Genomic DNA, 72,089 nt, shown 5'->3' with positions numbered 1-72,089 from the left:
TATCTTCCACAAAATTCCCAAACCACTCGACCAATTGAACTTTCACTAGCACCTTATTTTCCACTTTGCCTCATGCTATTTCTGGTATGTTTTGGCCGCACTTTGCTTTGTGCAGTTTGGAAGTTGGTAGTAAGATTTGAAATCCTTTCTCGCTTACTTAAACAGGGATGACATTGGAAAAACCTTAGAGAATAAACCCAAAAAAATGAAATGCAATAACTTCGAGAGTTAGGAATAAAGAAGAAAATCCAAAACTAGATGACTGTTTGAGGGAGAAAAGGAAAAAAGACTTATCTGAGTGAAGCAGTTGGCACCAATGATCATGACATGCATTTCAGATTAATCAGCTCAGCATATTCAACCAATCACCTTTCAATTGTCATACTTTATGCCCGGGATCTCCATAGCCCAATCTTTCCGCCAAGTCACTGACCTTGTTCGGCTTGCGGTGCCCTAAAGGGTTTTCACCAACAAACCTTTCTCATTTGTTCATCTCTCAACTCACTGTCGCCTTACAGTGCCTTTGAAAGTTTTCACCAATAAGACTCTCTCATTTTGATTTCTCTCATCTTTCCGTCGCCCTAGGGTGCCCTTGAGGGTTTTCACCAATAGGACTCTCTCATTTATTCATTTTCCCTTATGCAGTACGGAGTGTTGCCCCTGATGCGAATCATACATCTACCTCACTCAACTTGGCACTCTCAAATATTGGTCGGAAGGTCTTTCTTTGGATGGCAGTGTGGGCTTTTGGACGGGGTTAAAAAGAAATGATAAAGGCTCAAAACAACTTGAATGGGTTCACAACTAGAACTTTTGGAATCAGATCTTTTGCAGAACCACAACTTCTACCTCAGTTTCTTTACCTGGAGGCTTTTGAATTTTTATTTTGATGGGACCGAACCATGAGACTGCCTACGTATCCTTACAAGGAATCAGGTCGAATGTAGTTCATGTTATAGAAATTGCTTTATTGTTGTTACTTTTCTCTTTTTCTTTTCCTTTCTCTCCTTTTTTCTTTTTTTTTCTCTTTATCTTTTCTCTTCTTTTACCTCTTTTCTTGTTTATTTACCTTTTGTGTCCGCATTTCTAAACTTTATTACTGATTCTAAAAGAGGGGTATGTAAGAAAATAAATAAGGCTCAAAGGAGTAGCAAAGGGTAAAGTGTTTAGATAGCATAATAAAATGCCTTCATCATTCCAATCTTCAAAACATGCCAAGTACAAACAACACAATTTAAACCAAAGAAATCACACATAATATCTTTTGACTACATCAGAATTGATAGTCATATCTACACATTTGCCTTCTATATCTATTAAATACAAAGCACCATTGGACAACACTCTCGTTACGATGAACGGCCCCTGCCAATTTGGGGCGAACTTGCCTTTTGCTTCAACCTGATGTGGAAGGATGCGTTTCAATACTTGCTGACCCACTTCAAATTTCCGGGGACGTACTTTCTTTTTGTATGCTCTTGCCATTCTCTTTTGATACAACTGGCCATGACACACTACTGCCAGTCTTTTCTCGTCAATCAGACTTAATTGCTCCAAACGGATTTTGACCCACTCATCATCATCAATTTCGGCTTTAGTAACAATCCGAAGAGACGGAATTTCAACTTCCGTGGGTATCACTGCTTCAATACCATATACCAATAAATAAGGAGTTGCACCTACTGAAGTGCAAACAGTAGTGCAATAACCTAGCAGAGTAAAATGCAGCTTCTCATGCCATTGCCTGGAACCTTGTACCATTTTTTGAAGTATCTTCTTTATGTTCTTGTTGGCCGTTTCGACAGCTCCATTTGCCTTGGGGCGATACGGAGTGGAATTTCGATGTGTAATCTTGATCCATAATGAGGTTGCAGATGAATAGAATGTAATCTTGATCCATAATTTCGATGTGGAATTTAAATCCCGAGTCTCCCACTCTCCTTGAATCTGGTGCACCAAAAGATCCGAGTCTCCTAAGACCAAGACTTCCTGAACTCCCATATCTACAGCTAACCTCAATCCCAAAATGCATGCCTCATACTCAACCATGTTGTTGGTATAATAGAAACAAAGTTGGGCCGTAACAGGGTAGTGATGCCCTATTTCAGAAATAAGCATGACCCTTATTCCGACACCTTTCATGTTAGCGGCTCCATCAAAGAAAAGTTTCCAACCTAGTTTTTCAACCTAATCCACCTCGTCAATAAGAATCACCTCTTCATCAGGAAAATAAGTCCTCAATGGCTCATACTCTTCATCCACCCAGTTCTCAGCCAAATGATTGGCCAATGCTTGGGCTTTCATCGCGGTCTGAGTCACATAGATAATGTCGAATTCTGTGAGCAAAATCTGCCACTTTGCAAGTCTTCCTGTGGGCATAGGCTTCTGAAAAATATACTTTAGAGGGTCTAGACAAGAAATGAGGTAGGTAGTGTAGGACGACAGATAATGCTTCAACTTTTGTGCCACCCAAGTCAGAGCGCAACATGTCCTTTCAAGGGGAGTATACTTAACCTCATATGATGTGAATTTCTTGCTGAGATAATAGTTGGCTTGCTCCTTTCTACCGGTGATGTCATGTTGACCCAGTACGCAACCGAACGATTGTCCAAGACTATCAAATAAAGAATTAAAGGCCTCCCGGGTTCTAGTGGGACAAACACGGGTGGGTTTGACAAGTACCCATTGATCTTATCAAACGCCTCCTAGCACTCATCAGTCCATTTGACCGTAACATCCTTCTTTAGTAACTTAAAGATGGGCTCACAAGTTGTTGTGAGTTGAGCAATAAACCTAGTGATGTAGTTTAAATGCCTGAGCAGACTCATCACCTTAGTCTTATTCCTTGGAGGTGGCAATTCTTGGATAGCTTTGATTTTTGACGGGTCCAATTCAATGCCTCGACGACTAACTATGAATCCAAACAATTTTCCAGATGGAATACCAAATGCACACTTGGTAGGGTTAAGTTTAAGATTGTACCTGAGGAGCCTTTGGAAAAACTTCCTCAAATCTCCGACATGGTCAGCCTATTGCTTTGACTTTATGATCACATCATCCATATAAACCTCAATCTCCTTGTGTATCATGTCATGGAACATAATAGTTATTGCTTTCATGTAAGTTGCATCGGCATTTTTCAAACCAAATGGCATTACCCGGTAGCAATAAGTTCCCTATTGTATGATGAATGCTGTCTTTTCTGCATCCTCCTCATCCATCAAAATCTAGTGATATCCCGTATAACAATCTACAAAAGAACCGATCTCATGTTTGGCACAGTTGTGAATCAAAATGTGGATATTTGACAATGGAAAATTATCCTTTGGACTTGCTTTGTTGAGATCGCGGTAATCAACGCACACACTGGTCTTGCCGTCCTTCTTTGGCACTGGCACAATATTAGCTAATCAAGTGGGGTATCGCGTGACTCGAATGACCTTTGCGTTTAACTGCTTTGTGATTTCCTTCTTGATCTTCACACTCATGTCAGTTTTGAACTTTCTTAACTTCTACTTGACGGGAGAGAATGCTGGGTCAGTGGGCAATTTGTGAACCACCAAGTCAGTACTTAAACCCGGCATGTCGTCATATGACCATGCAAAAATGTCTTTATATTCAAATAGTGCTTTGATTATTTCCTCCTTGATTTGTGGTTCCAAGTGTACACTTATTTTGGTTTCCCTGATATTATCTGAATCCCCTAAATTGATTGCTTCAGTTTCATTGAAATTAGGCTTGGGCTTCCCTTCGAAGTTGATTGCTTCTCTTTACTAATTTCCTCAAATGCTTCCTCTTCATCATATTCTATTTCATCATCACACTCTATTTCTTGGATTATTATTTCAGAGTTAGATTGGCTTTTAAGACTGGGCTAAAGATTTCTCATGCATGTCATATCACTAAAACTAGCATAATAAGAACTGTACAAAGAAAGAAAAGAAAATGACACTATCAGGAGTAATGGAAAAGGGAAATTACATTTCATTAAAATTAAAGGATAGAAGGGTTTGTACATCAACAGACAGAAAATAAAATCTGAATTACAACCTTGGAATAATCCAGATAAACTGAAAGGAAAACAAAGCAAACTACCAAAACTCCTTCCGGGTAGGGAGAAGAGTAGTATCCCAATTGTTAATCTTCACTTTTGGCCCAACAAACTGCACATCCGCTTTGCTGGAACCTTCCCCAGTTTCTACCATGTTCATTTCATCAAATGGACTCTGGAACCTTTTAACCAGTTCCTCATCAAAATCAACCACAGGCTTTGGCATTGTTGTCACTAGACGCTTCACGACCCCTGCCTTGATGAAAGACCTGAAGAGACGTGGGACTGGCTTAGGGAGCGACCATGCCTTCTTTTTCAGCTTTCGAGCCTTCTTCACATCATCCCCTATAGGTTTGAACCCTAGACCAAATGTGCCCAGATTTTCACGCAAGGACACTGGTTGCACGATACATTGCAGAGATGCACCCAGACCCTTGCCCGGCATAAAACCATTTTTCAACATCTCGGTTGTTACCATGACGATTGCAGATGCTAACTTTGGACCCGGGATGTATTCCCTTTCCGGAACCTTTTTAACTGACACCATCTCAGACACTTGATAGACCCACGACCCCTTATCCTCTTCAGCTTCAATAAACGGGACAGGGGTATCATTGAAAGCACATAAATTCTCATCGCCATGCACGACGATTTCTTGTCTATCCCATTCTAACTTCACCATCTTATGTAAAAAGGACAGAACCTCCTTGTCAACATGTATTCAAGGCCTACCCAACAGTAAATTGTAAGAAACAGCCACATCTAGTACCTAGAACTCTATGGTGAATTCAACTGGTCCTATTGTCAACTCGAGTATGATGTCGCCAACAGAGTCTTTTCCTCCTCCATCAAAACCTCGAACGCATATGTTGTTCTTGTGAATCCTCTCATCATTAACTTTTAACTTGTTCAGAGTAGAGAGAGGGAAGATGTTTGCACTGTAACCATTGTCAACTAACACCCTGGTGACCACAGACTCTTCGCATCTCACTGTGAGATAGAGGGCTCGATTGTGTTCCATACCCTCTAGAGGCAAATCATCATCAAAGAATGTGATCCGGTTAGACTCAAATATCTTATTGGCAATCTTCTCCAGATAGTTCACAGTGATTTTGTGGGGGACATGAGCTTCGTTCAGAATCTTCATCAAGGCCCAGCGATACTCATCTGAATGAATCAACAATGATAACAGGGAAATCTGAGCAGGAGTCTTTCTCAACTGTTCTATGATGGAGTAATCTTGTACCTTCATTTTTCTCAAAAACTCATCCGCTTCTTCTTCAGTGACTGGCTTCTTCACTAGAACTGGATTGTCTTTGAGTGTTTTAGCTTTTCTTAAATCCTCCGGGGCAAAGCATCTCCCCGAATGAGTTAATCCCTGGGCCTCGTTAACTTCCTCTTTCACTTCCTTCCCCTTATAGGTCACTATCACTCGCTCATAGTTCCATATGACAGTCTTGGTGTTAGCTACCGGTAGCTGGGTCACAGGTTTGATAATGATAGGGTCCGTGCGAGCACCCTCCACAATTATGACTGGTTTACTTGTGATCCCCGACACGATCACCTTTGGCTTTTCTTGCTTTGCTGTAACATCACTTGGGGACCTCTTTTCAACTACCACAACTGGCTTATCATTTGGCATGCTCAACTTGTCCACCGATCCTTCATCTATCAAAGAGGTTGCTTTTGTGACAACTGGGTCCTTGACCGACTTACTTTCACTAGACCTGATCATCATGACAAATTGTGAAGGCTTCTTGGGCTTCCTATCTTTGTGCACTATCTCAATCATGTGCGTTTCAATATGGGCCGGCAATGGGTTCTGATTGATGTTGGGTGTTTCTAGGCTCTAGACCACAATCTGGTTCGTATCAATGAGCTCTTGGATGACGTTCTTCAAGTGCCAACACTTTTCTGTGTCCTGCCCCGAAGTATCAAAACAATACACACATTTGAGAGAATAATCTAGGTTCTTTGGAGGGGGGTTTGGTAGTTTGGACTCAATTGGCCTCAGAACATCCAACTACCTCATTCTTTGACATAAGCTGGTATAAGATTCCCCAAGCGGGGTGAAGGTTTTCTTTAGTTGCAACCTTTCATTCCTGAATTCTAGATTGGCTCGAAAATTTGGACTAGTGGGGTTTCGGTATGTTTGTGGTGGTGGGTAAGGGTTTTGTGGGGCTGGTACACGCCATTGTGGGTGAGGAGAGGGTTGAGCATATGACTGTGCATGATGGACATGATATAGGGGTAGCCTGATTGAGTATTGAGGCTCTGGTGGTGGGAAGTAATGCTGGGGTGGACTATATGGAGTTGAGGTATAGCCTTAAAGCTGGGGTCGAGGTTGGTTGTAGTGGGTAGGAGAATCCCCTGGTCTGTGCCATGATCCTGAAATGACCATAGCGACATCCTCTTTCTTTTTTTTCCCAAGCACGCCTCCGGTGCCATTCTGGATTGCCTGCTTAGTTGCTTTGATGGCGGAGTAGCTCATGATCTTGCTTGATTTGAGCCCTTACTCTACCATTCCTCCCATTTTTACTACTTCGTTGAAAGACTTACCTATGGCCGAAATTAGATGACCAAAGTAAGTAGTCTCCAAGGCCTGAAGAAAGTATCCCACCATTTCGTTCTCCTTCATTGGAGGGTTAACCCTTGCTGCCTGTTCTCTCCAGTGGAAACCGTATTCCTTGAAACTTTCACTAGGCTTCTTCTCGATCTTAGTCAAAGACAAACGATCTGGAACAATCTCGATGTTGTATTGGAAATGATGAAAAAATGCTTGGGCCAAATCATCCCAGGTATACCATCTGCTATGATCCTGACGAGTGTACCACTCTAATGCCGCGCCACTCAGACTCTGGCTAAAGTATGCCATTAATAGCTCATCTTTCCCACCGGCTCCTCTCATTTTATTATAGAATCCCCTTAAGTGGGCCACGGGATCTCCGTGCCCGTCATACAAATCAAATTTTGGCATTTTGAACCCAACAGGTAGCTGTACGTCAGGGAACAAACACAGATCTTTGTAGGCTACACTTACTTGACCTCCCAACCCTTGCATGTTTCTGAGCGATTATTCCAGGCTTCTCACCTTCCTAAACATCTCCTCTTGCTTCGGGTTTTTAAGTGGTTTCTCAGTCTCAACAGGGAGGTTGAAACGAGGAGTGTATGAGTAATGATTTGGGGCCTTGAAAGTAGGCTCTGAGGGATAGCACTGATTATCTTGGGTCTGGAATAATGGCTCACTGGAAGATCGATGGAGTGTAGCTAGTGGAGGTGCTACGAAAATAGGGGTAGCTAGTGGATGAGGGTATGCGGTTGTTTTGGTTGGTGGAGCTTGTATGGTTTGGGAAGTGGTGCCATGATAGTGGTGGTAAGGGGTGAAGTTTGGTGCATGTTGTGGGGATGAATCTTTAGTGGGAGGTTCTTGGGACTAAGCTAGCGGTGGGATGAAAGCGGGGTTGGCGGGGTATTATCCATGCCTGGTACATCTTTGCCATTTGGTATTTCAACTTATGCAACTCCTCTTTCAAACCGATTCAGTTTCCTCCACCTCCCTCGGTGGATCAATAATGCTTGCATCCAATTCTTGGCCAGTCATGATCAACTTGTCTTTGGACCTGGTGTTGTACGGGTGAGTTACCAGAATGCCAAACAAACTAACCACCTTCCTATACTCAATGACAACAACGAACTTGTCAGCGTTAAAGATTTAACAGATGGGCACCCGCACATTTGGGATGCAATGCACCTAGACAGTTAGAGCTCCTATCGTGTATTTGAACGGCTGCATTCTTCATCCCGGCTTTTAACTAACTCTTCGCATTTTGCGCTTTCTCTTCTCTTTCTTTTCTCTTTTCATTCCAAACCCTCTTGAATCACTATTGCCCTTTTCCACTTGTTTTGTTGCCTCCCTTTTATTTTGCACTCGTTTTCTCTTTTGTTTTGCCATTATTTCCTTCTGCTCAATTTTCTTTTATTTTCTTCCCTTTCCCTTTCTCTCTCTCTTTTTCTCTTTTTTCATTTTTCCTTATTTTAGGGTTATGATCGAATCATATGGGGATTGCCTACGTATCATTACACCGCATGAATCAGATCATTACATAGTTCAGGGGACAAACGCGAAATAAAAGAAAGATACACATTTTTGGGTTTTCAAAATTTCATAAAATAAATAAAAAAACATCCTGATTACAACGACTTCCCCTACAGATTTAAACATAAAAACTGACAGACTCAACAAGTGGACTCCAAAAGAAAACTAAAAATACAGCCTCAAAAATGAAATAACAAACTCTAAGAGAAACTGACAATACAGACTCGAACAAATAAAAGCAAGAATACATAAGTGCCTCAACTACAGCTCCAGGGGCCCGCGGGACATCAGTCAGTCTCGCCGCGGGCCTATGCGCCATATCTTCTTGGAGGCGAAATAGGTCATCCATGATCTGCCGGACAAAAATCATAACGGAAGTGAAGAACATGGACCTGGTCATGTCTTCACATTTGTTGCACTTCATCACAATGTAGTCCGCAATCTTCCTAACCCTTTCCCTGATAGTACCCTTCTCTTGTAGCAACCGTCCGATCTACTGAGATCTGGCCCCAAAACTTGTTCGGCTGTATGATTTTGCTCTTGAAGCTGCTGCAGGTCTTTTTCTAGTTGCGACATCAGGGCATAGCAGTGTTCTCTTTCTGCTTTGAAGCTCTTTGTTTGTTTGGCCATCTCATTCTCGAGGGTAGTTAGTTTTCTCTTCAAGTTAGTGGCTTCTCCCTCATATTTCCTTTTCAATTGTCGGACAAACTCTGCCCGTCCCTCTGCGTTCTTCGCTAACTGTGCCCGGGCTCTTGCCAGACTACCCTCAGATTTTTCCAAATCATCCTCGTACTCAGCTATTTTCCTCCTAAGACCATTTATGAGTCTTTCATCCTTTCGGCTCCTTTCCTGATTCTCAGCAGCTATCTTTATTTTTTGGATCTGGGCTCGAAGGGATTTGTTTTCTTGGGCCAATTTCTTCTTCTCCCCTTCATCAGCAGCGGCCTGTATACTTTTGTCAAATTTAAAATCTCTAATTTGCCCCTCCAATTTGCTTATTGTAGCTTTATAGCTTATCTTTTTTGCCAGCCAATCCCATTGCTCTTATGCCCCATCAATGAATTGTTGAACATGGGGCCTTTTGGCGGGCCGTTCGGGCTCTTGATGGACTTGAGATCTTTTACCATACCAATTTATGTAACTAGGCTCCAACTCGCCTTTAGATATATCCCGTACTTGAGTCTTTGGCTCCAAGAACCTACATTGATGCCAAATTCGGCACACCTTTTCTTCCAGGAAGGGGGCTTTTGGCCCTAGTTCGATGACCTGTCGACTCAAATCCTCATTATATGGGATAGTGTGGTGCCTGCCGAGATAGCGCAGAACCCTGTGTGGGGCATAAGGCTGAATGCTCCGAAGACCCATTAATAGAAGAAAACACACTTCGATCGACATGTAAATGACTTCAGTGACCGGGAGCCACCCGAATGTCCACTCAATTTTGCTTGCAGTCAGAGAGCTCAAATGTGCGAACCATGCCTCCGTACCTTCCAAAAACTCATGACCTTTCACCTAGTTTTCATGTTCTTCAATGCATTTAAGACCGGTCATACCACAGTTCATGTACCCCGAACGATGGCAGAGATGTTCTACCATCCAAAGTTATAAGAGCATGTTGCAAACCTCAAAAAAATTTCCCCCTCCTCGGAAAATAGTTAGAGCTCGATAAATCTCTGCTAGGATCATCGGTACAATGGTCTTGGTAGCCTTTTTAGTCATGAAGTCGGCCATTCCCACGAGCACCAACTCTATATTTCCATCTTTTCTTGGACATATTAAGACGCCCATGAATGCCACTATAAAAGCCAGTCCTCGTCGGGCTTCCCATTTACCTTTGTTTCCTGAATGAGTTAGACCGGTATCTGGGGCCTCAAAACCGTGGGGAACCCTATAACGTCGGTACAAGAAGTAGAATGTGCAGAATCCTTCAGCCAAATTTCCGTCTTTAACTTCCCGACTGATACTTAGAAGATCTAGAAACTTATGAGGAGTCACCGCTCTAGGTGCCACTGGGTATTGATTTCTGAGATTCCCACTAAAACCAGCATAGCCCGCTATTTTCTCAAGCGTAGGGGTTAGCTCAAAATCAGAAAAATGGAATACATTATGCGCCGGGTCCCAAAAAGATATCAAAGCCTCAATTATATCCAACCTTAGGTTAATCTTCAACAGACCAATGAGACCGCCCAAAGCTTTTATCATAGTATCTCTGTTGACCTTCCCTAAATCATTCCACTATATATGAAGCTCTAACGGGATTTTCTCGAGGACTGTGAAAGGTTCATTTTCAATAGTGCTCATCCTGCACATTTATTTAAAGTGATCGGTTAAAAGACCATGATTTATTTTGACTCAAGAGAAAATTATCAATTTTCAAAACAAAACACTTTTGCAAAATACGGCCCTTCAGCACCTCAGGAAAGAAGATTTTAGGGTTGTGTTTTCTAATCGGCCAAAAATTTTGAAAAAGGACCATAGGTGGCTATTTTTGCAAAAGCAGCCTTCTGGTGCCCTTTTGGGGCACTTTGGCTATTTTAGACAAGAACGACATTATTTAATTTTATTTGTGAAAAAATAAGAACACTTCATATTTTTGGGTTATTTTTACAAAATGGAGTTGGACCCGATGAGGGTTGCCTACGTATCCCACATCCAGTGAAAATCAAACTTGCGTAGTTATGTCAATTTTGACGCAACAGAAAAACATAAACATTTTGAAATAGCTTTTCCCCTTTTTTCGAAAATTTCGGCAGAGCTTCGGGATATTTGGACATCAAGTTTTTTCACAGGCGGGTAATTTCCTCTCTCTTACCTCAATTTGTTTTTTCTCAATTTTTTCTTCCCTATTCTAGAAGCCGGTCAACATGCAATCCGAGTCAAATAAATGTGCAAGTAGCAAGTAAAAATGCATCAGGATGGTCTTTCGATTTCGGGTACACCTGTCCTAGACGGACCCAACCCCTGTGTTGAGTCCCCAAAGTCAAATGCACGTGATGCAAACAAACGTTCCTACTAGGGATCCGACATGAGGCTATGTTATACTATGTTTAAAAATCTGGGTTTATTTGTTCTAGACCTAGCTTACCCGAGCGGACAGCTCGAGCCGGGGGGGAGGCCAGCATACCGGGAATATAGAAGCTTCACCGTCTTTGCAACTTGTCCGAACCTCGTTCTAAAATTGGGATATGACTCTAACAGAAGAGAAGCTACACGAAATGCACCCTTCCCAGATGATTTAGAAGACTCATAGAGAGGCAGGTTTCGTAACAATTTATATACAGTCCAAACAATATCAAAGCAGTAAAAAACGGCAATTAGCACATTAGGCTCAAGCACGTAAAAATCAGATAATAAATAAAGCCAACTATAACAGATATTCTAAGCTCGAATCCTGAACCCTGAACCTGAGATTCTGAGTTCTTATCCCAACAGAGTCGCCAGAGTTGTCACACCTCCTTTTTCCTACCCCCGGAGGAGTATAAGGGAGTTTTTTCCAATTAAAGTGACAATCAAAACGGGATTATTTTATTTAGAAATCAGAGTTGGCACTTGGGATGATTTATGGTGTCCCAAGTCACCGATTTAAATCTCGAATCGAGAAAATTTGACTCTTATTTACGGTTCGTGAACACAGAAATCCGAGTAAGGAATTCTGTTAACCCGGGAGAAGGTGTTAGGCATTTCCCGGTTCCGTATTTTTAGCACGGTCGCTCAACTATTATTATTGGCCTAATTATCTGATTTTTACACATTTTAAATCTGTTGTGCATTTTTAACTTTTTAGCCACTTTTAATATTTCGGGAAAATTCAAGGTTATTTAAAATACATCGTAAGCCACGCTACATGAAATGTACTAGTGGCTCACGACACGTTCTATTTAACCTTGTTGGAAATTAGAATCGGGTCACATGAAATGTACACCCGGATTTTAGCAATTACAAATCACAACCACGGCACGGGAACCTACCGTAGTCATGATACACCTAAATCACTCTACGAGATTTTAAGGCATTTTCTATACTAATTAAGATATCGATGCGAGGGTCATAGACTAGGTGATTGTATGGCACCTCAATTTTATTAAAAGGAAAGTATACAACTACAAGAACTATGAATATCCCTATTCAACAAACTAATTTTGAGATTGAGTATAACAACCACGCCCTGGGAACCATAACCGTAGTGGTGATATTTTTAATTGCGTGCATAATGCAACCTACGAGATTTATGCATTTCAACAAAAATAACTCAAATATTAATGACATGGACGTGGATTACAATAGAAATATTTAACATTTGATACATGTCTTTAAACATTCTGAAACACTAGGCCTAGAGGAGAGGCCTGTCACTATATTTTAAAAAATACCAACACTGAAACTGTTGGGCCTGTAGTCAAGCCCAATAAAATGAAAGGGGCAAAGACTAGGCATTCCCAAGCCTGGCTTGGACCGAGCTACCACACTCAATTTGGATTGAGCCTAAATAACTTCTTACTAGCCCATAACACATGAGGCCTTCATTGATCTCCATAGCTGGTGTATATAAAATATTTACACATTCCTTAAGCCCAAGTAACATGCCACTTTTAATTATCTAATTAATAAATAACCTAATTCACAATAACAATCCAAAAATGGCAACAAATCCATAGACATTCTTAGTTATATTAAAGCAAGGAAAAATAAACGAAAGAGAACATATGGCTAGATTCACGTCATTCCCATAATTACTCAGATATTAATCACATGATAATAAAGTAAACTTGAACTATTAACCACTTTAGATATTGATTATTCGATGCCATCACAGCTGAAATGCAGCAGGCTAAACAGGATATCAAATTAGACAGGCTCTTCGAATCTAATCCCTAAGAATGAAACTCACATGCTCAAATAACTTCCTAATAACATCACGTTGCAGTTCACATTTGGAAAGAAATCTTCAAACTAAGTTTCAAAAGAACAAAACCTTTACATGGGATCATGCGTAACAAGAGACGATTAGTAAATACATTTACGCCAAAATTCTAGCTAGCTAAAGGGAGATGTATGAAAGCAGGATAAAACAACAAGCAGGATCAGAATCTAAGCAGTCAAACTCCACTTATTCAGATAACATTCGAGAATGGGGTTATCCATGATCCAAACTTCATGTATATGACTCAAAGTCAAGGAAATGTTCAGCTTACATACCTGGATACAGCCAAAACAACAAAAAACTTCAGAAATAAAAGATGGTGAGATCAACAGAGCTTAAACAACAGTAGTCAGCAGCAATACAACCAGTTTAATCCATGTTTAGAACCCAAAAACTTGCAAAGTATTGAAGCTCTTTTTAAAACTCAGAAAAATAAAAAAAAAATAGCTAACCAATGGAACAGTATTCGAGACCTTTTTTTAGTGTTTTTCCAGTTCTGAAAATTCTATTAGTGTGTGTGTTTTCTGAACTCTAGGTGCAGGGAATAGTGCTTAAAATCTGTCCTTTTGAGAGTGAAGGAAAGTCACTACTTATAGACCTCTAAGGCCATGTGCTCAAAACCAATCAATAAAATATTCCCTGCAACAGACATTTTTTTTAACCACTTGGACAACTAGCTGTCCCTTATTGGCTCAGCGTTTTTGTGCTAACCAAATAAGGACAACTGCCCTCTCCTATAGAAGCTTCTAAGTGTAGGAATTATCTGAAAGTCCCTAACTCATTTCTAGCTTAAACCCCTAAGTTTTTTTTAACTATTCAATTAACACCCTAAGAGTTTTAAACATTTACAAACCTAGGCAACAGAAAACAAACAAGCTAATATCTTCAAACGAATTGAAAGCAAACAAAATTCAAAGCTGAAAAAAGTATCTAACAACTGGTGAATGGACCTAAACCACTAAAATAAAACCAATTCATAATGAACTAAGCTATACAACGAACCCTAAATGGAACTTTCACAAGTACTGGAATGATCTATGCACTCTAAACCAAAATTATTAACTAAACATGCTCAAATAAAACACAACAATGCAATTGAACCTCGAGTTACACCTAAATTCTTCTAACATAAACTGAAATCAGAAAATACCATTGAAATAGAATTATTTCATGCATCGAACTAAATTGACTTTAGACATGCGATGAAATTCTAATCTGAATCCCTAAATACAAAAACCAAATAAATAACACACAAAACCTAACATGCAACTAAACATAATTGAAATTATGATGAGCAAACCAAGAGGTGGGAGAGGAAAAGAACAGAGGAAACAAAACAAAAAAGAATAGAAATGAACAAGTGACTAAAGGCTGGGGAGTACCGATTTAATCAACAAGATGACCAACAAAAGCAACGGAGGAAGACTGGCCAGGCTCGAGATGCTTCGACGAGGCTTGAATCTTACCCGAATGAATACTCTGGTCAAGAATAGCCTATTTGGGCGAGCTTCCAACCAAGACGAACAAAAACTTCAAAGAAATCCCAAAACTCAGAAATTAGGTCAAACCTAAATCAAGGATTCGATGAGTTCCAAAGATTATTTGGGGAAATTGTTACGGGTTTTGAGTTTGGGGAGGCCTGGTGATTATAGGGTGTGAGTTTGGGGTTATTTGGGTGAGTTAGAGTTTTTAGGCATCGATCTTAGATTTAAGATTCGAGCCGTTTGGTGATGATTCGAGGGACATGGATTAGGGATTTGGAAAGAGGAAGCGACGGGGGTTCTGGGGTGTTAATTCAGAGTGGATTGGAGATGGTCCGTCGCCGTGAGGCGATTTCCGGCCGGCGGACCATGGCAGAGACGATGGAGCAAAACAAGGCGGCTAGGGTTCTCATCTCTAAGTTTTGAGAGAAGAGAATGAAACGGGTTTGAGGGTTTGGGGTGGGGGAATTGGGTTTCGGACATATGTATATTAATTAGGCGATCAGTTCCGAGCCGTTGGATTATCAAAATCCAATGGCTGTGATGAGCCAACACAAAAACGGGGTCATTTGGGGATGGGGCAGGCCTGGACCGGGTTAATATAGTGGGCTGGGGGTTGGAACGGGTAAGGGGGAGTTTGGGCTTAACCTGAATTGGCTTAATTTGAATTAAAACAGCCTTTTTGCAATTAACCCTTTATTTCCTATTCTTTTTGTTTTTCTTTTTCGTTTCTCTTTTTTTTTCAATTAAAAACCTAAATTAAAATCCTAAATTAATATAGATTGTAAAACTAATCAATTTCATAAAAATTATAAAAAATTCCTTGATCCTAAATCAAAAGAGAAAAAACTACTATTCTAAAATTAAAGCTAAAAATGCAAGAATGGACTAGTTTTGTGATTTTCATAATAATTAACTAATTAACCTTAAGAATGTAAAAATAAAACCTAAATGCAATACATAGTATTTTTGGCATTTTTTCGTGATTTCTAACGAAAATTAAACGTGCACAAAAATGCAAATAATTAATAAAATTCTACAAAAATCTTATAAAATGGCAAATAACTGGAAAAAATCTATTTTCTTGAATTTTATAGGAGTAATTCATATAGATTAAAAATCACGTGCTCACAGCAGTCACAGTAAATCAAAAGTTTTACTGAGGCAAAAGTAGCTACAGTAAATCAGAAATTCGCTGATACAAAAGTAGCCACAGTAAACTAGAAGTTTACTAAGTGGTTTACTAAGAGATAGCATATGCCATGATGCACTTGAAGTTTTAATTTGCAATTTTTAAATGAGCTATTTGAGAATTTAGATAAGCAACTACTCAAGAACTAGAAGGTTCTTCAAGAATTCTCTTGTGTTGCTTGTTCTCATAATAAATTGATTATACCAGCTAAAGTTGGGACTAAAACCCCTGAATTCTGGAATATATAAAAGGTGAATATGGTCCATTCACCTATCATATGAACCACTTATAGATGCATATATGAGATGGTTACATGTGTGTTTATTGTCAACATGCAATTTGGCATTTGAAGTTGCTTTTCTCAATTAAGAGCATAATTTTCAGATTATGAAATCAAGATAGTTCTTCTTGATGATGTTGGTTTATATCCAAGCTAGTTTAGCATTGAATACCTCCTATTAATGGCTAAACTATTGCTTATGAGAACAAAACTTCATGTGTTGGTCTAAGATTTTCTAAATTGCATACAACAACACTTGTATGCATTAAACTAAGAATATATGATAAGTCCTCCCCTCACAATTGGTTTAGGATCAGAAACGAAATATTTTTACTATTTAATAACCTTTGATGTGTGGTATAGGATTAATTTCTCTATCACAATGCACAAAGATAGGTTTTTCATAGAAGATTGGGGATATATGTTAGTTTTTCTAACATTTGGAGGACGGAATAAATAGCTGGAAAATATGCTATATGAATCGAATTATCATTAATATGATCCTCACTTAGAAGATAATTCAAGTCAAATGGCATAAACATTTGTTGATCCAAAATTAAATATCATATTTCAGCTGCAAATGCTCATATTAACATTTCATGAAACTCCAGAAGAAGTTCAGGTACCTGAAAATAAAGAAAGTGATGAGATCTCAACAAGTTATGTAGCTTAGGAACCGATACAAAATGATCGTCGGCGATATATGTGATACAATATAGTACACAATATTGTAAAAGAATGTGAGGATTAGACCTGTAGTCCAGACACCTGAAGATGTCATGCCATTTAAATGCAAGTCATAACCTACATGACTCATTTGATTAATTCTATATGAAGATCCTTGAAGGATTTAAAATGCCTGAAGCATATATTTCAAAATCTTAGAGAAATGTATTTAATCAGATTACAAAGATCTTTGTACGGTTTAAAGCAGTTTGAGCGCATGTGGTATAATCGCCTTAGTGAATATTTGTTGAAAGAGGGTTACATAAATGATGTTATTCGTCCATGTATTTTTATAAAGAAAATGACATCAGAATTTGTTATGCTTGTTGTTTATGTTGATGACATAAATCTTGTTGGAACTCCAGAAGAGCTCCAACAGGCGATTGAATATCTTAAGAAAGAATTTGAGATGAAAGATCTTGGAAAAATTAAATTTTGTCTTGGTCTGCAAATTTTATATTTAGTAGACGAAATCTTTATCCATATATCTGCCTATACATAAAGGGTCTTTAAACGCTTTTACACCGACAAAACGCACCCATTGAGTACACCAATGATTGTTCGATCACTTAAAGTGAATAAGGACTCGTTCCGACCTCCAGAAGAGGATGAGGAACTCCTTGGTCCTGAAACACCCTATCTCAGTGCAATTGGTGCACTTATGTATCTTGCTAATACTACAAGGTCTGACATAGCATTTTCTGTTAATTTACTAACAAGATATAACTCTTCTCCTACACGGAGATATTGGAATGAGATTAAGCATATTTTGCATTATTTAAAGGAACTCTTGATATGGGTTTGTTTTATGCTAACAAAGATAATGCAGATCTTGTTGGTTATGCAAATGTAGGTTATTTATCTGATCCCCATAAAGTTCGATCTCAAATTGGATATGTGTTTACATGTGGAGGTACTGACATATCATGGCACTCCACAAAGCAATCTATTGTTGCCACTTCTTCAAATCATGCTGAGATAATAGCTATTCATGAAGCAAGTAGGGATACATATGGTTGAGATTAGTGATTCATTTTATTCGATAAATATGTGGGTTGGAATGAGATAAAAGACCCACAATATTATACGAAGACAATGCGGCATGCATAGTCCAATTCAAGGGAGGATTCATAAAAGGAGATAGAGCGAAGCACATTTCACCAAAATTATTCTACACATATAATCTTCAGAAAAATGGTGACATCGATGTGCAACAAATCCGTTCAAGTGACAATCCAACAGATTTGTTCATTAAATCTTTGCCAACTTCAATTTTCGAGAAGATTGTATACAAGATTGGAATGCGGAGACTCAAATATTTGAAACAAAGTTTTCATTAGGGGGAGTAAAATATGCGTTGTACTCTTTTTTCCTTACTAAGGTTTTTCCCATGCGTTTTTTCTTATAAGGTTTTTAATGAGGCAGCTAGAAATGTGTATTACTAAATATGTGCACTCTTTTTCCTTCACTAGAATTTTTTTCCACTGAATTTTTCTTACTAAGGTTTTAACGAGGCACAATATCTTTTAATGAATATCCAAAGGGGAGTGTTATGAAAATAATTATATTATGGATGTTATGGAGAAGATTATCCATTTAGTACTCCATTGAATTTATCAACAAGCAGTTTATGCAGGCAGGTTGCAATCAACTCAATAAAATGATTTGCAGCAACTTCTTGTTAAACAGGAAGGTTGCAAGCAACTGATGCAGACAACTTACAAGCAACTCAAGAAAAGCCTCGTAACTGCTTTCTTTTTTCTATAAATAGAAAAGTTTTCAATTCATTATGTACATTAGTTTGAATTTGAATAATAGATTAATCTCTCTTTATATTTGTCTTCGATTTATTTCCTTTTATTTTATAACAATTATGAGTTTTTCAATTTGTCAAAACAAACATCACCTCCCACCCAGCAAGAAAGTCAATGCGGACTTAAGTGGACTGGGTTGTGGCGACCCGAATACCCGTTAAACCATATCCGATAAAAAAGTCTAGATCCTTCTGGAACAGTACAACGAGCTGGCAGATTCTAGATTCGACCCTTGTTGTGATAACACTAAAAACTGCGATTCGCCTCCGATTCACATTACGTTATAGCTATATCTTTGGCCAAAGTTGACACCTTTCTCCTTTGCGAACTTTGCCCCTCCCGATCTCAATCTCCGGCAAAATTCAGTTTTAGTTTCCGGTCGTTTTCTCTCACGCTCTCTTTCTCCCGAGGCAAGAATCTTATTGTATTCCCTTGATTATTTTAATATTAGAATCAATTGTGAATTGGGTTAAAAATGCTTTGTATTGTTTGATTTTATATGTGCTTCAATGTCAATTTGTTTATTAAATTTGTTGCCTTTAGCGTTTTACGAGCTAATCTGCACTCTTGTTTGTATGACGTGTATAAAGTTCTGATGCTGTACCAATCACTAGTATATGCTGTCAGTTTCTCAACATTTTCTATTAGCAAATGGAAAAGGAGTTTTTTAGGCAATACGAATACCAGTATTTATCTTGCATCGTGGGAGTTATGAGTAAATCTTTTACTTGCAAATCTATCACTTTGACCTTAATGTGTAGTATCACTTTTTGATAACTGTACTGTCCGGGTTGGATTGCGTGCACCTCGACTAATTCCATGGGATATGTGTTACCGCACTAGCGCAGGTACCACGTAACTCCGTCCACCAAGGCTTGGATATATTGGAAGAAATCACCTAGTTCTTTGCCTCCGCTGGACTTGACCGTGAGACCTCACTGTTTTCAACTCACTTTATTTACCACTAGGCCACAACCTTGGATGCTCAATGTGTAGTATCATTAATATATTGGAACTTTTATTCCACTTTTGGCTGACTCTAGAATCTTTTGTACGCTACAAAAGTAACCTATTGGGTTTGAGTTACTGGAATCTCCTATGAACTGCGGCCTAGCCAATTGAAGCTGCATTCACATTTGTCACTAGGTTTTTGGCTAGAATCTATAAATTGGGGGTGTGCAGACCCATCGGCCATCTCCAATTAGCTAATGCAATTCTTTTCCTGATAGTGGATCACATATATAGGACCAACGTGGGTAGTGGTCCATGGACTAAATATTTAGAAGCTCAAAAAGGTCCATTTACAGTTCAGACTATTTAGGCTTTTTAACCATTGTTTTTAAGTATGTAATAAATGAAGGCCCATTTGAGGAAAAAAAGTTGAAAATTTAGGGACTATATGGAGAGTACCAACTCGTTCTATTTCTAATGATAATATGATGCGTTTACTGATCTCGGTTAAAGATTCATTCCTTACTCCTGATAAGCAACAAGGACAAGAATAAAGGAAGTAGGTGTTAAAATATTGAAAAGGAAGATAAAACTAAAGATGTGGCGTGATTTCTTATTATCATATTGTCCGCCGTGGTTATAAATGGCAAGCTTATATTGTATGGAATTGGCACGTCATCTGCTGTACCCTTTGCTTCAAATACAATTGGCAGGTATGAAAAAGTCTTACCGTCTTGTGACCTGAATAGTCTAATATCTTCCAAGTAGTTTTTTCCTTGACATGTGAGAGTGAAAGTTGTCTTATTATTTGGCACCAACGGGTTGCCACCAAGTATAGACAGGCTGGAAAGTTGAGCTATAGAAAAGTGTGTCCAAAGTTACTATAATTAGCTCGTTCTTTTAAGAAGCTATTGGTAATTTTAAAGAGAACCCACATCCCCTTGGGCTTTGGTTCAACAACAAAAGTTGTGCAATGTGGAATGCAATATGTGCTACGTGCACACCACGAGTTCGAAGCTTGGCTGTTAGGCCAAAGTCTACTATTTAAGTGGAGAAGACTAGAGGGACAAGTCCATTATCCCCAAATTTTCTCGGTAAAAAAAAAATTGACAAGAGAATACACAAGACCATGCCCTTAGGAAAATGTTCCAAGAGTTTGCCGTATCTTCCCTTGCATAGTAATTTTCGAGCTATTCTTCCCCGGATCTGTGGATCATTCAGTGTATTCTTCCAACAAAACAGAAGATGAGCGTGCTAAGGTCCATAAACAATGTGAAACGGATAATTAATGGTATCTTTAGTCTCGCCGCACAAATATATGGGCAGTATAGTTTCTCCTTTTGAAACCAGAGTGTTGTGTGTGTGTGTTTTTTTTTGGGGGGGGGGGGGTGGATTCAAGATAGCTGGTCATGAATTATAATTTACTTTTTGTATCTGACTCATTCACGGTTATTTCCCATCCTTGGCCACTTTTCTATTTTTCAGAATGGATGCACTTCTGAATTTTCTGTGTTAATATTTTAATTGATTTTGCCCTTTGGGGGGTGGGGGGGATTTTATTTTGCTGCTACTTTTTTGCTCAGTCGCATCTTGGTATTAGTTTGTCTTAACTATTTTACGTGGTGTTTTAGTAAATGCTTACCATACTTCAGAGTTTTGCTGTTCAGGTAGTTGTTGTTTCTAAAGTCTCATGGCTGAGCAACAATCAGTTGAAGGGTCAAGCACAAGCAATGTTTCTAGTGGAAGTTCTGAATCAACCGTGGAGCTCAATATCAAGACCTTAGATTCCCAGACACATCCTTTTAACGTGGATAAGAATGTAAATTTTGTTACTTATTCTGTTTCTGTTGCAACTTATGCTAAAAAAGAGTACCTACCATCATGCTTATTCGGTTGGATGTGAAGCTTTCTTAAACTTATGCTGATTTTGAAAAGTATGTTTGTTCCCTTTTCTGTTTGCCAGAAATAATGTATTGACATGTAGAAACCTTTTCTCAAAAAGGTCCTATCAATATGAAGTTGAATGTGAATTTTAGCATTTGGAATCTTTTATCACTCATGCACTATACCACTCTGATATGTCTCTTCTTGGCACTCATTGTTCACTTTACTGTTCTATCATATCTCAATGTCAGATGCAAGTTTCAGCCTTGAAAGACAGAATAGCAAGTCAGATTGGTGTACCTGTTGAGCAGCAAAGACTAATTTTTAGGGGCAAGGTCTTGAAGGATGATCACCTTCTTTCGGAATATCGTATCCTATCAACTGGGAAATTCAAGTTTCCCACTTTGTACATATAAAACATATTATGTCTTCAACTCGACAAGTCTTTGGTGGGAGTATTATTTTCTCTTTAAAATTCTATGGACAGGGTTTTCTGTTAAATGTTGTATATGTGCATTTGGGTTTTTACATCTCTCTTGAGGTAATTCCAGGATTTCATCATTTCGTGTAAGCTTATTCCACCTTTTCCGTTTCTATCATCTCATAGCTGATTGTTAAATGCTTAAAAACTGTCTAAACTGATTCAGAAAGAAGCTCTCAGTTGTGGTGATTGAGGGTGGAGTATGCTGTAGTTCATTGATAACATACGACGCTCGAACATAATCTGAAATAATTTTTTTTAAAAACCGTAAAAGAACTGTTAGCGTGATTAGGCAACTGCCACAACCCTAAATACCTTTTTTTGTTTGAAAATTTCAACCCTTAAACTCAAATTTTTGATGTGCGCCTAATCTGCAAAGCAAGCTTAGGAGTGAATCTAATAGAAATTTTGGTGTCCTTCCCCTTGGGATATTGATCTCAACAGGGTAATTGTAGTTGACATTTGACACTGCCACCAACCTAACCTCTCTTCATTGGTTTTTTCCATTGGTCATCTAGAGATGACCATGTTGGTAAAATTCACTGACTACAGTTAGGAGAAATTCTGGTTTCCTAACATTTTTGGTATCAGAGCCTTCATGGTTTCAACCAGAATGGAAGGACGAATTGAAGGGTTAGAGAAAACAATGAATGAAGTACAAGAGGAGATTGGGGCAGTACGGGATTACCTAGGTCAATTACGGGAGTGGATGCAGAAAAAGGATAAACATGATGCTGAAATTCTTCGATATATGATGGGAAATCCGAAAACTCAGGTAGATCCAACTAAAGAGGCAGAAATGATGGCAGAAAATAGCGGCAATCAGGGAGGCGATGGACAACGTGAGGGGTTTCAACCACAATTTCGTGATGAAACACGTCCTAGAAGGCTAGAATTACCCTTATTCTCTGGTGATAATCCATATGGGTGGCTTAATAGAGCAGAGTGTTATTTTCATTTCAATGGCATTGATGACAAGGATAAATTGGAGGCTGCTGCTGTTTGTCTTGAAGGAAGAGCCTTAAATTGGTTCCAGTGGTGGGAGACAAGAACTCCAGTTGTCACATGGGATGTGTTTCGAGTAGCCATACTCCAACGATTTACTCCATCACAATTGGGGAACTTATACGAAGTTTTGATAGGGTTGCAACAAACTGGAAGCGTGGCCCAATACAGAGAAGATTTTGAACTACTCTCAGCACCCTTGAAAGATGCCGACGATGAGGTTTTGATGGGAATATTTATCAATGGTTTGCGAGAGGAGATCAAAGCAGAATTGCGTCTTAGCAAATTGGGAACACTAACCCAAATAATGGACCAAAGCCAGCGTATTGAAGAGAAGAATTGGGCTATCAGCCAAGCACACTTGCCAAGACATATGCGTATAGCACTTCCTAGGGGTCCAACCCATTTCCCTGTGACGGATAACAACCGAACAGGAAGCACTACAAGTCCTCATGTGCGTGTAGCCACAACACCCTTTAACTCTGCACGTACAACTATTACAACAGTGCCACAACAATTTCACGAGCAAAAGCGAGGAGAAATCGTACCAGCAGCACCAGAAACTTTTGCAAGGTGTGGAGGAGCATACAAAAGGCTATCTGATGCAGAATATCAAGATAAATTGAGAAAAGGGCTTTGTTTTTGCTGCGATGAAAAATATGGCCCTAATCACCGGTGCAATTTAAAACAGTTAAATCTACTTATTGTGGCAGCAGAGGATGACCAAGAAGGAGGCATAAATGAGCAAACGGAGGAAGTAATAAGCGTAGGGATAGACCAATTAAATGTTCTAGGACAGACGGAACCACAAAAGTTAATGCAGTTGTCTTTGCACTCTATTGCAGGATTTACTTCAAAAAAGTCGTTGAAAGTATGGGGAACAATATTGGGAAAGAAGGTTATTGTGTTGATTGATAGCGGAGCATCAACAAATTTTATCTCTTGCACAGTTGCTGAAGCATTAAGGTTAAAACAAACAGAAACAAAGCCGTTTTTGGTAGAAGTTGGGAATGGACAACATGTAAAAAGCATGGGAAGCTGCAAAGAAGTGGAATTGTGGATTGATGAAATGCGGTTAATACAGGATTATTTTCTTTTTGATTTGGGCAGTGCTGATGTAGTGTTAGGAATCGAGTGGTTAGAGACTTTGGGGGATATCCAAGCCAATTTCAAAACATTGACGCTGAAATTTGAAATAGAGGGGCAAACACGAGTTGTTCGAAGCGACCCCTCATTGTGCAAATCGGTGGCTTCACTCAAAAATCTGTTTAAAGCCTTGCAAAAAGATGCAGAAGGATATTATGTTGATCTGAATGAGTTAACAGTAAGGGAAGAACAAGAGAATTTGGATTTGCAGCAATTACTTGAAGAATTTGGGACGTTATTTGAGGAACCAAAAGGGCTGCCACCTAGTAGGAGCCATGATCATGCTATCCAACTTAAAACAGGAACCAGTCCACCCAATATTCGTCCATATCGTTACCCCCATTACCAGAAAAATGAGATTGAGATACAAGGGAAATGCTAGTAGCTGGTATCATCCAACCAAGTACAAGTCCTTTCTCTAGTCCAGTATTGCTAGTTCGCAAAAAGGATGGTAGTTGGAGATTCTGCGTGGATTATCGAGCCCTTAATAAGATTACTATTCCAGATAAATTTCCAATTCCAGCAATTGATGAGTTATTAGATGAGCTTGGGGGTGCCACTATATTCTCGAAATTGGATCTAAGATTCGGGTATCATCAAATCCGGGTTTGCAAGGAGGATGTTGCGAAGACAGCTTTTCGTACACATGAAGGCCACTATGAGTTTTTGGTCATGCCTTTTGGACTGACCAACGCTCCATCTACTTTTCAAGCCTTGATGAATGATATATTTCGTCCTTACTTACGTAAGTTTGTATTGGTCTTTTTTGATGACATATTAGCTTATAGTGCAAATTTTGCTACTCATTTGGATCATTTGCGGGAGGTGCTGCAAATTTTAACTTGGTCGTCAATCGTAAAAAATGTCATTTTGGACAACAAGAACTGGAGTATTTGGGGCATATTATTTCAGCAGATGGAGTTTCAACAGATCCTTCCAAAATAACAAGTATGGTTAATTGGCCAATTCCCAAAGATGTTAAAGGTTTGAGAGGATTTTTGGGACTTACTGGTTACTACAGGATGTTTGTTCGTGACTATGGGAAGATAGCCAGGCCACTCACACAATTGCTCAAGAAAGATGCTTTTAGTTGGAATAACGAAGCTCAATTAGCTTTTGATTCTCTTAAGAAGGCTATGGTCACTTTACCGGTTTTGGCACTACCGGATTTTAACAAGGTGTTTGTGCTTGAGATTGATGCTTCAGGATTTGGGATTGGAGCTGTCTTAATGCAAGAAGGACAACCAATTGCTTTTCTCAGCCAAGGACTCTCTATTCGAGCACAATCTAAATCAGTATATGAGAGAGAGTTAATGGCTACTGTTTTAGCTGTACAAAAGTCGCGTCATTACCTAATGGGTCGACATTTCATTATCCGGACGGACCAAAGAAGTCTCCAATTTCTCATGGGCCAGCATGTCATGGCTGAAGAGCAACAAAAATGGGTCAGCAAGTTGATAGGATTTGATTTTGAAATTCAATATCGGCCCGATTGTGAGAATAAGGCAGCTGATGCTTTGTCCCGCCAGTTTCATTTCATGGCCTTTTCTGTTTTACACAACGGTACCTTAGATGATCTTGTTACAGAAATTCAACAAGATGATCAACTTCGTCAAGTGACACAAGATTTGCTTCGAGATCCAGCTTCACAACCGAATTATGCTCTAAAAAATGGCTGCCTATTTTTCAAAAAGTCGGTTGGTGATTCCCCGTTCTTCATTATACATTCCTATGCTCCTTAAAGAATTTCACTCCTCACCTACAGGTGGTCATTCAAGTTTTTTTCGGACATACAAGCGTATCTCACAAGTGTTATATTGGAATGGAATTAAAAGGGATGTGCAAAACTTCGTGGCTAGTTGTGAAATTTGCAATACAGAACAACACTTCAACTATTCTTTATTGCTGCCAACAAACAGAATAAGTTCTACAGAGAAACAAACAACAATTAGAACATTAATGCACCTAACAACCAAGGTATTTTGAGGAACCTTAACCTCCAAATCTGCCAGAAAAAATACTACAGAATAAACTGCCTGTCTTCCTTTCTTCCTAATATAATATAACACAAGATAACTGCCTGAACTGCTAGGTAACTACTACCAATACAGATACATAATAATAAATAAATAAAACAATTACATTTAAGTCTTATTTTCACCCTTCTTTCTGAGGTTATAGACCCTAGTAACGGCAGGTCTAACAGTAATTAATTTTAGTGAGCTGTTTCCATCTAACAATTTGATTGACTTCTCACCTCTAATTTTTATCGTGGCTATGATTAATTTTAGGGACTTATCTTTGTCCAGCTGATTAGATGCAAACTCCAATGCTTTGTTAACAGAGTTTTACAGATTTGCCTGATTGGGTGTAATATTTTTGCAAAAATGGAGCCTGTCATCTATGATTTTTGGGTTTCTTGCCAAACCTTGACTCTTTACAGATGTGGAAAATGGGGACACACTACATTTAGTACTGAGGCAATCTCAACCGCAACCTTCATCGGTTAGCAGCACTGGACAAGCTACTACTGACAATGTCAGCAGAGGTAAAGGTTTTGTGATTTAAAATTTAGGCTTTAAGGTCATTTGGCTGATTTTATTGGTCAGATGAGTAACAATCAATTTTATTATCTTTGAGCATCACAGGACAAGAGTTTCAACCTTCTGCTGGAGGCTCACGGCGTGTCGGGCAGATTTCACACAGTGTTGTCCTAGGAACTTTTAATGTTGGAGATCAGGGGGAAGGAGTTGTGCCTGATCTTAGTCGGGTGGGTTTCATAGGAGTTGCAAGCTTTTATAATCAGTGTAATTTGAGTTAATTTGGGAGAATCTCATAACAGAAAATGTCCAACTTTCTAGGTTATTGGGGCAGTTTTAAACACTGTAGGGATTGGGAACATGACTGGTGGCCAGCTTCCTGGTGTGCAGGTCCTTTTCCCACCTTTATCTCTTATATTTCAGTTCTCTTAGGTTTACCTGCTTCTTTTATATTTTACTGGGATTTCTCTATTTTGTGATAAGCCCTTTCATGTTTTGAAACTACAGGACCCTCACTAATATGTGGCTTTTAATTTTACTTACGTTCACCTAGCCAGGTGCTGTAGAATTGCATCTGTGTTGTCCACTGCTTCCTCCTAATCTTTGCTTGGTGGGTTGGTTTGTGAGTAGGTCAGTGCTCCAGTTCCTCCACCTCAAGGAAATGTGAGTCAAAGTCAGTCAGGAAGTCAGCAATCTGGGCAGGCATTTGCTGGTCAATCTTTACCTCAAGTAGTTCAAATTCCACTGGGGGCAGCAATAGCTGTCCCCTCAATTAATTCGGTAAGAATGTCTTTCAGATATTATGTTACTTTCTGTCTCATGTTGTTCATGGCCATTTTTGTTTCTCAGTTCTTTTTTCTTTTGTTTTTAAATGTTGAAGCCCATTCCTGATTCCTTGCACACGCTTACTGACTTCATGAATCGCATGGAGCTCGTATTCTCAGAGAACGGTGAGATTTTTTTTCATTTTTGCTTCTTCTCTTATGGTGGAGTGGATCTCTGAATGACTTTGCGTCCTCTTAACCAGGTTACCCGCCAAACCAGTCACCTAATACTGCAGCAGATTCACCTGCAGTACAGTTGCCTACAAATTCTCATGGCTTATCGACTCCAGAGGCATTGAGCACTGTTCTGCATCATGCAGAGCGTCTCTTTGGTGGTCATGTCATTGCGGCATTATCTGTATGTACCGCGACCCTGATGATCTCTTTTGTCATTAATGTTCTGCTCCATCCCTGTATCCTCACCTTCTAGTATCCTGCAGGGTTATAGTGTTACCTGTTAAGAAATCATCAGGCCAGAAGCATTTTTGGCTATGATCAATAGCACATGCTGTGCAATGCACATGTTTTTGGCTAATCTGGAACCACCATATGTGGCCGGAGTTCCTAGCTTGAGTTTCTCAGTCTTGAATTATTCACAAGCTCTAGCCAGTTTTACTGGAGAGCGATTATATTTTGTTAAAATCAAAGCCGTTCTGGAAAAATGACTATTTTTTGGCTTGAAAGGAACAAAGTGCAAAAGTTCTTTAATCTTTGTCAAAGAAAAGGGTTTGGGTGGTGGGGATAGAGTGCAAAGGTTTACATACTAAATAATCATTTTTGTAAAAGGTACTCTGCCTGTTGAGAATTTGGTCCAGCACCAGATTAATTGTTTCTATCCTGCAACTTGTGTAACACTTTAATAAGCCTATAAAAATCTTAAGATCTTAAATTCTAGTTTTCTCAATTGCCTCACAATATTAGGAGTCATTAACACATTAATATTTTTTTCTGATTAGTGATAAGGCAATAAATTTCATTAAAAAGGGCAAAACATGCCCATATACAAGGAGTATACCTAAAAAATGGAAAACCTTACAAAAGACATGATTTTCTATGAATGACACCCAATCTCCTATACAAATAGGAACCTCATGGGTGCACCAAAAATAAATAAGGGAAAAGAGGCTACTCCTCAAATGAACAATATCTTTTTCTACTCCATCAAAACTCTCCTATTCCTCTCATTCTAAACAACCCACATGAGTGCTAAGGGTGGCAACATCCCAAGCTCTGCGTCTTCTCTTCCGTCTTCTGAAGGCTCAACTAAACATAGCTTCTTTCACCGTGCCCGGTCCAATTATATGGATATAGATTGGAGATAAAGGGTGGATTAGTTAAGATCACTTGGGAAGATGGGAAGAAATTACAGTGATGGGAGTTATTGAGCCTGGATGGAGAGAGATAGAAGCTTTTTCTGTGGCAGCCTTCTCTGTTTTTTCCGTGTTAATGTATCTCATATAAGGATGTGCTTATTTAGGGTAAGTTTGCATGGCCCCAGGAATTGTCCTCCTAATGCTTGTGGATTACTCTTTGATTAAACAAAGGTGGCAGACTAGTTGCCACGAGGAACCCCATGATACAGAAGAGGGACAGAGGGGGAAGAGGATAGGTAGGTTTAGAAGAGTATTTCTTGTTTTCCGGCTAGAGCCTTTTTTATACAGAAAGAATAAAAGGGTCAATCCCATTCATGCATATAAATGCAGGCATATAAAAACTTCCCCAGCTATGGGAGGGTTGAGCTCTGCTTGAGAGTTGCTAGCTGCAAACCTTAACTTGCACCATATTTGCCTATTCCTGACATGATAGTAGAATATCAGTCCTTTGTGCTTTTAATGGTATGGATGCTTCTTCTCTGTCTGTTCTTACCCTGTGAAAAATAGAACTGATATGCTCCGTGTCTGGTGAATCATGTCTTGACTACAACCTTCCCGAGCTGTAATGATGATAGATTGTCACCATGTTTGGGCTCAATAAGTCATTTACTTCATAAATTATGAGGATACTAAATACAGTGCTCGGATATATCTTTAGAGGGAAGTCCCTTACAACAAATCTCTCGTGCTCACGATTTGTACAAGTTGCATGATGTTCACCTGTCTTTACTGCAACAGCATGCATGCATGGGACCATACTGTAGATATTGCTCTTGTTCTCTATTCTCTAAGACATGGAACTTGATGGCTCAAATAATGTTGGTCCAATTGCATCCCCAGACTGTGAAATCTCATAGCATTAGATGCAATATGTCTGCAGCCTTACTCAAGCATTGCTTAGGAGAATTCCATTACCTTCTGTCTCTGATGGAGTGCTTTTACAGTTCCATTAAGTATCACTAATAAGATATTTTAAGTGATCATTGATAAAGCTATGGCTCCTAGAATTGATGATCACATTTATTCTTTTTCTGCTGTAACTGCCATTGTCCAACTTTTTACTTTCTTTTGCATTGTCAACTTGCTCTTATCTAGCCGAACAAACAGTTGTTAGTTACATGTCTTTCTTTCTAAAAAGTTGTTCTCCGCTCCCCCCCCCCTCTCTCTCTCTCTCTCTCTCTCTGTGATTTTGTTTGCTAATCTTCTGCCACATTATAGCAAATTGCAGGACGGTTGGAACGGGAAGGGGGCTCCAGTGATCCTGCAGTAAGGGGACAGGTGCAGACAGAATCAGTGTTAATTGGTCAAGCAATGCAACATTTAGGTGCCCTTCTACTAGAGCTTGGAAGGACGATATTGACTCTCAGAATGGGACAGTCACCTGTATGTCCTTTTCTTCTCTTGTTGGTGGCAAAACATTTTCTGAAAATGCTTTTCTTACAGTCGTTAAATTGCTCTTTGCAGGCCGAATCTTCAGTAAATGCTGGTCCTGCTGTTTATATATCTCCCACAGGGCCGAACCCCATAATGGTTCAGGTCTGTTAGACAGTTAAAAATAGAGGGATTAGTCTAGGTTTGCAATCTGAAAGATAGGTAGATGTTCCTTTTTTAACTTTTCATCCCATGACTTATTGCTCTTCTTCGATCAGCCTTTCCCCCTTCAAACCAGTTCACTCTTTGGTGGCTCAACTGCTGTTCCCCCTAATCCTGGCCCCTTTGGCGCTCTTGGGATTGGTAGTGCTCCAAGGCATGTCAATATTCATATACATGCCGGTATGAAAAATCTGCTAGTATTTAATATTCTGTATTTTCTTTGGGGCATTGCAACAATTGGGAGGATATGTGTGTAACCTTTCTAACTATGGGTGCTTTTAGCACCTATTAATTCTGCAGTTGGTGCTAGGTCGACCAATGGAGATGGAGCACAGGGTGAACGTGGTAATGGAACTGACTCTGGCCAATCAAGGGCTTTGCCTGTCCGAAATATGATGGCTACAGCTGTTCCACCAAGGCCTGCTGTTATCTCAGTCTCTAGTATGCCACAACCTGGTACATTTTTGCATATTAATGTTCTATAACAATCTATTATTGTATCTGAACTTATTGTGGGCTGAGAGCGTCTTGATATGTAAACATCTATACTTTGTCAATGGTTGATAATGATACATGTTGGCGATATACTTTCTGAAGTGCTTTTCTGTATTATGAAGGCCAATCAGAGAGCTCAAGTGGCCTAGAACACACTACTGTGCCTGGTGCTGTGAATGATACTGTAAGCACTCAACTAGGTATCACATCTGCAAGTGGGATGACTGTGCCTGAGCCGCTACTGACGCACGATTTTCCTGGAAGAGAGGATAAAATGGTCGGTGCTAATAAAATGATTCTGCGACCTGTCCTTTTTTCCCTAGTACGACATATGTAGGCCTAATTAAACTTGTAAATGCCAGGGTCAAGGTCAATCAAGTGAAATGTCTTTTGGTAAGCCAGAGGCCTCAGCCAGTGCGGGAGGAGCTCAAAGATCTGGTCAGGAGTTAGGTAGTCCTGATGAATCCTCATCTGTGCCCCTTGGCTTAGGGTTTGGAGGTTTGCAGCCAAAGGTAGGCAAGCCTTTTAGATGCTGCTTTCTGGATATGTCTGATTATTTGATTTGGCTGAAAGATGGAGTTATAATAGAATATTCATTTTTATTTACAAATATAGTAGACTGTTTGAAAGGACATGTGATAAGGAGTTAGAAGCCTCTAACCAGTTTATATTGGAGTGATGGCATTCACCAGTTTCTGCCGCTTCATTGTCCGTTTCTATTTAATGAATAATTTTGTGTCTGCTGATTTGTTTAATGCTCATGTTCCATGAAGTGCTAGGTCAAATTTTCTTGTGTTGCTTTCATGTGCCCTAAGTTTGTATTTTCTTTTGTCTTGTCAATTATTTATTTACCTTAAATTTAGCATTCGCGTCGCTCAACAGTTTTAAAAGTTGATATTCTATAATAAATAAGCCTGCAACTTGTGATGTTGGGTCGGGGGAACATCACAGGTTCGAACCCTGCCACAAACAAGAGCCTGGTAATTAAGGGGAGAAGGGTAGAAAGACGAGCCCATTATCTTTCGAGTTTCGAAGCGTGCGCCAATGGCCCTCTGAGATTTCTCGATTATAAAAAGAATTTCTATCAGTGCTGGTGTGGTCCGGCCCTTATCATGTGGGAGCTTAGCACATCCTGTCCTTTTTGTTATATAAACTAGAAGATAAAAGACTCAGGACTTCTGGATTTGAAGCAATTTTCTTAACCATCAGGGTTGAGTTAGTGAACTTGTAGTTTCTTCTGCTGTTTTGATGGATCATTTTCTTTACAAGTATAAAAATTAGTTGAGGAGCTGGAGCTGACCTTTTCACGATTTTAGCCTTATATCTTAAACCAATATGTTGAATTAGTGTGTACCGGGGTTTGTCAGGACAATGCTATTTATTGTTGATCTCACAAGTCATAACTGATGAAAAAGCCAGATTTGTGAATGCTTTCTGGAATTGTTTCAACCTTTCACGACTTTCTGTTTCTTGTACTGCTTTTCAATTTTTGGTCCTGGACTTGACATTTTCTTTTGTGGACCTACACATTAGAGACGAACTAAGCAATCCAGACCTCATGGAAATAACGGTGATGGTTCAACTAGCGACAATCAAAATGAACTACCTAAACGAGATGGGCAACAAGTTTTGCAGTCTCTTGCAGCGCTTGCAGCCAGGGAAAATGACACTGCTATGCCCTCAGGGACACACTCTGATCGGGGAGTTATGGGGACTATTGCCACAGGAAACCGAAATGTTGATGGCCAATCAGAGATAGCGGATGCAATGTCAAGTGTCCTTCAGAATCCTGCTTTAAATGGTTTGTTGAGTGGGGTTTCACAACAAAATGGGGCTGGCTCTCCGGATCTCTTGAGAAATATGATGCAGCAACTCACTCAAAGTCCAGCAATGATGAACACTGTTAGTCAGATCGCCCAGCAGATTGACACCCAGGATCTTGGAAGCATGTTTTCCGGACAAAGTGGTGGCATGGACTTGTCTAGGATGTTTCAGCAAATGATGCCAATTGTCTCCCAAGCTCTTGGTGGCATTTCAGCTATGCCTCAACAAATTCCTAATATTGCACAGAGGCCTGGTGAGAATGCCACAACAAGAGTGGCAACACCAACCAGTCAAAATTTTCAGGTTTGCTCCTGTTAGCTAAGCTGTTTTGTTATAGATATTCAATCATTCTGTTGTATTTCCCCATACTGATATTAAACTGTTCATAAGGTTTCAATTGTATGGAACTGGAATTCTACTTCGACCTGGCTCAGAACCCTAGATTTGTTTGATCTATTTTTTGTTTCACTTTATCGAGAACAGGGTTTTGATTTGTTTTCTATATTTTTTGAAATTTGAGTATTTTGTCTGGGTTCCTTGATTTCTTAATTGTGTTCTCTGCTTGCAGGTCACGAGCTCCTCATGTTTTTAATTTTTTTAAAAGTAGAGATCAGGAATATGATATGGTGATAATTTAAAGTTTTTGGCTTGGTATCTAAGTTCTTAGATGTGGATTCTTCTAAATGTAGTTGTTACCTGATGACAACAATGGGCTTTCTTCTAACAACTAAAAAGAAATGGATACAAGGATCATTTTAGATTATTTATGTCCATCCAGGCTGAACAAGGGAGGAATAGCAGGGTCTTAAGGACCTTCCCGCTCAGAACATAAAATTTAGGGGCCTAGTCACCAAGGGAGCAAAGTCAGAAAGGGGCACTGTTCGGCCTCCTGTGTAGGGGTTTACCATAACAGAAGTAAAAAATGCATGAACTAAGAACTTTTTCTGCTTAAAGTTCCTGTCGTGTTGGCAAACATTATGAGTGCATGACCATGGGAGAAAATACATAGAAATGTCTAAAGAAATTGAGAAAACCGTGGTGTTCGCTTTCTTGTTTTTCCAGGCCTGGGAGGTGTGTGCGCATTGTTTTTTGGTGGTGGTTGGGGGGGGGGGGTGGTGGTGGTAATCTCTTTGTCTACCAAACTTTATCTACTTTGTTTGAAACAGTTGTCAGAATAGTTGAGGTGGTACCCTCTGTTTCAATCACTAATCACTGTAAGCCTATTATGTTATATTTATTAGTTTCCTGCTGAATAACAAGATGTTAAAGGAAAACAATTTTATTGAGGTCAATTGTCTCAAGGAAATCTTTGTCTGTTTTCTTTGTACATTATCTACTGCGTAGAATCTGGGGGGGGGGGGGGGTCACATGACTCACATAACTGTATGCATGATGCTTGCCTTAAAATTTAATTGGTGTGGTTCATGTATGAATATTGATCTAATTTTTGACGTTTGTATATGAAGTTTATTTAACAAATATTAATGAACTTGAACTTTAGAAATCGATGGATTTTTAAAAAAAAAAAATCATTTATATTTGTAAGTTAAGACATGCTAGGACATTCCAAGTTATGAAGTCTGACAGACAATGAGATGGAAGGAGTGCTTTGGTTCCCAAGCCTCTTTTTTAGTGTTCTTCCCATTCTTCCTTTCATGTAACATTCCTGTTTGATTGATTAGTAGGTCTCTAAGGTTAACTAATTCCTCATTTTATCGTATTTGTTGTGTTCCTTCAGGTGTATCTTTGCTTCTTAACTTGTCTACATGTTGAACCTTTCATATTATAGGATTCCTCTGCATTTTGTTTCAAGAAAGCTACTGCTTCAAGTCATTGCAAACACAATTAATTCTTACATTCCCTTTGCTTTGATCAAATTGCAAATTAAGTTTTACATTTCAATTGCAATCTTTTCAGATGGACCTTCATGAGGTGGCCCAGAGAATTGAGAACAATAGTCCGCCTGCAGAGATTTTCCGGTCTTTGGTTGAAAGTACGGAATCTTTGCATCATAGTGGAAGTACTGATCAAAGTCTTGTTGATGAACTGTGTAGTGCGGAGGGCCTAGCAAACGTGAGTAGCTGCATTCATAATTTGAGTTTGATATTTCTTTAGGGGGTGATCTCATTTTTTTTCTCCGGACCCACAGTATCCCACTGGATGTGTTGGTGTGATCTCATTTTTATATCCTATTCCTGCAGGAATTCATGCAGATGCTGCGCAGTGATGTTTCCCAGAGATTCCAAGATGACCAGGCCCAATAGGGAACATTTTTTTTTCATTTTACACAATTTGATTTGTTTCCAATAGAATGTTAAGTTGCCGTTTGTTTTGGCCTCAAGTCGACTATTGATTATGGTCTCTTCTTTTTTGGGGTGTCATGGAGGGAAAATTATCATTATTGCTATTCTGGTGTGTATATACGCATGGGATAGTTCATCCAGCGAATGGAACTGTATTTTTTAGTTAATATTGCTAGTTCTGTGTTAGTAACTTATAACGCCTGCAGTACGAGAGTTTAGAACCGGTTGGTTAGACTTGCAGTGGAATTTACCATTCGCTTGTGTGAGGTTTTACTTCAAAAATTCCATTTTGCGATGTAGATTCGATCCTTTCCCTTTATTTGGGGCCTGCTTGCAAATTGGGTAGCCCTCCTCGGTCATTATACAAATCAGGTTTACTGTTGTAGGTTTGGCCGCTAATTGACAATGTTGTGGGGATGCAAAGTTTGTAGCAGAAGAAAATGGACTTGACTAGGTAGTAATCAATTGGTGCATGTGGCAGTGAAGTTGGGACATCGAAATCAAGGGTTTGATGGAATGTCCAGTTCTGAAATAAGTGCAGATTATCTTGTCCTATACGTCGTGATGCAATGACAGTAAATACTATGTCTGCGTATTGGCTTCTCATGGTAAAGTTGACTGTATCTGTTGTAGCTCTTTGTCGCACTCTTTTTCTGAAGTATGATCGAGTTGATGATGCAATGACATGTTGACCGCAAAAGAAAGAAAGAAAGCAGCTAGGCTGTCGATTGTTTGAGAAAACCATCATCCTTTAAAATTGCAATATTTTAGATCGATCTATACTTATTTCAAAATATTTTAAAGGGTCAGGATCTATCAACTTAAAATTTGGGGTTTGAAGATAGTTTCCAATAGCAATCCTCGTCAAAATCAAATTCCACTGCATCCTTTGGTCGAGTAAGTTAAGTTCACAAAAAGGAGTTAATTCTTTAACACCTATTAATGTATCGTACTCTCTCGGTCAGATCATGATTCATGATCATAAGAAAGTATTGAAAATCTTTCCCAAGTGAGAGTCTGTGACAGCGATTTGTCGTGAATGTGCGTTAATTGATGTCACATTGCTGAGGTCCATCACGTTTGTCGGCAGTTTGCTGCAACACAGGGCCCAATCTTCGAGCACATTTTTTGACACCTTATACCTGTCTAATGGGACATCAATCTGATTAGGCGTGTTTCCTATCAATTCTTGCATAGGGGTGTACATGAACCGGGTTGGTTCGGTTTTTATCAAAACCAAACCAAATCAATTATATCGGTTTGGATTGATTTGGTTTTGTCGGGTTTTCAGGGTTTTTTTGTTACATGAATATTATTTCAATCTTACTTTGTTAAAATTATAGATAAAGCTTTGATAAGTGAATATATGTTTAGTAAATATGGAAAAAAATTGACAAACATATGATCTATTAAAATATTCTAATGGGAGAGTTTTTTTAGTAACACATGATAGTTATTTTCGTAGTCGTCTAACAATAGTTTTTTTATTAATTTACACTTTCAAGGTTAATACATGAGAGGATCCCAAATATTTCTACATTTTCTAAAGAAAATTCACTATAAAGCCTTAAAAATATAAATAAAATTTATATATTTATATATTGGTTTGGTTCAGATTTTTTTACTTAATACCAAACCAAGTCATACCAACTTTTTCGGTTTGGTGCGGTTTTTCGGTTCGGTTTGAACACCCCTACTTGCATATGTGGTGAAATGTTCTTTGAAATGGGTTTCCCATTAATCTTTTAGTAATTAGGGGTCGTTTGGTACCTGGGATAAAAATAATAATCCCGTGATAAAGTTTGGGATTAACTTTATCCCATGTTTGTTTTGAGGTATTAGCTAATTCCATGATAACTTTTACACTAAAAGAGTGTGATTAGTTATCCCATATATAAGGTAGGATAACTAATCCCATGAGATATTCCACCATTATACCAAACCACTTCATAAAAGTTATAAGTTTTACGTTGTTATCTTTTAGTCAATTTTGAAATAGAAGTTCAAGTGGAAATTAAAGTGCAATCTTATAAACAACCAGGCACAAGAGTTAGAGGGGGTTTGTTATTTTTCTTAAATCTTACTTCGTCATAAATTTTCATTTTTCTTTCTTGAACTGAATCCGATATTATATGCAATTTCCATGGAAAACCTATTTTGCCATGTAGAGCGAATACTTGAATCTTTATATTTACCCCGTCGTTCACCTTCTTGCTCTCGTTTCCCCCTATACTACCCATAAAAATTAAAAAAAAAAAAGAACAACGAATTTGAAACATACTCTTTGCCAAGAAGCCAAACAATCTTAAGAAAGGGTGCGTTTGGCAACCTAATAGCTTTGACCAAGATTTTATATTGGTGCTAAGAATTTATTTAATACAGATAGTTTATCTATCTAGAAGCCAGTAAGACGCCTTTTTTATAATCCACAACCTTACTCAAAATTAGGGTTCGTTTCTGCATATGACGTATATTGGTTTTGATTACTTCTTGTAGCAGATAGGATTTGCATCAAATTTATCCAAGATGACCTCTTTAATTCGGATTAATTAGGAACGAGGTTGAAAAGTCAAATCTCATTTTTGTCAAAAGAATTATTAAAAAGCAACAGTAAATTCGTTTTCGTTAAAATCCACAACAAGAGTGACCGTAATTTATCCAATGACTCCCTTTCGCTCCTTCCTCCATTATGTGGAAAAAGATACTATTAAAATATGTTTAAGACTTTTAATGTAATACTAGGTAAAAACTTATCCGTACTAGGTGTTTACACGCAATGTAGTTAAGTTAACCATGTAAGATAAGCTAAGGTCTATTAAAAATTTTATTTAAAATAAGTAAATAAAAATTAAAAAAGGAAGTAAGTCATAACATTACTTCAGAAAAACTTAAGGTTGCCGTAAACTTCCTTGTTCTTCTTTCTTTTATTCCTAATCTTCTTCAAGTGTTTGGCTAAATTTCAAAGTACTGATTATTTCTGATCTTCTTCGAGCGTAAAGCATAATTCCAAAACAACAATATATGTAGTTGGGAATTAGATTAAGAGCCAAGCCATTAAGGTTTCCGTTCTTTTACTAGTATGTTGCTCAATTAGTTGCTCGTATATATGTTGCTCAATTAGTCTTGCACTCTTAGACTTGGGAAGCATAGATTATGATAGTAATTTGTACTTTTTTATTACTAAGTTAGATTCGACGCAAAATAATAAATGGTGTTCAATGTTGAAATTGATGGTATGACTTTGTATAATTTTAAATCTCTTGCGGGAAATAATGTTGTCAAGAAATAGAGTTGAGAGACAAAGTAATTTTTGCATAATTTTTGTGAAATTTGGGAATAAATTATTTGGTAATGGCCTGTGATACCATAAAAACAATAGACTATATATTAAATTTTTTAATATTAGTATTATTTAAGATCATGTGTTAACTATAGTTAAGTATTAATAATCATAGTTAAAGATAATGACATATGTCATTTGCTTATTGGTTGGGTGTAAACACCCGGTGCGAGTAAGTTTTTTCCTTAAAGGTAAAAATTCTGACTACGCCTCTGCTTATGCTCTGCATCAAAAAAGTGTTGGGTACCGGTCTAAATCTGTCTCTTGACAATATGATAGGATAAATAAAAATTTATCTTATCACATGTTTACACCGGATCAATAAATACATGATATGTGCTTGAATATGGACTTCTCTAATTTAAACATACGTTAATTAAAATATATTTTCAGCTCATTAAATTATTTAATTACAATTTATATTAGTTGACGTAAACACTCAATATGAATAAATATTTAGGTATTGTAATAGGATGTGTGTAATGTGTTATTGAGATGTATTGTAATGGGTGAGTTCATACTCACATGTTTGACTTGATTTAATTCCTACAACCACCTTTTTAGATAAAATAGTTTTTAAACACATCATCGGGAGATGATAAAATAAATTTTAATTTTGATTAGAATCTTGATTAGAATTCATTTACATTAGTCAGAGATCTCGAATTCAAATTTTAAGATAGAAGCTTAGATAGCAAATGTTTTAAACTTATCCGATACAAATTTAAATTAGTCAGACTAATGAGATTTGAATATCGAATGTTATATCGAGAAAAAAAAAGAGAAAAAGAGTTTTTGAACATGCTGTTACTATATTTACATATTTCAGCACCTAAAATTATACAGATTTCCAGTTTACTTTCTTTGTTGTCACTGTAAAAACGCCATCCCGAATGATAGCAAAGTTGGTGTTTAACATTAAAAAATTTGCTCGTATTCGATATTTTCATGAGATTATATTAATACATCGTGGTTATGTATGTGGTTACTCTATAAATATAGGTGAGAGTATGTATTAATTAACCTATAATTTAGTGATAACTATCATGTATTTATTTGATGCAAACATCCAGATAGGGTTTACAATAATTCAGAAAACGAAAATGTCGGTTTTCTGTTACAATGACAGCAAAGAATAGTAACATTATCAAAATGACCCCAAAATAAAAAAATAAAAAAAAATTTGAGTCGTTTATCACTTTACCGTCTTTGTTATTATTGTACTCAATGCGAGTAGTACTTCAGTCTAATTTTTCAGACAAAAAATCACGATTATCGTCAAAATGAGTAATCTACTATATAAAAAAGAGTATAAAATATCAAGAGAATAACCTCACAAAAAGACAAATACAAGTGGCACACTAACACTTGTCCCGAAAAGTTCTCCCCCAAACAAGACTCTCAAACTGTTTAACTCAAAAAATGTGAGTAACAATTAAATATAATTTGTGGTTTAATTTTAATGATATGTGATTTATTCCAATACTAGTGAATATACAAGTAATACTAAGCTTAAGTAAGAAGAATTGATGAACCAAACCAGTATTGTTAGAGCAATAGGGGCCTCGAGCTCGATTATCTCAGGGGCCTCGAGGTGAGCTAAGAACAATAAAGTATGGACTACAAAGTAAAAATGATAAAGCTGAAGAACAATTGTTGAGAATGGTAAGCGAGAAAAGCAGAGTAGATTATTCTATTGCAGTGAATGAGAGATCCTTACAAATGATTGGGGTCCCCTTTATATAGGAGGGGGAAACCCTAATATGATACATTTCCAATTATGGCAAAGAATTCTATTGGTACAGTTGTATAACAACCTAGTGCAACCTTGTACTATTTCGTACAAATCTTATCCCATAATTTATGCCCTGATCCATGTGTCAGAGGAATTCCTGCTCTTTCTTGAGTATCCTCAAAATTGTACTACCCTCGAGGCAGATCATGACGGGTCCCCGATTTGCTTCTCGAGGTGCGCTTATCCGGGCGTAGCTTGATTCTTACTTCGAGCTTCCCAAACTCGGGCTCGGAGTGTAATCAAGTCTTCGAAATCGAGCTCTCCGATTTCTACCGTATACCGATAGTCCCCGCATTTCTTAGAATAAGATGATAAGAAACGATTTGAACCTCAAAACCTCTCGTGATGACGTCAAGCCCGTGACGCAGGCGCTCGAAGTGATCGAAAATATCATGTCAGCATGCTTCCCCAAAACATCAAATACGTTTCAGCTTTGTTGGCCACTTGCGCCGCCGGTCCCGTCGTCGACTTTCTATAAATAAAAGGCTACTTGGCTGAACAAAAACTGTAATTATTCCTTCTTCATCTACTTTTAGTCCTTTCCCTTTTTACCTCTTCCTCTAATCACCTATTTCTATGGTTCAAATCTGTGATCATAAGGTCACATGGCAGCAACTTTACCAGTTACGCCAAGACTCCCTTTTTCAAAGCTTCGGCTCAAGACAACGAGAGAAAGGCACCGAATCCTTCCCATATCAGAAGATATGCAAACTTTACACTACTGCTCATCTCTCTTAACTTCAACCTGATGTGGTACTTCATTCCTTTTGCTTTCCATGGAATGAGGTGGCACTATCATCTGCTAACTTTTACATCCTACACCGAAACAGAGTTCAGAGAATGAACACGCTTGGATTGTTGCGCGTACATCTTGCAACCCCTTTTGGCTTTTCTTGTGACAAAAGGTGAAGCTACATCTTCTAGTCTTCCCTTCTGGTCTTTTCCTTTTTCTTGTTCTTTCTTTTAATGTATTGTGGCCCAAAACTTTAACGGAATATTCAATCTCGGTTGCTGGAGATATAATTACATTTATCATAGGCCTTCTGCCGTATACAAACATTTCCAAAGATCAGAAATGGTGCCCCCAAGAAGATGATTTTCGAAGACGATGCTCTCGAGGATATGGTGATAAGTTAGGATTTTAACATATTTTATGCCCCTACTTACTTATGCTTTTAGTATAAATTGCTACAAAATAGTCCCAAAAAGGCTCACAGGTTGTGCTTGATTGCAGGTTTGAGCGATAAAGTGACGAAATGTCCAAGATCGGCTCAAAAAGGAGTGAAATCTGCTCAAGTATCAAAGACCAAGAAATTCAAGAGGAGAAGGCCTAGTGCGGACCGCGCAAAAGTGACTGCGGCCGCACTAGGAGGTTCAGAGACATGGTTATTCAGGCTGAAGTTCACGCGACCGCGATAGGATTTTCGCGGTCCGTTATAAGGCTACGCGGCCGCACTACTTATTTGTGCGGTCCGCGTCCAGAGATTCAGAGAACCATCATTTTTGCCAAGACCCTGCCATGCGGGCCGCGATTGTCACCGCGCGGTCCGCGCCAGAGCCCTTCCGCGGCCGCACTACTTATTTGTGTGGTTCGCGTCCTCCAGTTCAAAGAGCTTAAAGTTGAAGTCAAAAGAGCCAGTGCGGCCGCGGTTGCTTTTGTGCGGCCCGCACTGACCCCGCAGGGGTATTTTTGTCCAGTTTTTCTAGCCTAGTGTAAATAGGACATTTTACCATTTTTAAGTCAAGTTTTGTATTCAGAAACGTAGCTGAGTTCGTGAGACCGATATTTTAGCCATTTTTGGCACTTTTGCTTCCTATTAACAATAGATTATTGTAGTTTCTTCTTAGTAATTAATTAATATGTTTAGTTCTTCATCTATTTCTTCAGTTTCTTCTTTAATTATGTGTAACTAAACCCATTAGCTAGGGTTGTGGCTCAACCCTAGTGTGGGTAATTGATGGGTGTTGCCATCAAAGGTTAGATTGATATTCGGTGTTTGTTATTTGGGTTGATTTTATGTTTTTATTCAAGAATTGGTGGTTGCAAACACTGATTCAAGCTTCGTGGGTTTGACTCTTCTTGAGAAAGAGAGTCTATGACCCCAAAATTGACCCAACAAGGAATTGGGATGGACCCATGAGAAATGGTAGTCCCAATTAACGGGTTAAATCTCGAGAGAGTAATCACCCTACTTGAACCCTAGTTGCTTGGTCTCACTGGCCTACCCAATTGGTCTGGAGAGAGTCAATTGGGCAAAATCACTCCCTCTACCGAGAGGTGTGAGAGTGGGTGCAATTGTGCAACTGTTATAGCATAATCCCCAAATATGTCAATCTATCCTTAGTCACATCTACCCGTCAATTAACCACATAGGTGATGCTACGACCCTAATGCCCTTCTTCCCATTAATTACAACTTAACAATATTCTTTTAGCATAATTTAGCTTTAATCCTTAGTTTTATAATAGTAGTTATAAATATAAAAACTCAAAAAATGTTTGAAGTGACATTAGAAGCACAACCGCAACTCCCTGTGATCCCTGTGGAAATTCGATCCCGGACCTCTATTCGGGTAAAAGCTATTGCGACCCGCTCTTCCTACTTTAGTGTAGCGTCGAGTTGGCTGTGATCACTTGGTCTTAAAAGTGGATTAGGTTCTTTGGCTTTTGTTTTTTGTTTCTTTGTTCCTGCGTAAGTATCCTTCGTGGGTGCCGTAGTTATACTTTGTAATCATTTCTTGGAAGTATAAAAGGATCTTTTTGTATCCCTTTCGGCCCATGCTGAAATTTATTCTATCTTTATTTGTAAAAGACTCGATTATATGATTTCAATGACTCGCCCAAATATCAAGCTTAGATATAATAGACCCTTAGGTTTTTAATCGATCAATATAATACCCCTCGAGTTCTCGTTAATCCTTGAGCTGAGCTTAAATGTGAACTCGGAACATCGTGATTCCCGAGTGAGAGCAAGATCTCGAAATGAAGTTAATCCTTAGATATTTTTGTAGTCCCCGAGTGAGAAGTTTCTCCAACTCGGGTTGCCCTTGAGCTTTGCACTCGAGCGGGCATTTACTCAAACTTGTAATAAAGATAGCCCTTAGGCCTTTTCTCAGTTCTCGAGTAAGAAATTCCTCAAACTCTGATAGACTTTGGGCTTAGCAGTCGAGCTGGAATTTGCTCGAACTTGTAATAAAGATAGCCCTTAGGCCTTTTTCAGTTCTCGAGTGAGAAATTCCTCAAAATCGGATACCTTTATGATTTTTTATGAACTAATCCTTTATGCCTTGATCCTAATGTCAATATCGTGACATCAACGGTTGGAGCGATTGAAAAGTTGCTTTTTGTGCGATTCCTAAAATCATTAATTGGAGGCGGCTAGCGGTCGGCCTTTTGGATTCCCCAACACGCTTAAATGGCCTCTATAAGTAGACAAATTTCACAACCTTACAAACTTTATTCTTATATTATTCTCAGAGTCTTATTAGCCTTTTTCAATTTCCTTGAACTCTACCTTCTCTTCACGATCAACACACTTCATTTTCTTGGATCTTTCGCATTGGAATGGCTAAAACCTCTAAACCGGTTTCCCAAAAAGAAAAAGCTTCTTCATCTTCTCGATCGACCAAGAGTAAACCGGTAGTGCCCCTTGTATTGAGGAGTGCATCCTCCGCCATGTGAAATAACATTCGATTTCAAAATTGAGAAACCTACATCGACACCAGACCGATGCGAGCCCATGTCTCGATATGTTTGTTTGGTGACCAAGGCCAAGCTCAGACAAGTAAAGGAGGATTGCAAGTGGGATAATAAATAAATAGTGTTTCCTTCCTCCGAGGAGGACATCACTACATATAAAGCAAGGTACTTGAGTGTATATACCTACCCATTTACGTTGGGTCCTGCAATTCCGGCTTAGGGTCCCATAGATCTAGTTATTCTTAGCTTTTGCCAACGATACCGAGTGATACTTGGCCAGATCTACCCCTCATTCTAGCAAATCGTTTACTTAATCAGGTTCTTTTTGAGCCAAGTTGAGGGGATGTCTTTTATCCTCGATCATCTGATCAGACTGTACAGTCCCTGACTTTATCGTGTGGGTTTGATAAAATTACAATGTCGATCCTTAAAATCTCTATTCTCTAGTATCGATGAGGACAAAGACCGTGGTTGGATGAGCCGGTTCATCTGAGCCAGGACCTCCAATTTGATTCTTGCTGATTGGATGATGTTCCCCGAGGAGTAGAACATGAAACATGAGTACGTAGCAGGTTTATACCCTGCTTTTTTTCTTTCTTTTCATCGGTTTTACATTTTTCATTAATCTAACCCCTTTACGATGGTGCAGTCGCTGCTTGGTTCCCTGGTGGGGTCCCGTACCTCGAGGGCTGGGTCCAAAAGTTGGCCTCCGCTTCCTCTTATTCGGAGCGTTGCTGGCGAGATCTGGCCAAGGGTCGATGGGAGGCCTAAACCATGATGAGTTCTATTGTTTGTTTTCTTGTGCTTCTGTCATGGGATACTTACCTCAGTTTCATGCAGGTCTTGGAGATGCCGTTGATTTGTGGCTGGCCCCGGCTGATGAAGTAGAGGTTCCGAAGTCTTCTAAAGAAAAAAAAAGAGTAATCTGAAAATCCCCCGAAGCCAAAGAAGAGCATGGCTCGAAGGCCTAAGGCCGATACAACGACCTTATCTCCGGAAACGGACCAATGCCTTCAGGATCAGGAGGAAGAAGAAGATGACGACTGCCTGCGGGTAACCCGTGAAAGAAAAAATGCTGGTGCTTCGACGTCATCGAGCCGGTGACGGTTGATGTGGCTCATTCTAGAGCCGAAGAAATCTCCGAAGGGAGTTCAAACAAAGTCCCGAGCCATCGTGCAAAAAAAAGGTACCTCTCCTATAAGGCCATTTGGTGGGCGAGGACGAACGTCCTGATGCCGAGCCTCTTCAAATAAAAGAGAACGCCCCGAGTGGATCACTTGGGGTAATCAATGTAGATGATTCACCTCCCGGCCCCGAGTTCTCCGAGGGACAAGTCTGAGATGCTCAGAATATGAGGTCTTCTGAAGTGGAAGCAAGCCTTGGAGGGCATGACATCTTTCGAGAATGTCTCACAGAGCTTGAAGATGGCCCCGACCCAGATGCTTCTTTCATTTTTGATGAGGCTCGTAGACTCTTTAAACAAGTGAGTTTTTTGTTTTTTATGCCTGCACCTTTGTTTTAGCTATTCTGAATCTATCTTTCCTCCCTTTTTATGAAGGCTGTGATGCTCTATAAAAGGGCATTTTCCAAGTCCCAAGCCGATCTTGCTCGATGCAAGACTGAGCTTAAGAAAATTTTGGAGGAGAGGGACGTCTTCAAAACCCTCTATGCTAAGAAAGATATGGAGATCTATGATTTACGAGTTGAGTTGACGCAGGCATGCCAAGGTCGGACGAGTATGTTGAGAAGGTAATACAGCTCTTGAGGGTCTGTTACGCACTTGTTTGTTTTGGCGACTGACACTTTTAATTTTGCAGTTTCATCAGAAGGCTGACTTGGAGACGCAGCTTCGGGAGGAGCTTAAGATGAAAGAAGCCGAGACCCTGGGGTGTAGGAAAGGTATGGACAACCTCGCCTCTGGGAAAGAAACTCTAAGAGAGCATCTAGCTTCACTCGAACACCAGCTTCGAGGTGTGAAGGAGGAGAGCCTAGCTCGAGGCCTCAAAATCGAGGAGCTTAAAACCAGATCTCCTGCTGAGCTGGCCAAGGCCAAATCTGATGCTGTAGCAATCATAACTTTGTATCGAGCCGATGCCGAAGCAGCTAATGTTCGGGAAAAGGAGATCTCTTATACGGCAGAGGCTAAGTTATCAAGTACTCTTGAACACGTTAGGCGACAATCCTGGAGGATAACCTCGAGGATGTACATGCTCGCGGCTTCGATCTTTCAGCCGATATTGAAACGACGAAGATTTTGGAAGAATAGGTTACCGATCTGCTTTTCGATGAGGATGATTCAGCCAGTAGCTCTGAGAGTGAAGGAGACGAATATGAAGTCCCCAAGGATGATGCTCTCGAAGATGCGACTCCTGAAGATGCAGCTGCCAAAGATGTGGCCCCGAAGGAGTTTTAGGTTACTTTATTTTGTTTCTTTGTATGCCTCCCTTGTGTAAATACTTCATGTAATCATCTTCTGGAAATACGAGGGGAACTTTTTATCTCGTCTTTGGTTTGTACTGGATTTAATATTGCCTTTATTTATGGAAGACTTCATTTGAATGATTAGTCCGAGGATTGGTTTAAGGTTCGGGGTATTATAAACTATTAGATATTTATCGACAGATATAAAAATCTTCGAGCTAAGTTTAAATCGTTCTGATGTGAGCTCGGGATATTGTGAACCTTGAGTCCAGATTGAAATGAGAGCGGAGTCTCAAACTATAAGTTTTTGGCCCTTACGCCTTTCGAAGTTGGCCCTTGGGCTCTTATTTATCGGCCCTTAGGCTCTTTTAAAATTGGCCCATAGATTCTTTAAGTTGGGCCGTTTCGGCCTTTAAAATGGCTATGTAATATTTCCCTCATTTCGGCTAAAAGACTTGGTGAAAATTTAGTTATGCCATAACATGTGTTTTTTGTACCCGTTGGGTTTTTTCGAAGGTTTGACGTATTGGAACCTTATTGATTATTTGTTTGAGTAAACATAATTGGATACCTCTTGAGGTATTTCCGAAGGCTGATGTTATCGATGCCCTTGGATTAATTGAGGGCTGGATTTATCGAGGCCCTCAGATTTTTCGGGGGCTGAATTTATCGAAGCCCTTCATATTTTGCTTTTGCCGAGGGTAGCCTGATTTAACTGTTTTTTCAATATTTGAAGGCCTTTAATTTATATGGAAGTCGGACGTCTCCGAGCTGCGTAAATTTGGCCGTAGCCTTCATATGACAGTAGTTTTTTATGTGGCCGTAGCCTTCGGGTACGTCACTTGGATTTGTTTCCCGATAACTTTTCCGAACTTGTTCGAAAAGTTAGTCCCCGTGTATATTGGCCTTGGTCTTTGTTTCGAGGGGGTGCCTCTTTGAGGTCTTATGAGTCCGAGTTTTCAGTGACTCGGATGTATTGAATGTTAGTGACAGTCCCAAAGTATTTCAGGGTGCTTTGGTCCTTGAGCCGCTTCCCGTAGGATTGTAGGTGTAGAGCTCGTATGATAGTAAACTTCTTTGAGATACCAAGTGTTTTTGATATAACTAAAATGCTTCTTCAAATAGTCGATATATGTGTACATGTTCAGCCGCCGGGGCTCGACTATTCTATATGGACACAGTTCATTTAACCGTTTGGCCCATTACAAAGTTTTCCTATTGAGGCCCTCTTAAGCATGAAGTATTTTTCAAAAATATAGCCTCCAAGGGTGATGCCCCCTAGTATTCGTTGTTGATTGAAAAGAAGCCTTGGATACTGTTGAATTTTTCATAGGTAGCACATAATTGTTTCCTCGTTTAAAACCTTACCGGTAAAACCTATTTGGGACAAAATCCGGTCTAAGGGAAAAAGAGCGCAATGCATGCTTTAAAACCTAGGGCATTCGTGTAGAAATGATGCCTCCGAGATAGTATGCCGTCAATCCAAAATCTGTAATGAGTTAGCTTCAAACTCAAATGGACAAAAGGATAAAATCAAACCTTAGCAGTGGTATCGAGGGTGACTTTTCATAGAACTAAGTCCCCGACTCCGAAATGTTGGAGGTTGGTCCTCCTATTGTAGTGCCTTTTGATATTTTGCTTTTGGGTGATCATTCCAGCAAGTGTTGCTTCTCGTTTTTCATCTGCCATCGGGGTATGAAACAAAGGCGGGCTCGGTGGATATCGCTATAATTCTTCTAAGGCTCGCTGACATCCCGGGTTCCACGTGAAGCCCTTTTCCCTTTTGAGCGAAGAGAAGAACTGGTGACTTCGATCTGATGACCTTGACAAAAATTGACCCAAGGTAGCCATTTGTCTTGTTAGCCTTTGCATGGCCTCTACGCTATCCTCGATCGTGATACTCCCAATAGCCCTGATTTTGGTACCTCGATTTTATGCCGCTACGTCGAGGGTCTCACCTGTGCCAACCCTGAAGGCACATTCCTCTGGGCTAAGCTTCATGCTATATTTCCTCAAGATCGTAAATGTTTCCTGTAAATGAATTAAATTGTCCTCTGCGCACAGGGACTCAATCAACATATCATTACTACAAACTTCCATTGTTTTGCCTATTCGTTTTTGAACATTTTGATAACTAGGCGTATTTTCCTGCATTTTTTCAGCCCGAAGGGCGTTATGTTGTAATTATAGGTTACAACACCCTGATTAATAAATGAGCCTTTTCCTAGCCCTCCGGGTTCATCTGAATCTGATGGTGTCCGCCGTAGGCATCAAGAGAAGTTAGGGTCTCGGGGCCAACTGTGGCATTGATCGTGCGATCGACCTCGGACAAGGGGAAAAGATGTTTTGTTCAGGTCCTTATAATCTATGCACATTTTAAGTTTGTTTTTCCCTTTTTAGAACCATGTTGGCTAACCTCTCGGGGTGTTTTACTTCCCGAATAGACCCTATTTTAAGAAGTTCGGTTACCTGCTGCGGTGGCTATTTAGCCGTCTGCTTACCTTTGTTGCTCGAGGTCAAAGGCTCAGGTATCGACACCATTTCCTCGATAAAAAACATCTCCTTTGCAGCATGTTGCTCTCTGTAGACTGCTTTCACTCCTTCCTTCGCCGGGAACTTTATCATTTGGTGAAGAGTTGAAGGCACTACCCTTATGTTGTGTATCCACAGTCTCCCGAGGAGTACGTTGTACCTCATGTCGTCTTCGATCACATGGAACTTCGTATCTTGAATGATCCTGGCTACATTTACTAGCAAGATGATTTCTCCCTTTGTTGTTTCGTTTGCCATGTTGAAGCCATTCAGGACTCGGGACGTAGGTACGATCTGACCTTGCAGGCCAAGTTGTTCCACGACCCTCGATCTAATTATGTTTGCTGAACTACCTGGATCCACTAAAACACATTTAATTTGAATTTTATTTAAAGGATAGAGATTACCGGAGCGTTGTTATGGGGCTGAGATAAAGCCTTGATATCTTCCTCGCTGAATGTGAGGGTGTCCTCGGGCATGTAGTTCCGAGTCCACTTCTCCCTTGTGATAGATACTTTGGTACGTTTGAATATGGGTCCCTGTGGGACGTCGACACCTACGATGATCATATGAATGACATGTTGAGGTTCTTCGGGCTTATTCTTCCTTTTTGCATCTCTTTCTCGAAGGTGGTTCTTGGCCCGGTCGCTGAGAAATTCACAAAGATGCCCCTCGTTGAACAACTGGGTTACCTCCTCTCTGAGCTTCCTGCAATTCTCGGTCTTATTCCCATGAGTACCATGATACTTGCACATCAAGTTGGGGTTCTTTTGAGAAGGATCGGTCTGTATAGGCTTGGGCCATCTAGTATTTCTAATTTTGCCAATGGCTGAGATGATTCCCGAGGCATCAACGCTGAAGTTGTACTTCGATAATTGGGGTGCCTCTACTGGTCCCAAGTGCCTATCAAACCCGATTTTGCTTATGAGTCCCCGGGAACTTTGACTTCGATCTGTTCTACGATCATTACGAGGTATGTTACACCTTGAAATGTTTCTTCGATACTCGACGTATGGCTGATATCTCTCCTTAATCAACCTTGACGCCTTGTCTGCATTTCCTGACTCCTTTGCTAGTAACCTGCTTGGATAAGTTGTGCCCGAGGGGGCTCTCAACTGGTCATCCTCGACCCTAATTTTTGACTGGTACCTGTTATGCACATCTGCCCAAGTCACAACGGTATACTTGATCAAGTTTTCCTTCAGCTGTTTCAAAGCTATCGAACTTCGTTCATTTAGCCCTGAGTGAAGGCTTGTACGACCCAGTCATCAGAGACCGGTGATAACTCTATTCGTTCTAACTAGAAACGGGATACAAACTCCCTCAACATCTCGTTCTCCCCTTGCTTTATTTTGAATACATCGGACTTCCTTGTTGCAACTTTTATGGCACCGACATGTGCCTTTACAAATGAGTCTGCCAACATGGCAAACGAATCAATAGAGTTCGGGAGTAAGTTATGGTACCAAATCATGGCACCCTTAGACAGAGTTTCCCAAACTTTTTTAGCAAAACAGACTCAATCTCATCGTCTTCCAAATCATTTCCTTTTATGCCACAAGTATATGTGGTGATGTGCTTGTTGAGATCAGTGGTTCCGTTGTATTTCGGGATATCTGGCATCCAAAATTTCTTCGGAATAGGCTTCGGAGCCGCATTTGGGGAAATGGTTTTTGCACGAACTTCTTCGAGTCTAGTCCTTTCAAAATCGGAGGTGCTCCCGGTATCTGGTCGACCCTAGAGTTCTATTTCTCCACCTTTTTGTCATTTTCTTCAATCTTCTTTTCTCCAGTCTCGATCCTTTTGACGAGCTCTTCGAGCATTCTCATAATCGTGGGATCAGTCCCCGAGCCACTTTCATCGGGCCTCTCTATCGCTAGTTCAGCATGCCGTGTGTTCACTGGTTTGGCTGTGTTTGGAGTTCTATTCTGACTCTGAAGTTTAGTGATGGCGACTTGCTGGGCTTGCAACATTTGGAATATCACCTGGAGGCTGACTCTCCCTTCTTTCATTCCCGGCATTCTTTGGTCCCCTCGCCGGGCTTCCCGGTGTGCATTCCTTACGGGGTCGGTGCCTGCGTCCGCATTTAGAGAGTTGTGTGAACTGATATCAATTAGCTCCATACTTGGCACTCCCTTAGGGTTTATGGGTGGTACACCGACCCCTAATACCGATATTTTCTCCGATTGAGTGTCCTCAAAATTGTACCGCTCTCGAGGCTGATCATGACGGGTCCCCGATTTGCTTCTCGAGGTACGCTTATCCGGGCCTGACTTGATTCTTACTTCGAGCTTCCCGAACTCGGGCTCGAAGTGTAATCAAGTCTTCGAAATCAAGCTCTCTGATTTCTACCGTATACACAAACCCCTTATGGTTACATTGTGGATGTTGCTGAATAAGAAGGAAGAATCCTCAATTTGTAGAAGCCCAAATCTTTTCTTCCAAAAAAAGGACTAACCAAATATGAAAGAATTATAATTTTCTTCTAGAAAAAAAAATTCAATTATGATAAATATGTCGTCGTTCCTTCAAAAAATATGAAAACTAAAAATGGTAAGAAAACCAAGGGAACCACCTATGATTTGTTAGTTTTTCTCATTTCGTTCATAAGTTTAATTTTCATTTTTCTTTCTTGAACTGAATCCAATATTTTGTGCAATTTCAATCTCAATGCATGTGTATCCTATCATGGATCCGTCTTTGTATGACGTATATTGGTTTTAATTATTTCGTTTAATTCTCATTTGCATTAAATTTATCCAAGATGACCTCTTTAATTCGGAGTAGGAACGAGGTTGAAAAGTCAACCTAGCCAGTCAATGATTCGGTTCGGTCGGTTATTATATAAAATAATTTTTCGATTATTATATTACATATAATTAAAACTAGACTTTTAGAAAGCGTACCAATTATGTAGGTTTCTTTTTGATATCGGTCCGTTTCAATTAATTTTCGAATTTTTTTTAAATGTCATTTAAAGGTCACTAGTAGAAGCAGAATGCAATAATATACGTACTTTTATAGGACTTAACAAAACTCACTAGACATTTTTACTATTTAAAAGGTGATGAACTAAGAAAACATGAAAGATGACCAGAGTATAGATCCATCGAGTGTAAAAGAAATTAAGCAAAGACCAAAAAAATATAAATCACACAAGTGGAAAGATACTAAGCAAGCTGAGACTCAAAATTAAAGTTTATAGAAGATTAAATATTCAAAAATATAAATTTGAGTCATACGAAAGTAAACATATTCAATATGTTGTAGTTTGCTACTCATAATCGCTAGAATACCCTATGTCTTGCTAGTGAATATGCTGGAAATAGTTTAGTTTCAATAGGAGTAGTATAATAGGTTTGAGAACTAGGATTTTGAGTTTAATTACTTGTTGCCTTATAGTCGTTTTCCTAATTCTAATGCCCAAGGAAAAATTTAATGCTTTATTATTTTTAAACTTAATATATAAATTTATATTTTCATGTAAATTTTTTCGGTACGATTTGGTATATTTTCGGTTTATTTTTATAAAATAAAAAACTTACCCTAATTATCGGTACGGTTCTAGATTTATATAAAAATCTATGGTTTTATTAAAAAAAAATATAAAATTTGGTTCGATATGATACGATTTGGTCCGTTTTCAAATATCCATTAACACCCCTAACTATATTTTGCTAACGTCGTCTGAATTACCTTTCAAGCGCTACATAAATCTCATTGTTGTCAAATACTGTTCATACTTGACAAATGATATGAATGTTAAGTATTGATAATATATTTTGAGGCTAGTTTTGAGCCACAAAAGCAAGTATGGACGTGAAACTTAAGAGATCCATCATAAATACGTACTTGCTTAGATTAGTTGCATGGTTTTATTGCGGCAACATTAATGCATTAATCTTATTATATTTTTAAAGTTGTGACTTCATATATTTTATTTGTTAGTTTAATTTTAGTAATTTTTTTTACATAAATTTATGCTTCGTATCAAAAGTGTTGGGTTTAAATAAACCAAATAGCGGTACTCTACCTCCGCCTCTTGACAATATGATAGAATAAATAAAAATATATCCTATCAAATGTTTACATCATATCAATAAATATATAATATGTGCTTGAATATGGACTTCTCTAATTTAACCATACGTTAATTAAAATATATTTTCAGCTCATTAATCACTTAATTGTAATTAATATTATTTGACGTAAACACTCCATATAAATAAATATTTGGGTGTTGTAATAGGATGTGTGTGATGTGTCGTTGAGATGTATTGTAATGGGTGAGTCCACGTATATGCGGTCATACTCACATGTTTGACTTGATTTAATTCCTACAACCACCTTTTTACAGAGAAAATAGTTTTTAAACACACCATCGGGGAGATGATAAAATAAATTTTAATTTTGATTAGAATCCTGATTAGAATTTATTTACATTAGTCAGAGATCTCGAATTCAAATTTTAAGATAGAAGCTTAGATAGCAAACGTTTTAAACTTATTCGATACAAATTTAAATTAGTCAGACTAATGAGATTTGAATATCGAATGTTATATCGAGAAAAAAAAAGAGAAAAAGAGTTTTTGAACATGCTGTTACTATATTTACATATTTCAGCACCTAAAATTATACAGATTTCCAGTTTACTTTCTTTGTTGTCACTGTAAAAACGCCATCCCGAATGATAGCAAAGTTGGTGTTTAACATTAAAAAATTTGCTCGTATTCGATATTTTCATGAGATTATATTAATACATCGTGGTTATGTATGTGGTTACTCTATAAATATAGGTGAGAGTATGTATTAATTAACCTATAATTTAGTGATAACTATCATGTATTTATTTGATGCAAACATCCAGATAGGGTTTACAATAATTCAGAAAACGAAAATGTCGGTTTTCTGTTACAATGACAGCAAAGAATAGTAACATTATCAAAATGACCCCAAAATAAAAAAATAAAAAACAATTTGAGTCGTTTATCACTTTACCGTCTTTGTTATTATTGTACTCAATGCGAGTAGTACTTCAGTCTAATTTTTCAGACAAAAAATCACGATTATCGTCAAAATGAGTAATTTACTATATAAAAAAGAGTATAAAATATCAAGAGAATAACCTCACAAAAAGACAAATACAAGTGATACACTAACACTTGTCCCGAAAAGTTCTCCCCCAAACAAGACTCTCAAACTGTTTAACTCAAAAAATGTGAGTAACAATTAAATATAATTTGTGGTTTAATTTTAATGATATGTGATTTATTCCAATACTAGTGAATATACAAGTAATACTAAGCTTAAGTAAGAAGAATTGATGAACCAAACCAGTATTGTTAGAGCAATAGGGGCCTCGAGCTCGATTATCTCAGGGGCCTCGAGGTGAGCTAAGAACAATAAAGTATGGACTACAAAGTAAAAATGATAAAGCTGAAGAACAATTGTTGAGCATGGTAAGCGAGAAAAGCAGAGTAGATTATTCTATTGCAGTGAATGAGAGATCCTTACAAATGATTGGGGTCCCCTTTATATAGGAGGGGGAAACCCTAATATGATACATTTCCAATTATGGCAAAGAATTCTATTGGTACAGTTGTATAACAACCTAGTGCAACCTTGTACTATTTCGTACAAATCTTATCCCATAATTTATGCCCTGATCCACGTGTCAGAGGAATTCCTGCTCTTTCTTGAGTATCCTCAAAATTGTACTACCCTTGAGGCAGATCATGACGGGTCCCCGATTTGCTTCTCGAGGTGCGCTTATCCGGGCGTAGCTTGATTCTTACTTCGAGCTTCCCAAACTCGGGCTCGGAGTGTAATCAAGTCTTCGAAATCGAGCTCTCCGATTTCTACCGTATACCGATAGTCCCCGCATTTCTTAGAATAAGATGATAAGAAACGATTTGAACCTCAAAACCTCTCGTGATGACGTCAAGCCCGTGACGCAGGCGCTCGAAGTGATCGAAAATATCATGTCAGCATGCTTCCCCAAAACATCAAATACGTTTCAGCTTTGTTGGCCACTTGCGCCGCCGGTCCCGTCGTCGACTTTCTATAAATAAAAGGCTACTTGGCTGAACAAAAACTGTAATTATTCCTTCTTCATCTACTTTTAGTCCTTTCCCTTTTTACCTCTTCCTCTAATCACCTATTTCTATGGTTCAAATCTGTGATCATAAGGTCACATGGCAGCAACTTTACCAGTTACGCCAAGACTCCCTTTTTCAAAGCTTCGGCTCAAGACAACGAGAGAAAGGCACCGAATCCTTCCCATATCAGAAGATATGCAAACTTTACACTACTGCTCATCTCTCTTAACTTCAACCTGATGTGGTGCTTCATTCCTTTTGCTTTCCATGGAATGAGGTGGCACTATCATCTGCTAACTTTTACATCCTACACCGAAACAGAGTTCAGAGAATGAACACGCTTGGATTGTTGCGCGTACATCTTGCAACCCCTTTTGGCTTTTCTTGTGACAAAAGGTGAAGCTACATCTTCTAGTCTTCCCTTCTGGTCTTTTCCTTTTTCTTGTTCTTTCTTTTAATGTATTGTGGCCCAAAACTTTAACGGAATATTCAATCTCGGTTGCTGGAGATATAATTACATTTATCATAGGCCTTCTGCCGTATACAAACATTTCCAAAGATCAGAAATTGTGCCCCCAAGAAGATGATTTTCGAAGACGATGCTCTCGAGGATATGGTGATAAGTTAGGATTTTAACATATTTTATGCCCCTACTTACTTATGCTTTTAGTATAAATTGCTACAAAATAGTCCCAAAAAGGCTCACAGGTTGTGCTTGATTGCAGGTTTGAGCGATAAAGTGACGAAATGTCCAAGATCGGCTAAAAAAGGAGTGAAATCTGCTCAAGTATCAAAGACCAAGAAATTCAAGAGGAGAAGGCCTAGTGCGGACCGCGCAAAAGTGACTGCGGCCGCACTAGGAGGTTCAGAGACATGGTTATTCAGGCTGAAGTTCACGCGACCGCGATAGGATTTTCGCGGTCCGTTATAAGGCTACGCGGCCGCACTACTTATTTGTGCGGTCCGCGTCCAGAGATTCAGAGAACCATCATTTTTGCCAAGACCCTGCCATGCGGGCCGCGATTGTCACCGCGCGGTCCGCGCCAGAGCCCTTCCGCGGCCGCACTACTTATTTGTGTGGTTCGCGTCCTCCAGTTCAAAGAGCTTAAAGTTGAAGTCAAAAGAGCCAGTGCGGCCGCGGTTGCTTTTGTGCGGCCCGCACTGACCCCGCAGGGGTATTTTTGTCCAGTTTTTCTAGCCTAGTGTAAATAGGACATTTTACCATTTTTAAGTCAAGTTTTGTATTCAGAAACGTAGCTGAGTTCGTGAGACCGATATTTTAGCCATTTTTGGCACTTTTGCTTCCTATTAACAATAGATTATTGTAGTTTCTTCTTAGTAATTAATTAATATGTTTAGTTCTTCATCTATTTCTTCAGTTTCTTCTTTAATTATGTGTAACTAAACCCATTAGCTAGGGTTGTGGCTCAACCCTAGTGTGGGTAATTGATGGGTGTTGCCATCAAAGGTTAGATTGATATTCGGTGTTTGTTATTTGGGTTGATTTTATGTTTTTATTCAAGAATTGGTGGTTGCAAACACTGATTCAAGCTTCGTGGGTTTGACTCTTCTTGAGAAAGAGAGTCTATGACCCCAAAATTGACCCAACAAGGAATTGGGATGGACCCATGAGAAATGGTAGTCCCAATTAACGGGTTAAATCTCGAGAGAGTAATCACCCTACTTGAACCCTAGTTGCTTGGTCTCACTGGCCTACCCAATTGGTCTGGAGAGAGTCAATTGGGCAAAATCACTCCCTCTACCGAGAGGTGTGAGAGTGGGTGCAATTGTGCAACTGTTATAGCATAATCCCCAAATATGTCAATCTATCCTTAGTCACATCTACCCGTCAATTAACCACATAGGTGATGCTACGACCCTAATGCCCTTCTTCCCATTAATTACAACTTAACAATATTCTTTTAGCATAATTTAGCTTTAATCCTTAGTTTTATAATAGTAGTTATAAATATAAAAACTCAAAAAATGTTTGAAGTGACATTAGAAGCACAACCGCAACTCCCTGTGATCCCTGTGGAAATTCGATCCCGGACCTCTATTCGGGTAAAAGCTATTGCGACCCGCTCTTCCTACTTTAGTGTAGCGTCGAGTTGGCTGTGATCACTTGGTCTTAAAAGTGGATTAGGTTCTTTGGCTTTTGTTTTTTGTTTCTTTGTTCCTGCGTAAGTATCCTTCGTGGGTGCCGTAGTTATACTTTGTAATCATTTCTTGGAAGTATAAAAGGATCTTTTTGTATCCCTTTCGGCCCATGCTGAAATTTATTCTATCTTTATTTGTAAAAGACTCGATTATATGATTTCAATGACTCGCCCAAATATCAAGCTTAGATATAATAGACCCTTAGGTTTTTAATCGATCAATATAATACCCCTCGAGTTCTCGTTAATCCTTGAGTTGAGCTTAAATGTGAACTCGGAACATCGTGATTCCCGAGTGAGAGCAAGATCTCGAAATGAAGTTAATCCTTAGATCTTTTTGTAGTCCCCGAGTGAGAAGTTTCTCCAACTCGGGTTGCCCTTGAGCTTTGCACTCGAGCGGGCATTTACTCAAACTTGTAATAAAGATAGCCCTTAGGCCTTTTCTCAGTTCTCGAGTAAGAAATTCCTCAAACTCTGATAGACTTTGGGCTTAGCAGTCGAGCTGGCATTTGCTCGAACTTGTAATAAAGATAGCCCTTAGGCCTTTTTCAGTTCTCGAGTGAGAAATTCCTCAAAATCGGATACCTTTATGATTTTTTATGAACTAATCCTTTATGCCTTGATCCTAATGTCAATATCGTGACATCAACGGTTGGAGCGATTGAAAAGTTGCTTTTTGTGCGATTCCTAAAATCATTAATTGGAGGCGGCTAGCGGTCGGCCTTTTGGATTCCCCAACACGCTTAAATGGCCTCTATAAGTAGACAAATTTCACAACCTTACAAACTTTATTCTTATATTATTCTCAGAGTCTTATTAGCCTTTTTCAATTTCCTTGAACTCTACCTTCTCTTCACGATCAACACACTTCATTTTCTTGGATCTTTCGCATTGGAATGGCTAAAACCTCTAAACCGGTTTCCCAAAAAGAAAAAGCTTCTTCATCTTCTCGATCGACCAAGAGTAAACCGGTAGTGCCCCTTGTATTGAGGAGTGCATCCTCCGCCATGTGAAATAACATTCGATTTCAAAATTGAGAAACCTACATCGACACCAGACCGATGCGAGCCCATGTCTCGATATGTTTGTTTGGTGACCAAGGCCAAGCTCAGACAAGTAAAGGAGGATTGCAAGTGGGATAATAAATAAATAGTGTTTCCTTCCTCCGAGGAGGACATCACTACATATAAAGCAAGGTACTTGAGTGTATATACCTACCCATTTACGTTGGGTCCTGCAATTCCGGCTTAGGGTCCCATAGATCTAGTTATTCTTAGCTTTTGCCAACGATACCGAGTGATACTTGGCCAGATCTACCCCTCATTCTAGCAAATCGTTTACTTAATCAGGTTCTTTTTGAGCCAAGTTAAGGGGATGTCTTTTATCCTCGATCATCTGATCAGACTGTACAGTCCCTGACTTTATCGTGTGGGTTTGATAAAATTACAATGTCGATCCTTAAAATCTCTATTCTCTAGTATCGATGAGGACAAAGACCGTGGTTGGATGAGCCGGTTCATCTGAGTCAGGACCTCCAATTTGATTCTTGCTGATTGGATGATGTTCCCCGAGGAGTAGAACATGAAACATGAGTACGTAGCAGGTTTATACCCTGCTTTTTTTCTTTCTTTTCATCGGTTTTACATTTTTCATTAATCTAACCCCTTTACGATGGTGCAGTCGCTGCTTGGTTCCCTGGTGGGGTCCCGTACCTCGAGGGCTGGGTCCAAAAGTTGGCCTCCGCTTCCTCTTATTCGGAGCGTTGCTGGCGAGATCTGGCCAAGGGTCGATGGGAGGCCTAAACCATGATGAGTTCTCTTGTTTGTTTTCTTGTGCTTCTGTCATGGGATACTTACCTCAGTTTCATGCAGGTCTTGGAGATGCCGTTGATTTGTGGCTGGCCCCGGCTGATGAAGTAGAGGTTCCGAAGTCTTCTAAAGAAAGAAAAAAAAAGAGTAATCTGAAAATCCCCCGAAGCCAAAGAAGAGCATGGCTCGAAGGCCTAAGGCCGATACAACGACCTTATCTCCGGAAACGGACCAATGCCTTCGGGATCAGGAGGAAGAAGAAGATGACGACTGCCTGCGGGTAACCCGTGAAAGAAAAAATGCTGGTGCTTCGACATCATCGAGCCGGTGACGGTTGATGTGGCTCATTCTAGAGCCGAAGAAATCTCCGAAGGGAGTTCAAACAAAGTCCCGAGCCATCGTGCAAAAAAAAAGGTACCTCTCCTATGAGGCCATTTGGTGGGCGAGGACGAACGTCCTGATGCCGAGCCTCTTCAAATAAAAGAGAACGCCCCGAGTGGATCACTTGGGGTAATCAATGTAGATGATTCACCTCCCGGCCCCGAGTTCTCCGAGGGACAAGTCTGAGATGCTCAGAATATGAGGTCTTCTGAAGTGGAAGCAAGCCTTGGAGGGCATGACATCTTTCGAGAATGTCTCGCAGAGCTTGAAGATGGCCCCGACCCAGATGCTTCTTTCATTTTTGATGAGGCTCGTAGACTCTTTAAACAAGTGAGTTTTCTGTTTTTTATGCCTGCACCTTTGTTTTAGCTATTCTGAATCTATCTTTCCTCCCTTTTTATGAAGGCTGTGATGCTCTATAAAAGGGCATTTTCCAAGTCCCAAGCCGATCTTGCTCGATGCAAGACTGAGCTTAAGAAAATTTTGGAGGAGAGGGACGTCTTCAAAACCCTCTATGCTAAGAAAGATATGGAGATCTATGATTTACGAGTTGAGTTTACGCAGGCATGCCAAGGTCGGACGAGTATGTTGAGAAGGTAATACAGCTCTTGAGGGTCTGTTACGCACTTGTTTGTTTTGGCGACTGACACTTTTAATTTTGCAGTTTCATCAGAAGGCTGACTTGGAGACGCAGCTTCGGGAGGAGCTTAAGATGAAAGAAGCCGAGACCCTGGGGTGTAGGAAAGGTATGGACAACCTCGCCTCTGGGAAAGAAACTCTAAGAGAGCATCTAGCTTCACTCGAACACCAGCTTCGAGGTGTGAAGGAGGAGAGCCTAGCTCGAGGCCTCAAAATCGAGGAGCTTAAAACCAGATCTCCTGCTGAGCTGGACAAGGCCAAATCTGATGCTGTAGCAATCATAACTTTGTATCGAGCCGATGCCGAAGCAGCTAATGTTCGGGAAAAGGAGATCTCTTATACGGCAGAGGCTAAGTTATCAAGTACTCTTGAACACGTTAGGCGACAATCCTGGAGGATAACCTCGAGGATGTACATGCTCGCGGCTTCGATCTTTCAGCCGATATTGAAACGACGAAGATTTTGGAAGAATAGGTTACCGATCTGCTTTTCGATGAGGATGATTCAGCCAGTAGCTCTGAGAGTGAAGGAGACGAAGATGAAGTCCCCAAGGATGATGCTCTCGAAGATGCGACTCCTGAAGATGCAGCTGCCAAAGATGTGGCCCCGAAGTAGTTTTAGGTTACTTTATTTTGTTTCTTTGTATGCCTCCCTTGTGTAAATACTTCATGTAATCATCTTCTGGAAATATGAGGGGAACTTTTTATCTCGTCTTTGGTTTGTACTGGATTTAATATTGCCTTTATTTATGGAAGACTTCATTTGAATGATTAGTCCGAGGATTGGTTTAAGGTTCGGGGTATTATAAACTATTAGATATTTATCGACAGATATAAAAATCTTCGAGCTAAGTTTAAATCGTTCTGATGTGAGCTCGGGATATTGTGAACCTTGAGTCCATATTGAAATGAGAGCGGAGTCTCAAACTATAAGTTTTTGGCCCTTACGCCTTTCGAAGTTGGCCCTTGGGCTCTTATTTATCGGCCCTTAGGCTCTTTTAAAATTGGCCCATAGATTCTTTAAGTTGGGCCGTTTCGGCCTTTAAAATGGCTATGTAATATTTCCCTCATTTCGGCTAAAAGACTTGGTGAAAATTTAGTTATGCCATAACATGTGTTTTTTGTACCCGTTGGGTTTTTTCGAAGGTTTGACGTATTGGAACCTTATTGATTATTTGTTTGAGTAAACATAATTGGATACCTCTTGAGGTATTTCCGAAGGCTGATGTTATCGAAGCCCTTGGATTAATTGAGGGCTGGATTTATCGAGGCCCTCAGATTTTTCGGGGGCTGAATTTATCGAAGCCCTTCATATTTTGCTTTTGCCGAGGGTAGCCTGATTTAACTGTTTTTTCAATATTTGAAGGCCTTTAATTTATATGGAAGTCGGACGTCTCCGAGCTGCGTAAATTTGGCCGTAGCCTTCATATGACAGTAGTTTTTTATGTGGCCGTAGCCTTCGGGTACGTCACTTGGATTTGTTTCCCGATAACTTTTCCGAACTTGTTCGAAAAGTTAGTCCCCGTGTATATTGGCCTTGGTCTTTGTTTCGAGGGGGTGCCTCTTTGAGGTCTTATGAGTCCGAGTTTTCAGTGACTCGGATGTATTGAATGTTAGTGACAGTCCCAAAGTATTTCAGGGTGCTTTGGTCCTTGAGCCGCTTCCCGTAGGATTGTAGGTGTAGAGCTCGTATGATAGTAAACTTCTTTGAGATACCAAGTGTTTTTGATATAACTAAAATGCTTCTTCAAATAGTCGATATATGTGTACATGTTCAGCCGCCGGGGCTCGACTATTCTATATGGACACAGTTCATTTAACCGTTTGGCCCATTACAAAGTTTTCCTATTGAGGCCCTCTTAAGCATGAAGTATTTTTCAAAAATATAGCCTCCAAGGGTGATGCCCCCTAGTATTCGTTGTTGATTGAAAAGAAGCCTTGGATACTGTTGAATTTTTCATAGGTAGCACATAATTGTTTCCTCGTTTAAAACCTTACCGGTAAAACCTATTTGGGACAAAATCCGGTCTAAGGGAAAAAGAGCGCAATGCATGCTTTAAAACCTAGGGCATTCGTGTAGAAATGATGCCTCCGAGATAGTATGCCGTCAATCCAAAATCTGTAATGAGTTAGCTTCAAACTCAAATGGACAAAAGGATAAAATCAAACCTTAGCAGTGGTATCGAGGGTGACTTTTCATAGAACTAAGTCCCCGACTCCGAAATGTTGGAGGTTGGTCCTCCTATTGTAGTGCCTTTTGATATTTTGCTTTTGGGTGATCATTCCAGCAAGTGTTGCTTCTCGTTTTTCATCTGCCATCGGGGTATGAAACAAAGGCGGGCTCGGTGGATATCGCTATAATTCTTCTAAGGCTCGCTGACATCCCGGGTTCCACGTGAAGCCCTTTTCCCTTTTGAGCGAAGAGAAGAACTGGTGACTTCGATCTGACGACCTTGACAAAAATTGACCCAAGGTAGCCATTTGTCTTGTTAGCCTTTGCATGGCCTCTACGCTATCCTCGATCGTGATACTCCCAATAGCCCTGATTTTGGTACCTCGATTTTATGCCGCTACGTCGAGGGTCTCACCTGTGCCAACCCTGAAGGCACATTCCTCTGGGCTAAGCTTCATGCTATATTTCCTCAAGATCGTAAATGTTTCCTGTAAATGAATTAAATTGTCCTCTGCGCACAGGGACTCAATCAACATATCATTACTACAAACTTCCATTGTTTTGCCTATTCGTTTTTGAACATTTTGATAACTAGGCGTATCTTCCTGCATTTTTTCAGCCCGAAGGGCGTTATGTTGTAATTATAGGTTACAACACCCTGATTAATAAATGAGCCTTTTCCTAGCCCTCCGGGTTCATCTGAATCTGATGGTGTCCGCCGTAGGCATCAAGAGAAGTTAGGGTCTCGGGGCCAACTGTGGCATTGATCGTGCGATCGACCTCGGACAAGGGGAAAGGATGTTTTGTTCAGGTCCTTATAATCTATGCACATTTTAAGTTTGTTTTTCCCTTTTTAGAACCATGTTGGCTAACCTCTCGGGGTGTTTTACTTCCCGAATAGACCCTATTTTAAGAAGTTCGGTTACCTGCTGCGGTGGCTATTTAGCCGTTTGCTTACCTTTGTTGCTCGAGGTCAAAGGCTCAGGTATCGACACCATTTCCTCGATAAAAAACATCTCCTTTGCAGCATGTTGCTCTCTGTAGACTGCTTTCACTCCTTCCTTCGCCGGGAACTTTATCATTTGGTGAAGAGTTGAAGGCACTACCCTTATGTTGTGTATCCACAGTCTCCCGAGGAGTACGTTGTACCTCATGTCGTCTTCGATCACATGGAACTTCGTATCTTGAATGATCCCGGCTACATTTACTAGCAAGATGATTTCTCCCTTTGTTGTTTCGTTTGCCATGTTGAAGCCATTCAGGACTCGGGACGTAGGTACGATCTGACCTTGCAGGCCAAGTTGTTCCACGACCCTCGATCTAATTATGTTTGCTGAACTGCCTGGATCCACTAAAACACATTTAATTTGAATTTTATTTAAAGGATAGAGATTACCGGGGCGTTGTTATGGGGCTGAGATAAAGCCTTGATATCTTCCTCGCTGAATGTGAGGGTGTCCTCGGGCATGTAGTTCCGAGTCCACTTCTCCCTTGTGATAGATACTTTGGTACGTTTGAATATGGGTCCCTGTGGGACGTCGACACCTACGATGATCATATGAATGACATGTTGAGGTTCTTCGGGCTTATTCTTCCATTTTGCATCTCTTTCTCGAAGGTGGTTCTTGGCCCAGTCGCTGAGAAATTCACAAAGATGCCCCTCGTTGAACAACTGGGTTACCTCCTCTCTGAGCTTCCTGCAATTCTCGGTCTTATTCCCATGAGTACCATGATACTTGCACATCAAGTTAGGGTTCTTTTGAGAAGGATCGGTCTGTATAGGCTTGGGCCATCTAGTATTTCTAATTTTGCCAATGGCTGAGATGATTCCCGAGGCATCAACGCTGAAGTTGTACTTCGATAATTGGGGTGCCTCTACTGGTCCCAAGTGCCTATCAAACCCGATTTTGCTTATGAGTCCCCGGGAACTTTGACTTCGATCTGTTCTACGATCATTACGAGGTATGTTACACCTTGAAATGTTTCTTCGATACTCGACGTATGGCTGATATCTCTCCTTAATCAACCTTGACGCCTTGTCTGCATTTCCTGACTCCTTTGCTAGTAACCTGCTTGGATAAGTTGTGCCCGAGGGGGCTCTCAACTGGTCATCCTCGACCCTAATTTTTGACTGGTACCTGTTATGCACATCTGCCCAAGTCACAACGGTATACTTGATCAAGTTTTCCTTCAGCTGCTTCAAAGCTATCGAACTTCGTTCATTTAGCCCTGAGTGAAGGCTTGTACGACCCAGTCATCAGAGACCGGTGATAACTCTATTCGTTCTAACTAGAAACGGGATACAAACTCCCTCAACATCTCGTTCTCCCCTTGCTTTATTTTGAATACATCGGACTTCCTTGTTGCAACTTTTATGGCACCGGCATGTGCCTTTACAAATGAGTCTGCCAACATGGCAAACGAATCAATAGAGTTCGGGAGTAAGTTATGGTACCAAATCATGGCACCCTTAGACAGAGTTTCCCAAACTTTTTTAGCAAAACAGACTCAATCTCATCGTCTTCCAAATCATTTCCTTTTATGCCACAAGTATATGTGGTGATGTGCTTGTTGAGATCAGTGGTTCCGTTGTATTTCGGGATATCTGGCATCCAAAATTTCTTCGGAATAGGCTTCGGAGCCGCATTTGGGGAAATGGTTTTTGCACGAACTTCTTCGAGTCTAGTCCTTTCAAAATCGGAGGTGCTCCCGGTATCTGGTCGACCCTAGAGTTCTATTTCTCCACCTTTTTGTCATTTTCTTCAATCTTCTTTTCTCCAGTCTCGATCCTTTTGACGAGCTCTTCGAGCATTCTCATAATCGTGGGATCAGTCCCCGAGCCACTTTCATCGGGCCTCTCTATCGCTAGTTCAGCATGCCGTGTGTTCACTGGTTTGGCTGTGTTTGGAGTTCTATTCTGACTCTGAAGTTTAGTGATGGCGACTTGCTGGGCTTGCAACATTTGGAATATCACCTGGAGGCTGACTCTCCCTTCTTTCATTCCCGGCATTCTTTGGTCCCCTCGCCGGGCTTCCCGGTGTGCATTCCTTATGGGGTCGGTGCCTGCGTCCGCATTTAGAGAGTTGTGTGAACTGATATCAATTAGCTCCATACTTGGCACTCCCTTAGGGTTTATGGGTGGTACACCGACCCCTAATACCGATATTTTCTCCGATTGAGTGTCCTCGAAATTGTACCGCTCTCGAGGCTGATCATGACGGGTCCCCGATTTGCTTCTCGAGGTACGCTTATCCGGGCCTGACTTGATTCTTACTTCGAGCTTCCCGAACTCGGGCTCGAAGTGTAATCAAGTCTTCGAAATCAAGCTCTCTGATTTCTACCGTATACACAAACCCCTTATGGTTACATTGTGGATGTTGCTGAATAAGAAGGAAGAATCCTCAATTTGTAGAAGCCCAAATCTTTTCTTCCAAAAAAAGGACTAACCAAATATGAAAGAATTATAATTTTCTTCTAAAAAAAAAATTCAATTATGATAAATATGTCGTCGTTCCTTCAAAAAATATGAAAACTAAAAATGGTAAGAAAACCAAGGGAACCACCTATGATTTGTTAGTTTTTCTCATTTCGTTCATAAGTTTAATTTTCATTTTTCTTTCTTGAACTGAATCCAATATTTTGTGCAATTTCAATCTCAATGCATGTGTATCCTATCATGGATCCGTCTTTGTATGACGTATATTGGTTTTAATTATTTCGTTTAATTCTCATTTGCATTAAATTTATCCAAGATGACCTCTTTAATTCGGAGTAGGAACGAGGTTGAAAAGTCAACCTAGCCAGTCAATGATTCGGTTCGGTCGGTTATTATATAAAATAATTTTTCGATTATTATATTACATATAATTAAAACTAGACTTTTAGAAAGCGTACCAATTATGTAGGTTTCTTTTTGATATCGGTCCGTTTCAATTAATTTTCGAATTTTTTTTAAATGTCATTTAAAGGTCACTAGTAGAAGCAGAATGCAATAACATACGTACTTTTATAGGACTTAACAAAACTCACTAGACATTTTTACTATTTAAAAGGTGATGAACTAAGAAAACATGAAAGATGACCAGAGTATAGATCCATCGAGTGTAAAAGAAATTAAGCAAAGACCAAAAAAATATAAATCACACAAGTGGAAAGATACTAAGCAAGCTGAGACTCAAAATTAAAGTTTATAGAAGATTAAATATTCGAAAATATAAATTTGAGTCATACGAAAGTAAACATATTCAATATGTTGTAGTTTGCTACTCATAATCGCTAGAATACCCTATGTCTTGCTAGTGAATATGCTGGAAATAGTTTAGTTTCAATAGGAGTAGTATAATAGGTTTGAGAACTAGGATTTTGAGTTTAATTACTTGTTGCCTTATAGTCGTTTTCCTAATTCTAATGCCCAAGGAAAAATTTAATGCTTTATTATTTTTAAACTTAATATATAAATTTATATTTTCATGTAAATTTTTTCGGTACGATTTGGTATATTTTCGGTTTATTTTTATAAAATAAAAAACTTACCCTAATTATCGGTACGGTTCTAGATTTATATAAAAATCTATGGTTTTATTAAAAAAAAATATAAAATTTGGTTCGATATGATACGATTTGGTCCGTTTTCAAATATCCATTAACACCCCTAACTATATTTTGCTAACGTCGTCTGAATTACCTTTCAAGCGCTACATAAATCTCATTGTTGTCAAATACTGTTCATACTTGACAAATGATATGAATGTTAAGTATTGATAATATATTTTGAGGCTAGTTTTGAGCCACAAAAGCAAGTATGGACGTGAAACTTAAGAGATCCATCATAAATACGTACTTGCTTAGATTAGTTGCATGGTTTTATTGCGGCAACATTAATGCATTAATCTTATTATATTTTTAAAGTTGTGACTTCATATATTTTATTTGTTAGTTTAATTTTAGTAATTTTTTTTACATAAATTTATGCTTCGTATCAAAAGTGTTGGGTTTAAATAAACCAAATAGCGGTACTCTACCTCCGCCTCTTGACAATATGATAGAATAAATAAAAATATATCCTATCAAATGTTTACATCATATCAATAAATATATAATATGTGCTTGAATATGGACTTCTCTAATTTAACCATACGTTAATTAAAATATATTTTCAGCTCATTAATCACTTAATTGTAATTAATATTATTTGACGTAAACACTCCATATAAATAAATATTTGGGTGTTGTAATAGGATGTGTGTGATGTGTCGTTGAGATGTATTGTAATGGGTGAGTCCACGTATATGCGGTCATACTCACATGTTTGACTTGATTTAATTCCTACAACCACCTTTTTACAGAGAAAATAGTTTTTAAACACACCATCGGGGAGATGATAAAATAAATTTTAATTTTGATTAGAATCCTGATTAGAATTTATTTACATTAGTCAGAGATCTCGAATTCAAATTTTAAGATAGAAGCTTAGATAGCAAACGTTTTAAACTTATTCGATACAAATTTAAATTAGTCAGACTAATGAGATTTGAATATCGAATGTTATATCGAGAAAAAAAAAGAGAAAAAGAGTTTTTGAACATGCTGTTACTATATTTACATATTTCAGCACCTAAAATTATACAGATTTCCAGTTTACTTTCTTTGTTGTCACTGTAAAAACGCCATCCCGAATGATAGCAAAGTTGGTGTTTAACATTAAAAAATTTGCTCGTATTCGATATTTTCATGAGATTATATTAATACATCGTGGTTATGTATGTGGTTACTCTATAAATATAGGTGAGAGTATGTATTAATTAACCTATAATTTAGTGATAACTATCATGTATTTATTTGATGCAAACATCCAGATAGGGTTTACAATAATTCAGAAAACGAAAATGTCGGTTTTCTGTTACAATGACAGCAAAGAATAGTAACATTATCAAAATGACCCCAAAATAAAAAAATAAAAAACAATTTGAGTCGTTTATCACTTTACCGTCTTTGTTATTATTGTACTCAATGCGAGTAGTACTTCAGTCTAATTTTTCAGACAAAAAATCACGATTATCGTCAAAATGAGTAATTTACTATATAAAAAAGAGTATAAAATATCAAGAGAATAACCTCACAAAAAGACAAATACAAGTGATACACTAACACTTGTCCCGAAAAGTTCTCCCCCAAACAAGACTCTCAAACTGTTTAACTCAAAAAATGTGAGTAACAATTAAATATAATTTGTGGTTTAATTTTAATGATATGTGATTTATTCCAATACTAGTGAATATACAAGTAATACTAAGCTTAAGTAAGAAGAATTGATGAACCAAACCAGTATTGTTAGAGCAATAGGGGCCTCGAGCTCGATTATCTCAGGGGCCTCGAGGTGAGCTAAGAACAATAAAGTATGGACTACAAAGTAAAAATGATAAAGCTGAAGAACAATTGTTGAGCATGGTAAGCGAGAAAAGCAGAGTAGATTATTCTATTGCAGTGAATGAGAGATCCTTACAAATGATTGGGGTCCCCTTTATATAGGAGGGGGAAACCCTAATATGATACATTTCCAATTATGGCAAAGAATTCTATTGGTACAGTTGTATAACAACCTAGTGCAACCTTGTACTATTTCGTACAAATCTTATCCCATAATTTATGCCCTGATCCACGTGTCAGAGGAATTCCTGCTCTTTCTTGAGTATCCTCAAAATTGTACTACCCTCGAGGCAGATCATGACGGGTCCCCGATTTGCTTCTCGAGGTGCGCTTATCCGGGCGTAGCTTGATTCTTACTTCGAGCTTCCCAAACTCGGGCTCGGAGTGTAATCAAGTCTTCGAAATCGAGCTCTCCGATTTCTACCGTATACCGATAGTCCCCGCATTTCTTAGAATAAGATGATAAGAAACGATTTGAACCTCAAAACCTCTCGTGATGACGTCAAGCCCGTGACGCAGGCGCTCGAAGTGATCGAAAATATCATGTCAGCATGCTTCCCCAAAACATCAAATACGTTTCAGCTTTGTTGGCCACTTGCGCCGCCGGTCCCGTCGTCGACTTTCTATAAATAAAAGGCTACTTGGCTGAACAAAAACTGTAATTATTCCTTCTTCATCTACTTTTAGTCCTTTCCCTTTTTACCTCTTCCTCTAATCACCTATTTCTATGGTTCAAATCTGTGATCATAAGGTCACATGGCAGCAACTTTACCAGTTACGCCAAGACTCCCTTTTTCAAAGCTTCGGCTCAAGACAACGAGAGAAAGGCACCGAATCCTTCCCATATCAGAAGATATGCAAACTTTACACTACTGCTCATCTCTCTTAACTTCAACCTGATGTGGTGCTTCATTCCTTTTGCTTTCCATGGAATGAGGTGGCACTATCATCTGCTAACTTTTACATCCTACACCGAAACAGAGTTCAGAGAATGAACACGCTTGGATTGTTGCGCGTACATCTTGCAACCCCTTTTGGCTTTTCTTGTGACAAAAGGTGAAGCTACATCTTCTAGTCTTCCCTTCTGGTCTTTTCCTTTTTCTTGTTCTTTCTTTTAATGTATTGTGGCCCAAAACTTTAACGGAATATTCAATCTCGGTTGCTGGAGATATAATTACATTTATCATAGGCCTTCTGCCGTATACAAACATTTCCAAAGATCAGAAATTGTGCCCCCAAGAAGATGATTTTCGAAGACGATGCTCTCGAGGATATGGTGATAAGTTAGGATTTTAACATATTTTATGCCCCTACTTACTTATGCTTTTAGTATAAATTGCTACAAAATAGTCCCAAAAAGGCTCACAGGTTGTGCTTGATTGCAGGTTTGAGCGATAAAGTGACGAAATGTCCAAGATCGGCTAAAAAAGGAGTGAAATCTGCTCAAGTATCAAAGACCAAGAAATTCAAGAGGAGAAGGCCTAGTGCGGACCGCGCAAAAGTGACTGCGGCCGCACTAGGAGGTTCAGAGACATGGTTATTCAGGCTGAAGTTCACGCGACCGCGATAGGATTTTCGCGGTCCGTTATAAGGCTACGCGGCCGCACTACTTATTTGTGCGGTCCGCGTCCAGAGATTCAGAGAACCATCATTTTTGCCAAGACCCTGCCATGCGGGCCGCGATTGTCACCGCGCGGTCCGCGCCAGAGCCCTTCCGCGGCCGCACTACTTATTTGTGTGGTTCGCGTCCTCCAGTTCAAAGAGCTTAAAGTTGAAGTCAAAAGAGCCAGTGCGGCCGCGGTTGCTTTTGTGCGGCCCGCACTGACCCCGCAGGGGTATTTTTGTCCAGTTTTTCTAGCCTAGTGTAAATAGGACATTTTACCATTTTTAAGTCAAGTTTTGTATTCAGAAACGTAGCTGAGTTCGTGAGACCGATATTTTAGCCATTTTTGGCACTTTTGCTTCCTATTAACAATAGATTATTGTAGTTTCTTCTTAGTAATTAATTAATATGTTTAGTTCTTCATCTATTTCTTCAGTTTCTTCTTTAATTATGTGTAACTAAACCCATTAGCTAGGGTTGTGGCTCAACCCTAGTGTGGGTAATTGATGGGTGTTGCCATCAAAGGTTAGATTGATATTCGGTGTTTGTTATTTGGGTTGATTTTATGTTTTTATTCAAGAATTGGTGGTTGCAAACACTGATTCAAGCTTCGTGGGTTTGACTCTTCTTGAGAAAGAGAGTCTATGACCCCAAAATTGACCCAACAAGGAATTGGGATGGACCCATGAGAAATGGTAGTCCCAATTAACGGGTTAAATCTCGAGAGAGTAATCACCCTACTTGAACCCTAGTTGCTTGGTCTCACTGGCCTACCCAATTGGTCTGGAGAGAGTCAATTGGGCAAAATCACTCCCTCTACCGAGAGGTGTGAGAGTGGGTGCAATTGTGCAACTGTTATAGCATAATCCCCAAATATGTCAATCTATCCTTAGTCACATCTACCCGTCAATTAACCACATAGGTGATGCTACGACCCTAATGCCCTTCTTCCCATTAATTACAACTTAACAATATTCTTTTAGCATAATTTAGCTTTAATCCTTAGTTTTATAATAGTAGTTATAAATATAAAAACTCAAAAAATGTTTGAAGTGACATTAGAAGCACAACCGCAACTCCCTGTGATCCCTGTGGAAATTCGATCCCGGACCTCTATTCGGGTAAAAGCTATTGCGACCCGCTCTTCCTACTTTAGTGTAGCGTCAAGTTGGCTGTGATCACTTGGTCTTAAAAGTGGATTAGGTTCTTTGGCTTTTGTTTTTTGTTTCTTTGTTCCTGCGTAAGTATCCTTCGTGGGTGCCGTAGTTATACTTTGTAATCATTTCTTGGAAGTATAAAAGGATCTTTTTGTATCCCTTTCGGCCCATGCTGAAATTTATTCTATCTTTATTTGTAAAAGACTCGATTATATGATTTCAATGACTCGCCCAAATATCAAGCTTAGATATAATAGACCCTTAGGTTTTTAATCGATCAATATAATACCCCTCGAGTTCTCGTTAATCCTTGAGTTGAGCTTAAATGTGAACTCGGAACATCGTGATTCCCGAGTGAGAGCAAGATCTCGAAATGAAGTTAATCCTTAGATCTTTTTGTAGTCCCCGAGTGAGAAGTTTCTCCAACTCGGGTTGCCCTTGAGCTTTGCACTCGAGCGGGCATTTACTCAAACTTGTAATAAAGATAGCCCTTAGGCCTTTTCTCAGTTCTCGAGTAAGAAATTCCTCAAACTCTGATAGACTTTGGGCTTAGCAGTCGAGCTAGCATTTGCTCGAACTTGTAATAAAGATAGCCCTTAGGCCTTTTTCAGTTCTCGAGTGAGAAATTCCTCAAAATCGGATACCTTTATGATTTTTTATGAACTAATCCTTTATGCCTTGATCCTAATGTCAATATCGTGACATCAACGGTTGGAGCGATTGAAAAGTTGCTTTTTGTGCGATTCCTAAAATCATTAATTGGAGGCGGCTAGCGGTCGGCCTTTTGGATTCCCCAACACGCTTAAATGGCCTCTATAAGTAGACAAATTTCACAACCTTACAAACTTTATTCTTATATTATTCTCAGAGTCTTATTAG

At 39.3% G+C, this 72,089-nt stretch overlaps 1 protein-coding gene across 6 annotated transcripts; it reads left to right on the top strand.

Annotated features, from left to right (window-relative positions):
* Positions 1 to 18,688: 18,688 nt before the first annotated feature.
* Positions 18,689 to 35,147, top strand: LOC107814725 (ubiquitin-like domain-containing protein CIP73). Of its 6 annotated transcripts, none has more exons than XM_075226037.1 (18): positions 18,689 to 18,971; positions 21,180 to 21,331; positions 21,648 to 21,765; positions 26,472 to 26,576; positions 26,677 to 26,798; positions 26,890 to 26,958; positions 27,199 to 27,348; positions 27,449 to 27,518; positions 27,596 to 27,750; positions 29,984 to 30,148; positions 30,230 to 30,301; positions 30,415 to 30,538; positions 30,659 to 30,799; positions 30,976 to 31,130; positions 31,216 to 31,365; positions 32,387 to 32,980; positions 34,595 to 34,750; positions 34,879 to 35,147. In XM_075226037.1, the coding sequence occupies exons 2-18, from the start codon at positions 21,203 to 21,205 to the stop codon at positions 34,939 to 34,941; spliced, it is 2,538 nt and encodes an 845-aa protein (XP_075082138.1). In that variant the 5' UTR covers positions 18,689 to 18,971; positions 21,180 to 21,202; the 3' UTR covers positions 34,942 to 35,147. The 6 variants fall into 6 exon arrangements, with proteins under 6 accessions (XP_075082138.1, XP_075082136.1, XP_075082135.1 ...); XM_075226035.1 differs by having other exon boundaries at positions 30,659 to 30,814; XM_075226034.1 differs by having other exon boundaries at positions 30,641 to 30,799.
* Positions 35,148 to 72,089: the final 36,942 nt, after the last annotated feature.

The sequence above is a fragment of the Nicotiana tabacum genome, chromosome 12, assembly GCF_000715075.1.
Source record: "Nicotiana tabacum cultivar K326 chromosome 12, ASM71507v2, whole genome shotgun sequence".
Taxonomy (NCBI): Eukaryota; Viridiplantae; Streptophyta; class Magnoliopsida; order Solanales; family Solanaceae; genus Nicotiana; species Nicotiana tabacum.
The sequence above is the reverse complement of the archived record's forward strand: the minus strand, read 5'-3'. Positions and strand labels throughout refer to the sequence as shown.

Coding starts and splice junctions, on each gene's coding strand:
- LOC107814725 (XM_075226032.1), top strand. CDS start 21,203: ATGGCTGAGCAACAATCAGTTGAAGGGTCAAGCACAAGCAATGTTTCT. Junction 27,519..27,595: donor GCTCGTATTCTCAGAGAACG/GTGAGATTTTTT, acceptor CCTCTTAACCAG/GTTACCCGCCAAACCAGTCA. Junction 27,751..29,983: donor ATGTCATTGCGGCATTATCT/GTATGTACCGCG, acceptor GCCACATTATAG/CAAATTGCAGGACGGTTGGA.